The 72089-nt window shown below is 33.3% G+C and overlaps 2 protein-coding genes and 1 long non-coding RNA gene across 5 annotated transcripts; 2 read left to right on the top strand and 1 right to left on the bottom strand.

The window, feature by feature from the left end:
- The first annotated feature begins 2058 nt into the window (after positions 1-2058).
- Positions 2059-3183, top strand: LOC134259080 (uncharacterized). The gene has a single exon (XM_062741679.1). It carries the CDS (start codon positions 2059-2061, stop codon positions 3130-3132), a length of 1074 nt encoding a protein of 357 aa, XP_062597663.1. The 3' UTR covers positions 3133-3183.
- A 20627-nt stretch (positions 3184-23810) lies between these two features.
- On the top strand, positions 23811-27864 carry LOC134259079 (uncharacterized). 3 transcript variants are annotated; one of them, XR_009990277.1, is made up of 9 exons: positions 23811-24082; positions 24325-24465; positions 24936-25021; positions 25272-25375; positions 25595-25761; positions 26068-26353; positions 26447-26718; positions 26824-26957; positions 27601-27864. It is a non-coding gene; the product is annotated as an uncharacterized LOC134259079 (long non-coding RNA). The 3 variants fall into 3 exon arrangements; XR_009990275.1 differs by lacking the exon at positions 26447-26718; XR_009990276.1 differs by lacking the exon at positions 26447-26718 and having other exon boundaries at positions 23811-24086.
- A 28081-nt stretch (positions 27865-55945) lies between these two features.
- On the bottom strand, positions 55946-64596 carry LOC134259078 (GTPase IMAP family member 7-like). Its single transcript, XM_062741678.1, has 3 exons — positions 64527-64596; positions 60686-61418; positions 55946-56207 (listed from the first exon to the last, which is right to left on the bottom strand). Exons 1-3 carry the CDS (start codon positions 64594-64596, stop codon positions 55946-55948), a joined length of 1065 nt encoding a protein of 354 aa, XP_062597662.1.
- Positions 64597-72089: the final 7493 nt, after the last annotated feature.

Genomic DNA, 72089 nt, shown 5'->3' with positions numbered 1-72089 from the left:
AAGCGTTCACGAAAAATGGAGACTTGACCCATTCATGTTAAAATTCATTTTTATGGCTGTAGTAAACCCATTTTCCACTAAATATCCTTAACTGTCAACTCTGAAAAAAGAGTGTCAAATGATAAGTCGTTCAGTAAAATAGAACAATAAAATGTTTTGAAGATTACATTACCGAGAACATGATTTTAGAAAAATATAACTTTTTCGTGAATTTTGAAAATTGAGAGAAACATATTTTCTCAGAACGCCGTATACGCCCTCTTTCTTTAATTTCATATCCATTTGTGAAGGATAACTGCTGTGTCATTTTAAAAAATACAACAATTTTAAAAACTACAAATTGAATTTTGGTAAAAACCGTTATTCTTGTTATCTACGAACAGATACACTGTATGGACCATACCCATTGAGACTAAAGAGCAGAGAAATATGGATTTTAAGATAATGGTGCCTTTCTTATTGATCATGAGATCATGAGTTCATGTGTTCTCAACGTATTTTTATAATACATTTTATCATTAAAATCCCTTATATGCCAAACAAAATGTACATTGGAAAACAACATCGACATTTTTAATGCAATATCTTATTTTTAAAAATCATTGTAAAAAAACTGAGGAACATGAAATAAAACTTTTTGAAACCATGATTTTCTTTCTTCTTTTTTTAAAATAAAAAAAATGAATTAACATTACTTTTTAGTTTACATCTGAAGGTATCTTTAAAAGTCTTACATTATTACTTGCCTGTGTACCCCACCTTCCTGTGTCCCCTAATACTGAGCTTTCATATCTGTAAAACATCATGTGACAAAGAACCTGTTATAAAACTTATCGCTTCAATAATAAGATAATTCAACAAAATAAGATATGGGTCATCCCAGGTTAAGAATGATTGCACTTAGTGTACAAAACGTGGCCCCTGGCGCAAAAATAAAGTACAGAAAGTAGCCCCATGGGTTTAATAATGCAATTCCTCTATGTCTATGTAACGTTTATTCAGAAATATCAACATAAATCTATCGATGACACCAATTATATTAATAGCAAAAGTTAACACAATATCTTCACCATTTTTATTTTTTTTTAAATAACGATGAATGCACAGAGGTTTCTAAATATAAGAAATTATAAGTTGAGTTGACCTGATCAATGTCTCATATACAGGTAGTCTTTAGTGTCAAAAATTGAATGAATAAGTTTCAAAATAAATACTGGACTCCAATTATTCAAAAACAAATAAACAAATCTAAACTGTCATACAAATACTTAAAAATGAAAACTAAGAATAATAACTATGGTATTTTTGATAGGAATGTCTCTGAGAACTCGATCAGAAAGGTTCTTTCCTATCAGACTCTTTCCTCTTTATATCCTGGGCCATTCTAGATGATGAGTTCATCTTTGAGACTTTATACCTGGAATTTTATCCTTGCCATCCAGTGTAAAGAAGAATAAAAATCCCCAACGAATAATTACCTGGCGTCATTTTTCAACGATAAAAAATGACTCCTAATCGTAGGAAACATTCATTTTAACTGAAAAAGAGGCCCCAATATATAATGTTAGCATTATAAGGATTTTTCACAACGAATCCATAGGAAAATTTTGGAAACAAAAAAATACCATGCATGATACATATCTTTATTCAATGTTCAGTTTGAAGAAACGAAGTAAAAAAAATCGTGTATATAAGAGAGCATCCTCGCAAGTCAGAGGTCCTCAATACGTTGCCGTTGCCGTTTGTCCAACGGTAACGTGTTGACTCAGCACTCCTGACTTTCGAAGATAAAAATAGAGTAGTACTATCATAAAAATAATTAATGGGATTTAACCAATCAAGGTTAAAGCCATTTTGCATAGTGAAATACATGTACCTAATTTTTTATATTTTTATTTTGATCGGGTTCGGTTGACGGTGTATGTTAGCCAACCCGTATAAAATTATTTCTCTCTTTCCCGGGGTTATTAGTGTTACCCTAATAGTACATTTGACGTCACACCACGATGTGTCATCAGTCGAAGCTGAAACTTTCAAAGACGACTACAGATAGACAGAATGCCGAAGCGCAAAGCAAACAGCAATAGTCAGCCCACTCCAAGGAAAGGTCAAAGGAGAGGACGGGGTCCTCGATCGGCGAATGCTGATGCTGCAGCATCGGCTGTCCCCTCATTACTGTTGGATCCTTCAGAACATGACCATTCTCAGCTACAAGTTAGCAGTCTTCCAGCATCTCCGCAACCAGCGGTGTTGACAGCAGACCAACTGAGACAGGTCACTGAAAGCGTAGCAGCTTTGATAAAGGAATCACAGGGAGGTATAGTAGAACCAGCATCCTCCCCTATTTTCGATGAAACGTCAGGTGATACAATTATTTCTAGTGCATGTAGGGCAGCTGTGCCCAGCTACGACAATGAGTTAGGTCATAACGTCCCAAACAATGTAAAAATAAAGATTATCAATGGGGAGTACATAAATTTAGGTAAACTGCTTAATAATGTTCCAGAAACTGACCCCAATGATGACACCAAATATTTTTCTCTAAAAGACGGGAAACTTGCAGTCACGAATAAGCCTAAAGCAAAACCCATTACGGACATACAAGTATGGACTGACGCTTTCCTTATCTTTTCAACGATTTATGCATCCGCTCATCCCCATGCAGCAGTATCTTTGTTAAAATATATGCACACAATACGGTTAGGCGTCATTCGTATTATGGGGTTGGGCTGGCGGGACTATGACATCCAGTTCCGTCGTAAAAAAGAGCGTAATCCTGTATTATCATTTGCAGTAGTTGACCAAGAGTTGTGGTTGCTCTATATGTTTAACAGACCTATGACGCTGCAGACTGAGCAGGGATCAGAACCCAATCCCCCTTCTCTCAAGTGTTATGATTTTAATTATAAAAGCGCATGTCCAAGACAACACTGTCAGTACAGTCACACGTGTATCCTTTGCTCACAGCCAGACCCACACACTAAGCACAAAAATATAACTCGCTCTCCATCAAATCTTGTGTCGGCAAACACGCAGTCAGCATGGTGCTCCTTGCCCTCAGAAACTCAAGCAGCCCCAAATACCTATAACAGACCCGCATCGAGTTCAACCCAGTCTTTTAGACATCAATAGTATAGCCCCCCCCCCCCTTAAAATTGCGAGCCTTGCAAAATGCTCAACAAATTATCCCTCGACACATTTTGCACCTGAATTACTTGGAAGGTTTTCATTTTGGTTTTAAAGCTCTGTTACAACTTACAAGGGCTCTAGACAGTTGACAAGCATACGATTGTGAGAATCCTGAGTCTTTAAGGTACTGTAAAATCACATATTTTCGTGGGGTCAAATTTTCGTGGTTTGAAGAAAAAATGTTGGTTTGTGGGGTTTTGATTTCGTGGATGAAGAAATTTGCATATGAAAATTTACATTTCGAGGTGGACATGAATTCGTGGGTCTCTTCATACCACGAAAACAACGAAAATTAAACCCCCACGAAAATTAGTGATTTCACAGTATATTTTATTGACGAAGCCATTCAGCGAGTTACATGTAATAAAGAAATAACCCTGGGAAGAGTGCCTGTCCCTATTTGACACCCCCCCCCCTGCTTAACCTAAAAATTGTCCCCTCACATACCTGTTTCTGGAAGGGGTAAGTTGGTAAATTTAAGGTCCCTCTCTACATAGGTGCAAACATTTTTTTGACATTGAGAAACTCTCTACATAGGTGCAAACATTTTTAAGGAAATTCATATTGTGTAAAGGAGTTAATATTGAGCGTATTTATTTACTTTTTAATGTATGGTGCATTGCATTTGCCGCCGGGAAAAATGTTCAAAGACAAAACAGTATCAGTGTATAGAAATTACCTTTAATTACTTCAATAGAAAATAAACATGTAAATAACACGTTTAATTAATTTATCGCGGTCCTTTTAAATGTTAAGAATACATGATTTGATTAAAAATTGAGTAATATTTTGTAAAGATTTATTTTTTAGAATTTGGATATAAGGGTGGATTACTCAAATTTTGCGGAAACTGGTAAAGTGACTATTATAGTATGTTCTCAATTCTTACCTCGGCGACATGGGGGGGCATTAATCAGCAAGGTGCATAGGCGTCGAAACCGGGGGGCTAGGGGGGGGGGCTTAGCCCCCCCCCCACTTTTTTTCCAAATATATACTTAGTATAGACATTGAACGTATCTTCGTAGGTTTAGCCCCCCACTTTCCACAGATACGTCTTAGTATAGGTTAAAAATTGGGAAAGTGGTGGTGTTTGGAGAAAAAAATTTTGGTACTGAAGCTTGAACCTACCACTACCCCCCCCCCCCCCCCCCCCCCCCCCCCCCCCCCACGAAATAGGATTTTCATGATTGGGAAATTGACATTTTCCTTTTTTTTTCTTTTGCTTGTCAGGTTTTTTGTGAAGGTACAATTTTTTTTTTACACATAGCCCCCCCACTTTCAATTTGCTTCCGACGCCAATGATATAAATGAAGTTTTCATATAAATGAAGTGTTTGCCTGAAGTATAATCTTTGTTGTATTATGCCTTTTTCTTTTGTTCATTCTTGGGTCACGAAATTATTTAAATTGAATGTGACAAAATTAAAGGTACTTGGACACAAATTTGAAGTCAATATTTTTCTCTATAATATTACGACTTACATATTTTAATAGCATTTCACACAAAAATTAATTAAAAATCTTATTTCATTTAAAAGTTATTAAAACTTAATTTTTGGCGGGTTTGATTGACACATCCTTGCACTTTCACAAATTTTAACCTTATTCTTAATCCTTAGGAAAAGTTGCAATCTTGTTGTGTATTAATGAGAAATATAAAAACTTTTATCCAGATAAATAATTTTATTCAGAGTAGAAGTGTTAGAATGCAAAACTCCTTCACAGGTATCGTCATTCCGAACTAAGAGTTGCGGACAGAGTTTAACTCGTGTTATGTACACAGTTTATTGATGTTTACAATTCACCGGGTGCGTTCAATCGTCACAGTCTGCTTACCACAACTGCACGGACTGACAATATATTGTGTGTTTGTTTTGCTTTCGAACATATCTACTCTGAATTTTTTGGATTATAGTACTGTATTAATATTTTTCATTTATACACAACGAGATTGCAGCTTTTCCTAAGGATTAAGAATAGAATTAATTTGTGAAAGAGCAAGGATGTGTCAATCAAACCCGCCAAAAAAAATTCAAAAAAATTTAATATCTTTTATATGAAATTTAAGGTTTTTAATTAATTTTTGTGTAAAATGCTATTAAAATTAATATATAAGTCGTAATATTATACAGAGAACAATAACTTCAAATCTGTGTCAAAGTACCTTTAAGTATGAGCATTTTATTTTGTAAGAAATAAACTTTTAATGATTATTTGGTTTCGTTCTCTTTATTCTCTTTATTCGCTCAAAACCAGATCACTGGTACAAGAGGTACATATATACATATATACAAGCAAAATATTATTACAGTCAAGGGTCAAGAGATAGACAAGTACATTGAATATAAAGAAACTAGAAAAGAGGGAGAAAAAAATGACTGTAGTCATCTTTATATAAAACACAAGAAGGACAGACAGTTTTAAAAATTTTCTTTATAAATAGTGATAATGATTTTTGTATCTCTACATTATTACTACTCATTAGTTCATTGAATTTGAAAGTGTTATGATTATTACAATATCTGTTTTGGAAAAATATTTTTCTGTCTTTTGAAAATACTTACATTCCATAATATAATGATATTCATCAGCAACAGTTTTAAAATCACAAATGGTACATATTCTTAAATTTCTGTCAATATTATGCCATCTACCCTTTTCAATTGGCAAATTGTGATTACAAGTTCGGAGTTTTGTAAGTGTAACTCTTAAATCTTTTGGTAAATTCATCAGATAATTTTCTAAACCAAAATCTGTTTTAAAAATTCTATAATTGATACACTTGGATGAACTATAAACAATGCTTCTCCATTCTTGTTTGAATTGACATTTTAGGGTATCTTTAATGATTGACTTAAGCCAATTAAAACTAATAAATGATTGACTTGTCCATATATACATAGGACAATCCACAAGAATTAAGTACATCTTGTACACATTTTATCCATGGATGTACAAACGACCCATCACAATAACATCTATAAAAATATGAATCAAATAACATATGAAAGCTTACTTTCGTGAGCTGTTAAAATTTTTGCCCAGTACATAACTATTTTTAATTTTATAAATATAGACAGAGGGTATCTACCTGTTTCTCCATACACCATACAATTCGGAGTACTAGATTAAAGATTAAGAATAAATTTCAAAAATTTCAAGTGTGCTTTTTCTATTATGTCTAAGTTTTCGTATCCCCATACTTCACCTGAATATAGTAAAATTGGGTTGATGACTTTATCAAACAAATCTAACTGACAATTAATTGGTAAATTAAAATATCGAATTTTACGTAAGACTCCATACATTGCTTTTGATGCTTGTTGGGTTAAATGTTTTTTTTGCATTGTTAAACTTTCCACTTCTTGATAGGAATAAACCCAGATAACAGAATTCTTTAACACTTTCAATAGATACACCGTTATATAAAAATTTACGCTTTGTCATTGGACCTTTAGAAAAAATAAGGACTTTTGTTTTGCCTATGTTAACACGGAGTTTCCATACATCACAGTATTCAGTAAAAACATCAAGTGACTTTTGTAAATCAGAAGCAGATTCAGACATTAAGACCGTATCATCGGCATAAAAAAGTATACACAGTTTTAACATAACAAACATATCATCTTGCGTTTGTTGATTAGGACATGTAAAACCATTAATTTGATTTCTTGTTAAATAATCTTCTAGGTCATTAATGAACAATGAAAATAAAAAGGGTGATAAATTTTCCCCTTGTCTAACACCAACATTACACATAAAAAAGTCTGATAACTGATGACCTATTTGTACTTTTGACTTAATACCATTATACATATTTCTAATAAATCTAAAACATATTCCATCAATACCACTTTGTAAAATTTTAGTCCACAGACCATGTCTCCAGACCGTATCAAAGGCTTGCTTAAAATCTATAAAGGCACAAAATAATTTCTTTTTATTATTCAGGGCATATTTACTCAAAAAATCAATTACAAATATATTATCAGTAGTAGAATAACCCTTTCTAAATCCTGTTTGGGATTCATTGATTAGCTCTACTTCATCAGCAAAAGTATTTAAACGGTCACAAAGTATATTAGTAAAAAGTTTTCCTAGACAACTAAGTAAAGTAATTGGTCTGTAATTTTCAGGATGGCTTCTATCACCTTTACCTTTATAAAAAGGTTTCACTAATCCTACTAACCAGTCCTCTGGTATTATGCCACTATCAAAGATAACGTTGAATAATATACAATTATGGACTCTTTTGGTGTTGAATATGGTTTGTTATTCACCAGAAAAATATTCATATTGACCGAGGTGAAGCCGAGGTCAATATGGATATTTTTCTGGTGAATAACAAACCATATTCAACACCAAAAGAGTCCATAAATGTTTTATTATATAGTCCGAATTTGAATAAATAAGACATCGAAGGCTGAATTACGACACCATTTTTCTTAACAAACGTCCGTCGTTGAAAAAAAAAATGCAGATTACAGTTTGTCACCTCCGTGTTTTCGTTTTTGAGTTTCGCCGTGTAAGATGTCGAAATGATTAAAAATAAACCTGCAATAGGTTTTATACTATTCTTCCTGCTCAGATACGTTGCTCGCTGCGGCCGTTGCAGCCATTGTTTACAACGTTGTTTGAGGTGTTGATTGTAACGTCACAATGCCGCTGCACGCGCACTGACCTCCGGTGAATACAGCCTCAAATCCGGTGAATATGTTGTGTTACATGTATGAACTGTTTGCGCTTGTATAGATTATATAGGGAATATAAATAGACTATATAATAATTCTACATACAGCGGCAGAAAGCTTGAAATAGTCGTTTTCATATACTCATTCAAAACATAATCACCCCCTGGCGTTTTATTGGTTTTTAATATATTTACTGCATTCTCTATTTCTTCACCTGTGATAGACTGATTAAGGATACTGTCATTACTTAAGTCTAAGTTAAATTCTATGTCATCATCTGTGACAATACTTTCATTTGTTTTCTTTAAAAAATCAAACATAGAATCTATATCAACACTTGTTTTATTTTTTGGGTTTGAGCTATTTAAAATATGCCAATATTCTTTCGGTTTTCCATTTTGTAGTGATTTGAGTTTATCTGAAATTCCATTATTATACTCCTTAATATATTTATCCATGACTCTCTTATATTCTTTACTCATATTCTTTAGATTCTCCTTTGATTTAGTTGACTTCTCTTTATTATTTAAGCGTTTCGCCAAATGAACATTTCTTCATACTTCATACACTTCATCTACGTTATGCATGTTAACTAATGGATAAATAATGCGACAAGCAGTAAAATTGTAATAAGTAAGTTCAAATTAAGCTTATTTTAAACATATGAATTTAGTGCCTCAAAAATTACTAGAGTCTATCACGGTTTGCATTCAATTAATATTCTGAAAACGCATATAAATGAAGATTTCATAAAATGGGAACTGCATAAATCGATATCTAAGGTTGTCAAATAATTGAGATAAAAAAGATAAAATCAACATGAAATACTACACTTTGTTTGGCAAACTGACAAGGGGACAATAACCTTATACTTTAGATTAAATTTCCAAAGTTCAATTGTGATTTAGGTAGTCAGAGTTTATAAAACTAGCAGTTAAGTAAACAAAAATACTCATAAAAGTATCTTTGAATCCACAAAGTTATGTAAATTTATCCACAGTATTTCTAAAAAGTTAATACCCATTCTCTGTAACCACTTAAACTTTTGTGGCACGCATAGTCACAGATTTTTTTCAAAGTTGGCTGGAAAGTACCACCTCATAAACTACTTCAAAAAATATAGTTAGATCATATGAATGTGGAGTAGTTACCATGGAAACGGTGTCTAAAGTAGATTTTTTGTGAAAAATGCAATATTTGGGAAATTTTTTTAAAGAAATGCGGCTACTTCAATTCATGTTACTCACAGAAATAAGAAATATGACATCTTACTTTAAAAGGCATGTTAAAACCTTGTTGGTATTCTCTCTATAAATATGAGAATTCTTTGATTAAAATAGCAGACAATAACTTTGAAATTGAATTATCTCCCTTTGATAATTGTGAGCTCTTCAGTGAGAAAGATAAAAAAATCATTGTACAAAAATGACTGGAAGTTGTTTACATATTTTCAGCATACAGCTCTGTATATCCAGGAATTCAAGTAAAATCAACTGTTTTTCCTGTTAATTTAATTTGCATACAAATTTTAGCCTCTGTTTATATCCTACACGCAAAAGAATAATTTTGATATGTGAAAAATGGTGAAATGTACAAGCAAGACTACATAGTTCAGGAAATCAGTTCTGTACATAAGCATAAGTCTCAAGGTCTAAGGAGTTTGAAAACGGGATTCAAGATAAACTTGAAATATCAGAATAACTTGTATTATGAATTTGCTTTTTTTAAAAGAATTACTGTGTCTTATTGCAATGAATACGGCGTTAGAAAGCAAATGAATTTTTAAACTGAATGTTAAGAATAAAAGATTAATAATTTTTAAAAAACTGAATATGTCCTTGGCTGAAAGGAAGATGACCCTTTTTGAGGATTATACTGAATAATAGCTACAATACCCATTCAAAGGCCGTTATTTCAAATTCAGCAATATTTTTTGAAACCCATGGTATAATACATATTATATATGGGTTAGAAAATTGTTACCTATACAATTACCTATTCAAGCCCCCCCCCCCCTTCCTAAATGAAAAAGAGTTTGGGCATTTTATATATTGTTTTTTTTCTTTGCTCTTAAGACTTTTTTCTGTGAAGAAGAAAATTAATAATTTTCCCTAAAAAACATCTTGGAAATAAATGATATGTCCTGCCATGAAAATAGACCTAAATTAATCCCCCCTTCTGGATCAAAGGTCGTCCCCTAACTCATAGTAAACGCAGACATATTATGTAGTTTTTAAACAGGATAAACAAGTATAAAATGTTTTGTTAACCACTTAAAAATATTTTTTTGATGATTGAGGTAGTTGCATAGAAATACAAATTGTCTGTGAATCAAATTTAAAGTTAACGGTTTATCATTTCTCTGGACTAAGATACATTATGATTTAAACTTATAGCAGTACAATATTAAATCTGTCTAGCAGTATTTTATTAATAATGAAAATAATTTTCTGACACCCCCCAAAAAAAAACAATGAATTTAAGCACAATAGCAGATTATTCGAACAGGTCCAGCAGATGTTTTCAACAGATTATTATAAACTTTAGGAATATCAGATCTTTTGCGTAGATCAAGGCATATTTGTGTTGAAATATTTACCATCAACATCGCTAAAATCTCATTTTTTTAAGAATGATATTTCAAAGTAAATTAGTTTTTCCGTCAACTTCTCTGAAAAAAAGTCACTGGAAAACACATTTTGACTGTCACTTAAAAAGTTTGGCTTGTTAGATATGGTTTAAAAAATGTACATTTAGGAGCAAAGGATTAGTTTACTAAAACAGCAGAAGAGTGTCTTTACCCGCTTGTAGCGCAATTCTTTACATTCAAGAAGCCTTGCACTCAATATGGAAAGTGTATAGTCGTCCAATATTCTTAAATGCCTACCTTTATATCAATTAAACCTGAAAACTGTACTTATGTAAGCTTTTTCACATTATACATCAAGCTAAAGGGAGAATGTAAAACCAGTTTTCAATAAAATACATTCAATATGCGGGATCGAGGTCAGGATACAACATTAACAATACCAGTATTCCGAATAACCGAGTATAAATGCATTATTAACAAGCTAATTCAAAGAATATGTGTCCCCTGCTTAAGGAGATAAGAATTTCTGTAGATTAAGAGGGGGGAGGTGTCGGAGGGTGGTTGGGTAGGGGATGGGACACTTAAAGTGGGGCGGGCGGGACCAAAGAGCGTTATGAACAAAAATTAAGCTAACCTAAAGGCTTTTTGAGATATCACTCGGAAATGAGAGGTTTGCATACAAACAATGTCTATTTCTACCTTTACCTTTTGACCTAGAAATAAATAGGGGTCATTTTAAGCCAAAGCAAGTTGTGGTATAAACTCAAATTGAAAAAGATCATTGGCTTCTTAAGATATCCCATGATAATAAAATGTTAAAGCAGGGGGGGGGGGGGTATTTTTATAGACAAAAAAAACGAAAATAAATGCCTATTTTCTCCCAATTTCAAAGTGATTAACAGCTAAAACTGTGTATTTTATTAATATGTATACTAGTATGTTTTACTTATTTGTGTAAAACATGAGAAAAAATCTGCGTAACATTTAATCACATCCAAGATTTTTTCAAAATATGGTGATGCTTGAAAGTCCGATTTCAATGGAAAATATCATCGACTCACACCCCCCCCCCCCCCTTATTTCAAGAGTTGGAATAAGGGATAATTTAATATTTAGCACTGGTATTAAAATAATGAATCAAATACCATTTAACTGTTTTTTTTTATATTTAATAAAGATTTTATGGCTAAATTGCCACTAATATTGAATAAAATGGTAACAAAATGTAGGCGGGAATTGAGAGTTAGCGTGCATAGTTCTTTATATACCACTGTGACCTTGAACTTTGACCTTCTGTCCATATGGGCACACATTCATATGATGCTAGTTATTGTTGACTAGAACTGTAACTTTGTTTCTTCATTTGTTGTTTAAAACACAAATATTAGTTATGACACAGAAAAAATGTTGTTTAGTTTTCTTAAATATCTATCAAAATCGGCCATTTTGACCTTGGCCTTTGACCCTTAGTCATGAAAATTGATTTTTTCGCTTTGTTTTTGCTATTGTTTACCATATATCTAAATTTGATTTAATCCATTTTAAAATACTCAGGCAATTACATGGACCCTGATTGTATCTACGTATTGTACTTTTCTATGATTTTTGAAAAAAGCATAAGTTAGTAACCATGGTAACAAGAAAACTAAATATGAATACCAAGTAGTTCTTTGCAGTGTATATTAGAACTACATGTGGACTTTCAAACCAATGTATTCATTTTTTCCAAACTATCCGCAAAAATTTATACCAGGCTTTTCAAAAGAGCCTAAAATCTACAATTTTCACAAGAAAAATCCTACCTACAAATGAGGGATATTTTTTCTATGATGAAAAAGTTACTGAAATACTAAAAATTTTCTAAAGCACTGTAAAATGATGTATTTTGGCAAAAAGGTAAAGTCACGTTGAGATCTTGTTCCATTAAAGACTTTTAATAAGTCAAAAAGGGTCATTTTTCATCAAAATTTAGCGATTTTTAGGCCATGAAAAATGTATGTTGGTTGCCATGGTAACCATGGACCATAGCAACCATTTTATTATGAATTTTAGGTACATACATCAATATAGGAATGTATGCCAAGTTTCATAAAAATCCAAGACCATGCGTGCCACACTCCCTATATAAGAGTTTAAATGCTTACAGAGAATGGCTATTAAGGATTAAAGTTAATTATATTATTTAAAGGGAAAATTGTTAAATCTCCAATATTTTTGCAGAAAAAGCGAATTAGTATACATGTATCAGCAATGCATTTTCTAATTGCAAATTTTAAAATCAACAAATATATTTTAGGTTAAAAAACAATAGGTATCGAAGCATTCAGAGAAATTGTCATGATTTTTATACTTATTTGATATTTTTTGTCTTTTATTTCCTTCGTGTATTCTATAATACATGATATATAAGGCTTTTGCTATCACTGCAAGACACCACAAATCACTTATTTCATATCATGCTTATAAGTAATAAGCATTTGTATCTAAGGCTCATTCAAGAAAATTTTCTTTCTCTAAAACTGGATTAATTTTTTTTTCCCTTTTATAGGGTACATATAACTTTTACAAGAACTTTTCTTAGACTTCCAAAAATCTTGTATATTATAAAGGTGAATAAAACAAAACTTGTTACAAAAAAAAATTTCATTTTCAGGCTTCATTTTGATGCATTTCGGATTAAACATAAATTTTTGGAGTTATCCTTCCTGGCTGAGGATCGGATATCCTTAAGATATGTGATATCGCAGCAGAATCATTATGCTGTGTATATCAGTGACACACTTTACTTTTAGGAAAAACGTCATAGTGGTATGACACTATTCATTCCCTGTAAATAATTGCCCAGCGTAGTGCAATTTTGTCGTCTGAAGAATGATTATGAAAAGTGAAAAAAGAATCTATAGAATAAATGTAGTTTGCATTTGCTGAGATTAATCCACTGACCGTTGTTATCTATATTTAGCAAACTGCTCTATGTATGACTTTTAAACTACGATAAAAAATTCAGATTTTTGTTTTAGTCGAATGTTTTTACTAGGAAAATAATATAATACATTTACAATTATTGCTGTTTTTGAGGTCAATTCAATGTTTAACCATCTGAGGAGTACAATTTTCACCGAGCCCGACGGGCGAGGTGAAAATTGTACTTCGAAGATGGCTAAATCATTGTATTGACCGAAAAAACAACAATAATTGTTTTATTATATGATTAACTGATGCAGCTTATATAACTTGTTGGTATTTAATTAATTATCAGTCCTAGCCAAATATAAGAGAGAAGCAAACTTAAAATGTAAATAAACCCAACAGTCGTATCAATCTGAAATGATTTGTTTTTCAAAAAATTATTTTAGTTATAAAAAAAAATATAAAATGTTTGTCTTTTGTATAGGATAGATTTTGAAAGAAAGAAGTATTATCAGGGAAAACTAACTACCAAAAAGTAAAAATTATTGTTCAGTAAAAGTTTGGAGGGGTTCCCTGCATCCCGTCCTACCACCCTCATCCGAAAATATATATTCGGTTATGTTTTGTTCACATGAAAAAAGTCATAGTCGTTTAAATAACTTTCCTAAACAACTTGTATCAATTTGGAATTTTCCGATCTATTTTTAGATCAATGTAGAGGAAATAAATCCTTGTATTCACCTGGAACGTCACGTGCAGGTCAATACCACGTACGTAGTATTTTTCTAACGTCATAGTTGGATCTCAGCCAGTCAGAGAGGTGGAAATTATTCAATCATATAATAAGAAAAGAATGTCTGTTGTTGTAAAACCATACGGTCACTTCTAGCAGTACTATGAAAAATTAATTTTCAAATTCAGGATTTCTGATAAATGAATGCAATGCACTATTTTGATTTTATATTTAAAACCATGAAGTCTTGCACAATCCAGTGCAATATTGATTTATCATAACTAATGCAAATGAATAAACGATTTTTAATAGACTCATTACAATAACATAACAGAAGAATCTGTTTGTTTGTATGTTGTTTAACGCCCAACTCGAACATTTTACACTCAAGGAGAAGCCACCGATTTGCCGATGGAGAGATTTTTCGTCCTATATACGAGACGTACAGCCACTGAGCAGTTAGGGATCCTTTTTGTGCCAGCACCTACTGCGACAAGTGACTTAATTGGGTTTATACGGTCTCATTTGAAGGACCGGTCTCCGTGTCTCACATCTTGATTTGAAACATCAGAGGTGGGATCAGGTGCCATGGAGGACTGAGCACCCCCTACTGACCAGTCACACCCGCCATTTGCTCCTTGTCATGATCGGGAATAACGGAAAATCCGTCGTCAATGCAATGTGAAATTAATGGACTAACAATTATTAAAAAAAATTCAGTCGGCATTTGACTCAATGATAACTTGTGTTTGCTGTCAAGGTCATTTTGAATCTTAAAAATCTTTAGAGATACATGTAGAAAATGAACATTAACTTGAAAATGCTGCTGCTCTTGAAATCGGGAACATTAGTAATGGTACTAATAACATATGGAATTTACATGCGCGGATCTAGAGGGGGGGTCGGGGGGGGGGGGGGTCAGGACCCCCCTGGAATTTACACGGTTAAAAAATGTATATACTAAAGCAAAAAAAAGTCACCTTAGACCCCCCCCCCCTGGAAAACGCTGACCCCCCTGGTGAACATGTATATGTGTGGAATGGGTATGAAAACTGAGAGATTTGAGGCAATAAAAGTCATTGCCCCCCCCCCCCCTCTGGTTTGTCACGTTTAGGCGAGGGCGAGTTAACATCTTTTTTGTTTTTGTTTTTTTTTTTGCTTGTCAAGATATTACTGGGATTGGATTTTTTTTAACTGGGTGGACCCCCCCCCCCTGGAAAAAATTTCTGGATCCGCGCTTGATTTATATAGAATCAAAGACCTGGAAATTTAAACTGATGAGAGAAGAATTTTGCTTTAAGCAGGGGCAATTTTCAGAAAAAAAAGTTATGAAGAACAATTTTATTTTTTCATTGATTATTTTGTTTTATTTTAACTAGGATATGCCCTTTTAATATTGAAATCTATTACTGTGATCTAAAAACAGGACAGATTTTATGAATTTACCAGATAATTGTGTGAAGTAATGTGGCATAAAAAAATCCAAAAAAGAGTAGGTTATACAAGTGATTTCAACTTGTATATATTAATGTCGCGTTATTACTTTTTGTAAGCTTTAAAAATCAGTGTGAAAATGAATAAATGTAGTTTGCATTTGCTGAGATTAATCCACTGACCGTTGTTATCTATATTTAGCAAACTGCTCTATGTATGACTTTTAAACTACGATAAAGGATTCAGATTTTTGTTTTAGTCGAATGTTTTTACTAGGAAAATAATATAATACATTTACAATTATTGCTGTTTTTGAGGTCAATTCAATGTTTAACCATCTGAGGAGTACAATTTTCACCGAGCCCGAAGGGCGAGGTGAAAATTGTACTTCGAAGATGGCTAAATCATTGTATTGACCGAAAAAACAACAATAATTGTTTTATTATATGATTAACTGATGCAGCTTATATAACTTGTTGGTATTTAATTAATTATCAGTCCTAGCCAAATATAAGAGAGAAGCAAACTTAAAATGTAAATAAACCCAACAGTCGTATCAATCTGAAATGATTTGTTTTTCAAAAAATTATTTTAGTTATAAAAAAAAATATAAAATGTTTGTCTTTTGTATAGGATAGATTTTGAAAGAAAGAAGTATTATCAGGGAAAACTAACTACCAAAAAGTAAAAATTATTGTTCAGTAAAAGTTTGGAGGGGTTCCCTGCATCCCGTCCTACCACCCTCATCCGAAAATATATATTCGGTTATGTTTTGTTCACATGAAAAAAGTCATAGTCGTTTAAATAACTTTCCTAAACAACTTGTATCAATTTGGAATTTTCCGATCTATTTTTAGATCAATGTAGAGGAAATAAATCCTTGTATTCACCTGGAACGTCACGTGCAGGTCAATACCACGTACGTAGTATTTTTCTAACGTCATAGTTGGATCTCAGCCAGTCAGAGAGGTGGAAATTATTCAATCATATAATAAGAAAAGAATGTCTGTTGTTGTAAAACCATACGGTCACTTCTAGCAGTACTATGAAAAATTAATTTTCAAATTCAGGATTTCTGATAAATGAATGCAATGCACTATTTTGATTTTATATTTAAAACCATGAAGTCTTGCACAATCCAGTGCAATATTGATTTATCATAACTAATGCAAATGAATAAACGATTTTTAATAGACTCATTACAATAACATAACAGAAGAATCTGTTTGTTTGTATGTTGTTTAACGCCCAACTCGAACATTTTACACTCAAGGAGAAGCCACCGATTTGCCGATGGAGAGATTTTTCGTCCTATATACGAGACGTACAGCCACTGAGCAGTTAGGGATCCTTTTTGTGCCAGCACCTACTGCGACAAGTGACTTAATTGGGTTTATACGGTCTCATTTGAAGGACCGGTCTCCGTGTCTCACATCTTGATTTGAAACATCAGAGGTGGGATCAGGTGCCATGGAGGACTGAGCACCCCCTACTGACCAGTCACACCCGCCATTTGCTCCTTGTCATGATCTGGAATAACGGAAAATCCGTCGTCAATGCAATGTGAAATTAATGGACTAACAATTATTAAAAAAATTCAGTCGGCATTTGACTCAATGATAACTTGTGTTTGCTGTCAAGGTCATTTTGAATCTTAAAAATCTTTAGAGATACATGTAGAAAATGAACATTAACTTGAAAATGCTGCTGCTCTTGAAATCGGGAACATTAGTAATGGTACTAATAACATATGGAATTTACATGCGCGGATCTAGAGGGGGGGTCGGGGGGGGGGGGGGTCAGGACCCCCCTGGAATTTCCACGGTTAAAAAATGTATATACTAAAGCATGAGAAATGTCACCTTGGACCCCCCCCCCCTGGAAAACGCTGACCCCCCTGGTGAACATGTATATGTGTGAAATGGGTATGAAATCTGATAGATTTGTGGCAATAAAAGTCATTGCCCCCCCCCCCCCCCCCTCTGGTTTGTCACGTTTAGGCGAGGGCGAGTTAACATCTTTTTTGTTTTTTTTTTTTTTTTTTTTTTTTTTTGCTTGTCAAGAAATTTCTGGGATTGGATTTTTTTCTGACTTGGGTGGACCCCCCCCTGGAAAAAAATTTCTGGATCCGCGCTTGATTTATATAGAATCAAAGACCTGGAAATTTAAACTGATGAGAGAAGAATTTTGCTTTAAGCAGGGGCAATTTTCAGAAAAAAAAGTTATGAAGAACAATTTTATTTTTTCATTGATTATTTTTTTTTATTTTAACTAGGATATGCCCTTTTAATATTGAAATCTATTACTGTGATCTAAAAACAGGACAGATTTTATGAATTTACCAGATAATTGTGTGAAGTAATGTGGCATAAAAAAATCCAAAAAAGAGTAGGTTATACAAGTGATTTCAACTTGTATATATTAATGTCGCGTTATTACTTTTTGTAAGCTTTAAAAATCAGTGTGAAAATGTATCCATTTGTGCATTTTGATGTTCCCTTGATTTCTTCCTAGCATGCTTTATATGTAACAGTGCTGCATGGCAAGTACTGTGTGCTTCAACTTTAAAGTAACTGCATCTAATTTTCTTTGTTAAATATTTTTTTCAGATATATTAAAAGACTTTACAACAAAATGAGAAACATTTTTGGTTACATTCATTATCGAAATGCATTAAAATAACAGAGTCTTGCATTCAATGACTTCATTTTTTAAATATAGACATCAATCAAATAAAACAATAAACAATCCAAAATAGAGGAAGTATAGTTTACAAACAAGATTTGTTTGTAAAACACTGATGCCCCCGTATGGCAACATAGCAAAGATTAAGCTTTTCTTAAATGCAAATTTTACGAAATAGTACCAGAAGTAGGATATTCTCACTGGAAAACAATTGTGAAATTTAAAAGTAACCAAATGTAAAAGTTTTTTTTAAATAAGTACAAAAATCTCCAAGTTCAAGTTCAAAAGGTCAATGTATATAGTATCAAATGAAATGTCTTGCCACATAGAATACTTATGTTGAGCATGAAAGCCCTAGTCCTAACCATTCAGAAGTTATGGCCAACGTTCATTTTTTTTAAAAGTGGGTCAAACTCCAAGGTCAAGGTCAACGTTCTTGTTATCTAATGAAAGGTCTTGTCATAAGAATTAAATGTGTAAAGTATGAAAGCACTAGCCCTAACTCTTTAAAAGTTAAGGTCAAGGTTAAGCGATTTATAGGGTGTCTTCAGATTTTCACGATCTTTTATTCAACGCCCTCTACCGACTACATATATCATGGCTGCACTCAATACCCTAGTTCTAAGTAAACTTACACATAGTTTAATATGTGCTACATACCCAGTTGATTTGAAAAGACAGCTCGTTAAGATGTTAAAATAAATTCTATTATACAATCATTTCATCTATAACTGATGTATGCAAAAATTGAATGTGTGTCACGAGACTTTACGATTAGCTATAGGACATTCCTTCAGTTAGTATACCGGTAAATACAGCATGTCGCGAGATGCAAAGTACGTGTTATCCAAGTAGGATTACAGGATTTCAAACTTAGCATAAATATTTATAATGTATATTATTTACGTGGCTGCTATTCTTATTCAAATTTCGTATCTGTACCTAATATCCATCTAGCACTAAGATCTTGAACGCACCTCTGACCTGCCCTCTATAAATAATGATAATTATGTAAACACATGGGTTATATAATGCCTTTGCAAGGGCTACTATTGTTGACCTAATTTATCTCCTTGTTCTAATATGCTTCCTTTTAAAGGTGATTATATATAAATCATATATTTTAATGTTGTATATTATGTTCTCAAAATGACGAACTATATTACGCGGAGTGATACATAATATAGCGGCGCTGAGCAATTTATGTAACTCTACTGAGCCGTCTAACAATCCCCGACACTCTGTCCGCTACTTTAGTGTAGGAGTTATCATAATAGGTGTTTATAAATTGGTACAGTTGATATTAATATGTACGGAAATCCTGCGGTAGGAATAAGGGCGGTTCTTATCTCTGAACAATATGGAGCGTATTAATAAGTATACGGGCAAACACTCATTATGTCACAAATGTACATGTAATCTCTGTAGTGGTTATTCGAAAAACTAATGACCATGCATGTTTATATGTTAATACAAATACCGAAAAGATTTATGCGCACATGTATTTAAGTCTCATTAAGCTCAAAATAGCAATGAGTATTAAAAATTCAAATTGTAATTAAATCTTTTAGAAGCATAATTTCATTAAAAATTATTTATTAAACTAGCTTCTATATCTAATTTGTATCTACATTTTGTAGTTTCGTTACATAATTTTTCATTCCCTCTTCTGCATAAGCTTTTATTTCAAACAATGTAAATTTTATACAAACGAGGATTTTTATTATCACACTTATCACACTTAAAGGTGTGTTCCCATTTCGCCTTTACTGTGAAATCCAGGTAAGAAAAAGTTAAAAAGTACTAAAGGCGAAATGGGAATTTTAGCATTTGTAATTATTACTGGGTTGATATAAAAATTTAAATGATAATTTTTTTAACATTGAATTTAACAGTTAATGGGAATTTATGAATACAGTGAATGAAATGATAAATGTAATACCCCAAAATACTTGATGCTAATATATATTCAATCTTCATCACATTATTTCACCTTAGCTTACTAAGGCGAAATGTGAATGCTAAGTTTTAAACTAGGGCGAGATGGGAACAAACCGCATTACACAGAGGGCAATCAATTATAATGATTTCACAGCATCACATTATCTTTTAGCAGTACAAACTTGAACGCATTTATATAGAGTCTATACTTGTTTTGTTCTTTTTATTTGTAACAAAATATTTTGATGCAAAAAATCCATTTCACTGAACGATTGGATGTTAAAAAACTGACTGAAGCATTTTTTAAAAAGTATTTTCGCCAAAATGAGTTCAAGAAAAATACAAACAAACTTCAATGTGATTTTTTTTTCTAAATAGAAGAGTATGTGATTTAATATTTTTATTTAAAAAAAATGTATTGTCAATTCTGCTTCAAATATAACACAAGAAACAGAATGGCCAAGTTTTTTTTTTAATTTCGGTAAAAATAAATTATAATTCATGTGTGAGAGAGTCAGAGATGAAGGATTACGGGTAATTGTGGACAGGAATCCCCCTTCATATTGTACACATGATGAATATTTAAGTGTAATAAATATAATTTGTTAAGAAAAATGTTAAACAAGCCCTGGGGTTGAATATATCAAGGGGGAGGGGCGTGTTCACAATTATAAAGTCTTCGGGGATTTTTGTTACATGATGATAGCAACATGCTGCACGAGGCTGGATTGGTATCACAATAAATGTGAAATATTGAAAAAATATTATCATATTATTCAAGTGTACAGTACAGGCAACGCGGATCCCGTATTAGACCGCGTCCCCTCCGCGGTGTATTAATCCTTTCCGCGTTACACCGTCGCGGGTTTTGATCGCGGTGCTACCTGAGACCGTGTTTACACCGCGGCGGGGCCCGCTACCGTTATTCTTCAGCTTAGATGTTCTTACCTGTAAAGCATTGTCGATTTTTAATCGTGTCGAAATGAGGGGGGGGGGGGGGAGGATTACGACCACATTAATATTAATAGATTTATACCATTACATGGATTCTTTAAAAATTCATTATTAAGTTTTATCAAATTGTTTAATAAAAAAACATCTTTCTTTTTTTTTTTTTTTACCAATGGTCACTCAAAAGTAAATATTTCTCAAAAACGTCTGTTAACAGTTATACATGTACAGTATAGGATGAAATAAAGTCGAATAATTTATCGAATATATTAACTTAAAAGTTTATTTTCAAAATCAATAATGTCACTCCAAATGATCTTCAAATTGCTAAAAAGGTATAATTAAAATTTAAAGAATGCCATGATATCGCTTCTCTTTATATGCACTGTAATCCGGTGTTCACAATTAGCCCGTGCAGTTGCAGTTACATGTAGCTATGTGTTTATTTATCTGCGAGATTATATCAGTCATTTGGTTTCATTTAGAAAAGTACCGTTACTTCTGTATTCATGTCTGTTATAAATAATAGCATGAAAAACGATGATAGAAAGTGATACATAATTACAATTAAATTTTAACAAAACACGCCTAAGTGTAGGAATACCGTTGCTCATTATTATGCGCTACACTGTAAGACTATGAACTAAATATCGACGATTTTTTTTGGGGAGGAGGGGGGATTCTTGTTAATAAAATAATCACAGGTATTTCTATTCAGAATATCAATAATATCATAGCTAGTATTTGAATGTATTTCTATTTTCTGCTCTTTTCGAAAATTACTAAAATCATGTTTAAGAACATAAACAAATTTCAGATTTCTCCGGTTCAAATAAAACACAAACACAAATATGGGCCCTTAGAATATTTGAACACACAACACAGAAATTAACTTATTTTAATCAGCAATTGCAAGTTGCCATGCTTCAAGTTTTCAGATGTCTGTGTAACCGTTCGGTTTTCCTCAGGTAAGTTTGGTGTGGAGTGGAGCTTACTCGAAGCGGATGAGAAGCCCGGAGGGAACGACGCTGTCTAGTGGATCATAAACAAGTCTCTCGATAAATGACAATAAAACTTAGACAAATTCCACAAATGGTCAATAAACTGATAAATCAGCGGGAGTTTTATTCGCTGGACTTAAGAAACTGATATACTGATCAAAAAGGAGGAAAAACGATCATGCATGTGCCTTAATATTGTGATATTTTTCTTCTCTCTCTCTCTCTCTCTCTCTCAATCTTCTAACTGGTACAGATATAAACAGACACGAAATAACATAGTAATGGATCATTATTTGATTTAATTAATATCAAATACATCATTAATTTGTTTTAAAAGTTTTTTTTACTTTAATTCTTTTTATACACTCCGTTTAAAAAAAAGCAACAATAATATGACATAAATTCCAAGACTAATATCGCATCTGAAAATGATATCGATGAAATAATAATGAAACAATGAATCAAATGTGTTGTTGAATGGCTAGACAACGATGTGCACATCCAGCGAGCGTTACCCAAGGTATACTATAAGACAGGTGTGAAATCCCCAGGGCATGTCGTTTCCTGCTCAGGCACTGCTAATCCCTATACACAGGAAATGATCGCGGCAAATACTTAATACACAAGGAAACAGAATTTGTCAAAGAAAACAAAAATATATGAATTTTTGCATTGAATATTTATTAATATAAACTATAATTTCGTCTGTGAAGTTTATCATTACACCTGCACATCCTACCTTATCTATTGAACACGAAAATCGAGAAATATTAAAATTAAAAAGAAAGACATTGTATTAGAAAGTAAAACATGTTTATGTGAAGGTGAAAAACGATATTTTTTTTGATCTCTTGTATAAAGTTCACGTGCTCAAAGTTAACTCTCGTCATCGAATGCTTTCCGGTCATTTGACAATTTGAGAAAAATGCCTGCACATTTATATAAAAGAGGGAAATACATTAAAGAAAATTAATTAATTAAATTAACTTAATTTGGGAACAGAACATAAACGATGAGAAATAAAGAAGAATAGAACTTTTTCTTGATATCTTGGATAAAGAAAATCTAAGTCCACGTGCCCACTACATGTAACTGCAAATGCTCGTCATCGGATGTTTTCCGGTAATATGACACTTTAAGAAAAAGCCTGTACATTTTATATACAATAAATCGAAATCAATTAATAAACAATATGAAGATGTACATTTTTAAAAAGATGTACATCTTTTTTTTCAAATGAATGCTGAAAATCGTTCATCGAAACTTAAACAGTCCGAGTTCAACATTTATTACAGTTTGCATATAATATGAAGATTAAAAAAAAACTAATTAAAATTACTAGTATTTAATTTTGTTTCTTGATATATATTCTTAATAACACAAAATAATTAACCAATTGCAAAGACGTAACAATTTAATAAGATTTTCTAATCAATTTCAAAGATTGATATGTAATTTTAGAAACAAAAATAAACTCATTTTTTCTTAGTTAAATTCTATTCATAGCAAAATTTATTTATAAACACACATTTTTTTTTTTTTTTTTTTTTTTTTGTATGTTTGTTTTTTTTTTGTTTTGTTTGTTTTTGTTTTTTTTTTTGTTACAGGGAAAATTCGCAAATTACAATTCGGGGAGATAACTCCCGTTTGTTTACGATACTAATTGTCAGTAATTGATCGATGATTTAAGGTCTTACGCAAGGAAATAGCCAATCAAAATGAACTTAGTCAATTGAAGTTCCATATATATAGAGAAATTTTTTTTTTCTTTTTTCATTTTTGGCAATTTGTTTTAGGCCTACAGTATTAAAATTGGACTCATGTACTAGGAATATCATTTCTTTAGCAGAATTATCCCACTGAATTAAAAGGAACTCTTTTTTCAGGTGCGCATGATGCAACTTCCTGGATGGTGTGTAGGCTGTTTGTCAACATGTGAATCCCACGTGCATTTCGGGGTAGGTATGTTTACTGTCGATTTTCTTTCTTAAAAGCCGCATAAGGCATATTTTTTCTGATCTCAAATTTTTGTTTACGCATTAATCTTTATTTTCTCTTTCATGAATTTTCTGCTGAGAGTCTAATAAATTAAATAATTTAATTCAAGTTTTATAGTAATATATAGGGAAATTATTTCCTTGTGTGAGACCTAAAGAGAAACAGGTAACCCTCATTTTCACTAAAATTTCTCTGATTTCAGGAGTTGTCTCCCCTTGAAAAGATCAATAATGGCGGATAAACAATGCGGCATGCAGTCTTGTCACCAACGGACAGTTTTGACACCCGTATACCCATATTTCTACCAAATACCTCTGAAACCTTTGTTGTGTTCATCACACAGGTAAGAAAAACAAGATTTTTAATTCAAATAATTTTAATGAGCTAAATAATAAAGAATATAACATTTTTACATGTACAGACTCTCTCGTATAACAAAATGTCACATTTTACACATACAATAATACATTATTCAAATGTCCACATTTTCCCCATTTACACAGTTGAAAATAATCAATGCATAATGAACCATAAAAACAATTATTACATGTAAGATAGTTCACAAAATATATTTTAAATACAAATTTTATACATTTGAAATGCATGTACATATCATCAATGCCCCCCCCCCCCTTCACAGTCTTACAACTTCCTTTTTAATTTTGGATCTGTTAATGATTTACTGTAAGTGTCTTTAGATTTTTTATCGTACAGCTGATATCTTTTAGATCTGTAGTATTTTCTTTGAAATTTATATTTTAACAGTTTTTGTTTCATTTTAAAGTAATTTTGTCTATTTTGTTGTTGTTTTAGATGATGGACCACTCTACTTCCTTTTACAACAGGTGCCCCTACAGATTCACAAAGTTCTAGTGTTGAGTTTCCATGACCCCTATTCAGTGAGTGTACAACTTTATGTATTCTACTTTCAAAATTTCTACTACTTGTAATACATTTTGGATTTGATTTTAAATATGCCCTATTTACAGATTCAGATTTTTGTGTACAAGTATGATATTTGATTCTATCAAGATTACTTTGTCCTAAAGTCAAATTTATACAGTCTTTTAACAAACATTTGTCTTTTTCTGTCATGTTTAATTCAAAGTCACTAGGCAACACTGAAGATTTCCACTTATTGCTTTTCAGTCCACGACAGGAAAAGGAATAGAGTTGACAGGACTTCCCGCACTGTCCCTGGTAGCAGTTTATGAGGGAACCAACCGCAGTAGACATAGCACGCTTCATCAAAGGTAAGTCGCCGGAGTAGTGTTTGTAGCAATTCTCGTACTCTGTCCTGCATCGAAGCTTCAGGTCCAAGGCAAATCTTCGCTGCATGGATTCTCTTATGGCCTTGGTTCTTTCCGGAAACATGTGACTGCTGAATGGAGCCTTAGCAGTCTGTTTTCTTTGAGAGTCAAAGAAGTGACGCAAGTCCTTAAGGTTTTCAATCACATGTCCTTGTTTTTCAGATGCACCAGATGCAGCGGCACTGTCTCCATCACTGGTAAAATGGGATATGACTAGAGGCCGGTCATCACTCTGTAACTCACCAACACAATTAGCGGCCCATCTCTTCTCGTCTCCAATGGTGGTCTCCGGAGGAATGGTTGCAGTGCAGTCTTCATGTCCTGGGCAGGTAACCTCTTTTCCTTTGCTGCGTAGGTGTGCGCCTTTCTTACATAGTTTATTCCCACAGAAAACTGCTACCACATTCTTCCTCTGAGTTACATTTTCACTTACGGTATACGTCACTTGGGTGGCAGCTTGGAATGGGGTTTTCCCAATGGCACTGAAGGTGGCATTATTGTACCGAGCATCTCCTTCCGCTCTGATGGGGGTATCCGGAAGTCCACATTTTTCATTAAGTTCTTGAATATTCTGCCGAATTTTCTTCATACTTTGTTTATTTACATCGGTTATAATTTTCCCCACTTTGTTGCAGGTCTGTTGCATGTTGGCGGCTGACGCAGGTTCAATATTTGCACCAAGAAGCATACCACGCATACCCTCTGTTGTAAGACTGGTACCCAGGTGACCGACAGCCATGGCCACATTCAGCTGTGCAGCTCTTCGTCCCCTTCCAGATCTTCTCACCTCTTCGTAAAGCTTTTCGCGGTGACTGGTATAGTGGCACTTCTTACATCGAATGGAAAGAATCCATGCCAGGCCTCGTTTTTCCTCTCCATGCTGATTCCAGTCCAGTGGACCATCACAGTCAGGAAACTTTTGTAAGTGTTCTTTGAATGCCTTGTTCCACAATTTAGCAGTCTTTTCTTGGTGAAGTACCTTATATAATTTTGAATTTGGGTCATCTGACACAGATTCCATGTAGGTGTCCACTGGCTGGACCTCACTTGGCCCGGGTCGTAAAAACTTCATCTCGCTGCTTCGGCTCTTGGCATCGATAACTGTAAACACCCCATTTTTCTGTGGCCGTACCATGTCCTGAAACTCTTTTTTACTTAGTCTTCTTATGGGAACTAGAGATTGGACTGGGCTGGTGGTCCCTATTTTCTTCTGGCCTTTGTTGTGAGGAATACTTCCTTTTTTGTATTGATGTTGATGCAACCATTTTGGTCCTTTCTTTGGCATGGTAATTATTTAACTGTATACTTGTAGACTTTTTCTAAGAATATGCTATTGTATGTGGTGCACATTTTTAAGTATTGGAAACTTTTGTGTTGTTTATTTATTTTAGAGCTGCCTGGTCTTCTAAGAGAAACTCCATTCTTTGATGACTGATGGAAAAGCCTCATCACCCCCCACTGCTTAAGAACCCCTTATCTTAATCACCAGCCATTAATCAGTGATCACTGTTATCAAAGCTCCAAGGTACATTATTGAAGTCTCTTTTGAAACCATTTTTTCCAGTCTCTGACTTTGTTTTAGAATTAAGATTTTCACTTTTTTGCTAATTAATTCCTTAAAAATCAGTTAACTTCCTGTTTCTTAGCTAATTAGAGCTCATTAATTAGAGTTGAAATTATTTTTTAGCATATGGCCAAAAACTACAATATTTCAGCTTTCAATTCATTAAATTTTTTTTTCTCAATAATTCACTCATTAAATTTTTTCAAGTTTTGAAATTAATATGCTAAAGATGAATTTGTACAGAAATTTAGCCTAAAATTCAATAATCTGTTAGGAAGAGTTATCTCCTATTTTTCATCCCTTAAGGACAAAGATAAATTTTGACGCACTAGTATATGAAAGATAAATAACTCGGAGACATTTTGTGCAAATTTCATTTAATTTAATTAACTTTTAATTGTCTTAAAGGTCTTACGCAAGGAAATAGCCAATCAAAATGAACTTAGTCAATTGAAGTTCCATATATATAGAGAAATTTTTTTTTTCTTTTTTCATTTTTGGCAATTTGTTTTAGGCCTACAGTATTAAAATTGGACTCATGTACTAGGAATATCATTTCTTTAGCAGAATTATCCCACTGAATTAAAAGGAACTCTTTTTTCAGGTGCGCATGATGCAACTTCCTGGATGGTGTGTAGGCTGTTTGTCAACATGTGAATCCCACGTGCATTTCGGGGTAGGTATGTTTACTGTCGATTTTCTTTCTTAAAAGCCGCATAAGGCATATTTTTTCTGATCTCAAATTTTTGTTTACGCATTAATCTTTATTTTCTCTTTCATGAATTTTCTGCTGAGAGTCTAATAAATTAAATAATTTAATTCAAGTTTTATAGTAATATATAGGGAAATTATTTCCTTGTGTGAGACCTAAACCGCGGCGGGGACAGGTAAGTGATGAATTTCCCGCGGAGGGAACGCGGTTTACCTGTCTACCTGGCCAAATACCGCGTTGTGATTATACCGCGGCGGGGACGCGGGAAATACGGGATCCGCGTTGCCTGTACTGTAGCATATTCAAAACAAAATTTAAAAGTTTAATTCATTATTTATTTACCCAGAATTTAAGTCTTATAATGTTTGTGTGTATATATTACAAGGTCCTGTGCGAGGAATTTTTATTTTGTAAAATCTTATTTATATAAATTTTAACTTTATAAATATTTATGATGAGGATTAAATATTAAAATATGCTTAAAACAGTTCAAACAAAATATTACATGAATGTCATTTTTAAAATCGTTAATTCATAATCCTAATATATTTTGCCATTAAAGATGGAACAAATAAAAAATAATAACTCAATTCTCCCTTTACACTTTCAAACACATTATACAGATCACCCCTGCGACCGATGATAACAAATAAAGTCACCGACAGCCAATTTTGAATTTTAGTACGAAAAATATTCTCCATATTCTTGAGAGTAGAATTATACATATTGTTCAAAATTTCATTCAAAGGTTTTGTGTTCTCTACTTTACATTCAAGAGAAGGATATCAGCAACATTTTTTTGTATTCAAAATTTTTCACCCCTCCCCCCCCCCCCCCCCCCAAAGAAAACAACAACAAAGAAAACTTTCCAGCTAATGCAGAGTTTTATACCTAATCTGAAATAAGGCAAGTCAGAAGAAAAAAAATAGGACTGTAATATTGATATAAATTCAATTTTATCGCAGAAACATGGATCCAAAATGCAACACTTTGTTGTTGTTTTTTTTTTCATTTTATAGACTTTATTTAAGTAACAAAACTTACACTCGGTTTAATCTAACGTAGCAGTCAAGGCGATCAAGAGGCGGATTTAGTTGAACAATGCTTAGCGCTTTCCAGTACTTTCAGTACTTTGATTTAAAAAAGATTTACAAGTAAACTACCGAGCACTGTGGATTTTTTTTTCTGTTTCAATACACATCGTAGAATTGTAGCTTTCCGTATATTATCATTTTAACGATACAATTCGATAACAAGTTCAAATATCATGTGATGTTTTGCCGATATCAAAGATTGACATTTGAAAATACACAGAGGACACAAGAAGGTGACTTTCTTAGGAGAGAATCAGAGTACCGGTAAGAGTTGTTTTAAAATATAATACATTGTAATATGTTAATGCAATGTTTATTCAATTTTATATATTTCCACAATTAAAAAATTCCGCACTATTTCCCGCATAAATTTTAAAATTAAATCCTTTATATAGGTATTGGGCTTTTTCTTCGCTGACATGTAGTGTAGAAATTGCAAAGAAAACAGGCGTTTTTACTCCAACTTTAAAGGCAAATACCGGTACTAAGAAATTGAAGTTTAAAATCTTTATTACATCTAAAACAGGCTTTGTTAAAACAAATGAAAAAAAATTCACCAGCAAGTCTTCATATTGGTGTGATGCAGTTAAAGGTTACAGCAAGGGTTCCAAGTTTTTCCAGGTTTTACCAGCACAGGGAGAGTTTGGGCCATGGCTGCGCTATGACTAGTTATGGGGTCATAGTGCTAGTCATTTACTTACATGTAATTTGGCACCTTGCATTTGCTTGTGACTAGTCCTTTAGTTGGCGATATATTTTCGCTTACTCAGTATTTGGGCAGTGATTTTGCCGCACTGCATTGAATTGCTGACAACAATTTTGCTTATTTGGTCAATACTTTGCCCCCAAGTTATTTGCATATTAATGGTATTTTAGGATCAGTAATGAATTTATTTTAGACATATCGCAGTTCAAAATAAGTTTTTTCTTGGGGAGGGGGTGGTTTACTTAAGTTCTGTCACGCTTTCCTTACTGGTGGCGCAGACCATGTTTGACATGGTCTCGTGGCGGCTATTAGGCTCACCAGTAGGCTTTCGGAACTTATTGTCATTTAATTGAATATTTTGTGTGCATTTTGGACTAGTCACGAAAGGTGAACATCTGTTCCCAAGGTTCCCTTTGCATTTTAAGGGATGCCATTACAAGGCAGAATATTGATGCCTCAGCTCCCTCATTTCAGCGGCCGTGGCCCATTCAGCCAAATAAAATAGTTTTCGAATTTTCCTTTGCTTGTTTTGTCATTGAATGCCACAAAGTAAGTGCGCATTGGGCAATCCCTGTTATTTTCAAGTGTTTTTCATCTTTGATAATGGGATTTAACCAATCAACGTTAAAGCCATTTAGCAAAGTGAAATACATGTACCTTATTTTTTATATTTTTATTTTGATCGGGTTCGGTTGACAGTGTATGTTAGCCAACCCGTATAGAATTATTCCTCTCTTTCCCGGGGTTATTAGTGTTACCCCAATAGTAAATTTGACGTCACACCACGTTGTGTCATCAGTCGAAGCTGAAACTTTCACCCACCCTCCCTATCCATGTCAACCAATAATTGAATTATTTAAATAGGTAAAATGCAAGTGTGCGTTTCTATTTTTTTTTCTAAGTGTAAATAATCCATGGTTTCCTTTGCATTTTTTGAATTGTTTTCCTGCCGTATTTGTATTTTATTTTTTCAGAGTGTTTGTGTAGCTGACTTCAAGTCTATAGAAGAACACCTCGTCACGGTCGCCCTTTTTGTGTAAGCCTTTACCAACAATCAAGGGAACTGCGGCTATTAGGCTCACCAGTAGGCTTTCGGAACTTATTGTCATTTAATTGAATATTTTGTGTGCATTTTGGACTAGTCACGAAAGGTGAACATCTGTTCCCAAGGTTCCCTTTGCATTTTTAGGGATGCCATTACAAGGCAGAATATTGATGCCTCGGCTCCCTCATTTCAGCGGCCGTGGCCCATTCAGCCAAATAAAATAGTTTTCGAATTTTCCTTTGCTTGTTTTGTCATTGAATGTCACAAAGTAAGTGCGCATTTGGGCAATCCCTGTTATTTTCAAGTGTTTTTCATCTTTGATAAATGAAATACAAGTGCAACAAATGGACTTTTGTGAAGACGCTGACTTTTACATTTGACAGTTTACTTTGACATTTAAGGATAACGTTTAGTCAGGTTTTAGAAAACAGAAAGGAAATTTTATAAAGTATAATATGTTCAATCAAAAAATGTTCTATAGACTAAAATAATGAATTTGTAACTCAATATCAATTTAAAAAGTGAATATTTCCTTATATAAAGAAAATAGACAGGAGAAAATATCAATGTTTTGTGAAGCAGAGGAATTCGGTCTAAACTTTTGATTTTTTATTTTGGTCAAATTCATTTTTTTTTCTTGCGGTATTAATCACAATGTTAATGTTACATGTATTTTTAAACATTTTTTTGCAAATATTATGGGTAATAAAGCTAATAAATTATTTCAAATAATTGAATTCTAAATTGTGAACAAAAACCATTCCAGACATTTTATCTTAATAATTTGATCATCGGCTTCATATAATATCAATACCATGAGAATTGCGGCAACAGAAGTAACACGAGGCTATAAAAAAAATTAAAGTCCAAATCATTCAGATTTTTTAAAATTATTCAATTCAAATGGGGAAAAAATATAGATATGAAGGAGGAAATTCGGACGGTTATAATTATTAAGTCTATGGCCCAAACTCTAATCTTTTCATTATATGAAGCAAATCTGGTCTATTGCTATGACATTTCAATTTTGTTGCTTGTTATATTTTTGAGTAAAGAAAAAAATGGTCATAATGGAAAAATTGAATTATTTTCCGAGAAATTCTGAGGATCCGCTAGCATGAAAAATAGGTCATTGACCAAGTTCTTTGAAATTCAAATTTTACACAAGAATCATTCGTGTACAATGTGCAATAGGTGGTTTTTTGTTCTTAGGTGGCAGAAGATAGTTTCCTTTTTTGCAATCAAAACGTTTGACTGACGGTTTACTTTTTAATAATATTAAGCTGCTGTTTAAATGTGCATTGAAAAATTTTTAATTCCCTCTACATATTATAATAGTATGATGTAGTCCCTTGAGGAATTTGAAGCTTTTAGAAATAAAACATGTACAACTTCCACAATGAGCCCTAAAGATGGCGCAGGGACAATCTCAAAATTTCATGTGAATCAAGCCTATTTTCACTACCGGTATTTCGTCGAAAAATCTTTAAAAATTAAAGGGATTAATTTAAATAGCTTTCATTAATAATATAACTTTCACTTTGAATTAAAATAAATTTTATCAGAAATTAACAAGTTTAATTATAAACTTCAATAAAATAGTCCGAATCTAACGAAGTACAACTTGTGGATAATGGATGTTGACATAATGATGATGCAAACTCGCCAGCCTTTAAAACGTAAGTTGTGTATTAATTCTATGGTATTTTCTGCGCTGTTGTTGTTTAACTATTTACTAACTCATATACACACAAGAAAGAAGTATCTACACAAGCTAAGACTGTATTTATTTCAAAACGTTTGATATTGATTACGTTAGATACAACGATTTCAGCTCTTTAGTTAGTGTTTATGGTTTACCGTTTATGGTGCTCTGTAGAGGCTTGTATGTAAGCCCACGTAGGAATGTAAAGGGGTATTTCTATGATTATAATAGAACAAGAAGATGGTTAAACAAGTAGGTGAAATAATACCCAAAAAAAAAACAGCTTAGATTATCATAGTATCTAAATTTTTAAAATTTTATTTCTATTTTATTTTCAATTTATAACATTTCATACATATAAATTTGGCAGATAAATAACAAGCTAGAGATCTAAAGTGCAATTTTATTTTTACATTTTTGTGTCGTATCAACACCCTCAGGACATCAAAACAGAGTTTTCAATAGATAACCCATTTTGATATTATTTTACAAAACTTTATAATATTAAAATATGCGCATGTATTTTTTTATCAATTCAACTCAGAATTGAGTTCTTATGGTCATTTAAGTACATGCTTGCATATTGATGAATTCATTAGCAGAACCAGACTTAAGATAGATGAATATGCATGTACTAGCTGTAACTGTTTAGAGAAACAATTTTCTTGACCTTTCAGTTTAAATGAGAAAGTAATTAAGCAGTATTCATGAAAGGAAAACAGAAAGAACATCTTTGTATTATCTTATCAGCATAAAAAGTTAAGATAGGCTGAATTGTTTCATCTGACTCTGAGTAAAGACTTTAAAATGAATTTTATATACATATATTTACATTTGCAAATGTTTTCCTTTATATAACACTACTAAAGGCAAGCGTTTTTATAACTGTGTAAATACAGGTATGGGGTCAAGAGGTCATAGATGTGCGTTTGGATAAACATTCGACGTAATTTCTCTGTGACGTCATAAAGGGTCGACGCGCGTTTAGTGGATTACATGCATGCCGTTGGGTTTGAAAAATTAAGGCATTTCACACGTTAACAGTAATAATCAGGCAAATATAAAGTATGAATAAGTCACAAATGTAAATATAAGTAATAAAGTATTATTTTTTTTGGCACATGAAAAAAAAGCCCTTCGGGCTTTATGGGATTTGATCACGTGACCAACCTGTTTTACATCTCAATAAAACTAAAAAAATAATACCTTATTTCTTAAGTAACATGAGAGGTTAATTTCCATTAATACTGTCAAGCACACACTCAGAGTTCAAATTCTCTGTCAAGTCATCTTTAAAAAAAAATGTTTAATTGCCCTGTTTTCAATCTCCAGGCATTATTTTTTTTGTTTGGTATTCTGGAGAATTAATTATAAAAATTTATGATAAAATTTTCTGTGAATAATTTTCTCACCTACCTACCAGCCTAATTCTGAGTTGGGAGAGAGCAAGTGAACACTATTTTCAAGCTGCACATAGCCTCAACAGCATTGGTTTTTTTCTGCAAAATCCTATACTGCTTAAATGTGAATTTAATTTGAAAGTTTCTGTTCCCTTAATTCCCAGAAGATTCTCATCTAAGTACTTGTTTTTAAAAACCGTAGACCATAATTAAAATATTTTTGTTTGATGTACTCTGACACACATTTCTCAAGGAGGGTAGGTAGGTGGCATATTTGCTTAATAGCACTGCTCAAATTGATATTAAAGTGTCATTAAAAAATTGCTGACTCAAAAATGGTTCAATGTTTAACAGTTTTTAATACACACTGGATAACTAAACAGATGAAACATTGTATCGTTAAAGAAATTTTGATCTAAAAGCATCAAGGAGAAATCATATACTAGTTTTAAAAAGAAGCGGTCTCTATTTCTATTTAATGAAACAAAGTTTTAGAAAAGTCAAAAATTCAAGTTGCTGAAAAAACTGATAGGAATAGAGCATTTTGATGGGTTACTCAGACGACATCAAACATACAGTTTATGATGAAATTAATATCCTGTTATACACTTTTATGACACTTTCTCTTCTTTCAGCAATATTAAGCTTGATTTAGACACTGCAGTATAAGGAGAGAGGCAGACCAGAAACCTTTGGCTAAAGCAAAGATGAAATGCATAACAAAAGTACTAAGTCTATTATAATATTCAAGATCTTCCAATATTCTGTCTCTTTTAAATACAGTGGAGCCTCATTTATCGGGCTGCTTTGGTTTTTAGTCAATTTGTCTGCATATTTTAAGTGTTCACATATCTGAGTTATCTGCTAAACAAGACAATATAGCATTAAAAAATTTTTGTTCCGATGAAAAATCTTCCGGATACTGAAGCATCTAATTATCTGGCGTCAGAATATCTGAAGGTCCACTGTTCATGTGTTGAAAATGAATACTTGACGCTCTGAGCCGCTGATGTCTAAAAGTTACAATTTTCCCTCTAATATTTCAAGTGTAAATTTTTCTCTCAGCATCTTTTATCTTCTTCCCACTGGGACAGAAAAGCTGAAGCTTATGTGGAAGAATCCTGGAGTAGAGTAGATACTAAATTGTTAAAATTATGACTCCTGGGGGTAGGGTGGGGCCACAATAGGTAACCCAACTTTTACATTGAAATACTCAGTATACATTAATTAAGAAAAGTCTATAAATCTTCTAGGGAATTACTGGGCAAGCAAAGCTGAAACTTATGTGAAATCATTGTGGGGTAGTGTAGATTTTAAATTGTCCAAATTATGAGCCTGGGGATAGGTTGGGGTCACAAAAGGTATAACAATGGGAAAATCTTGTAAAGAACTGCATGGTCAAAACTATTCAGGTTAGCGATGTGGCCCATGTGCCCTTCGTAATATTTTTGTATGAAATGCTATTTCAATATCTAAGTAATGGTCATGATATTTTACAGGAAATTTGAGAAAATATTAACTTCAAATCTGTGTCGAAGCACCTTTTATACTCAATCTCACCATTTGAAAGAATAAACAAACATTGATCAAAAATGTAATAATAACTGAAGCATAGAATATTTCACAAGATGAAACACACCCTTTAAGTCCGGCTTAATGGTGGCTTATAGGTCCTTAATGGTGGTTTAATGGTTGTCTTTAAGTCACCATTAATTCACCATTAAGCACCTTTAAGTAACATTTACACCACCATTAAGTTACCATTAAGCCAACTCAAAGTCCTTAATGGGTGCTTAAATGTAGCTTAATGGTAGCTTAATGGTGGCTTACAGGTCCTTAATGGTAACTTTTAGACCACCATTAAGTCATCATTAAGCTACCATTAAGCTAGACGTACAGGTGCTTAATGTCCAAACTCCATTAAGCTACCATTAAGCCACCATTAAGCCACCATTAAGTCACATTACGCAGTCGATAATATTGTTTATATGGGTGAAAAATTATTTTTATAGTGATTTGTTATCAATATTATAAATGTAGAGTTCGCTTATATCTTGATTTGGTAAAAATTATGAAAAAGAACGAAACTCAAAATCCAAAAAAAAAAAAACGCCACACTTGGGGCGCGATCCGATGACCTTAGGGTTGCAAGGCGAACGCCTTATCCATTAGGCTATCGCCGCTCTTGTTTATATTCGGAAAATATTAAATATTTAACCTTTATTTTTTTCAAAATTTGTTTGGACTTGTAAAGGTACTAGTATTTTGTTGAACATTTCCAAAAGTCTTGAATTGATTTATTAATCAAAATATAAACAATTTTATTTGTGGATCTTAACACATTAATATATATTTCTACACTGAGTTCGGCTTTTAGATTGATGTAATGTGATTGAGTTCTTCGCTCTGTTATTCGAAAATTTTCGAAATGTAAGCATTAAATCATGATTGAAAATAAATTAATTATAGATAAAACACAAAAGTCTATCATCGAAAAAGAAAGAGGAAAAAACAGATTCTACTATTATTTTTAATATACTGCGGATATTAACGATTTCTGTGTCAACAATTTAGTGACAATCCTCGCGTAAGAGTTACCTGGTTAATTACGTTTACAAAAACTTTTTTTAGAATATCATATTCAGTTTCAATTCTTTTTGTATCATAATGGATATCAAAATAATTGACTTTTTACGATGAATCATAATTTTTAATTTGTTATATGCTTGCGTTAAATTTAATTTTTTTTAAAAAATAATTGATCATTAAAATCTGCCAGTGTACGTTGTGTATGTATAGTTTCCTGTTAGTTAACCGGGGACGGGGGACACCTAATTAAGGTCTATTGTCTGACCAGTCGGTTTACTGTACACTGATCATCTGTTAATCTTACCCCGTTTCTCAATGTGTATACATCTGGTCGGATGTCATGTTTAGTCTGATCGGCCGTTCCTCTGAAAATCGATTTTGAAATAACAATCATTGAAGACCGACTAGATTTTGACAGATACATGTACTTACCGCTGCATTATTAAAAAAAAAAAGAATTAATTAGAATTATTCATGATGTTAAAGCCATTAAAAAGTTTTTCATGGTAAAAGTCAATCTTTGAAAACTAAACATTTGTATACCAGTAGCCCCCTCCCCCCCCAAAAAAAAAAGGACAGAGATTTTTTTTCATGAGATTATATAGTTATATTCCTGTGAATTCTGTAGCGGAATGTTTCTTTTAACACATGAAATAAAAATACCATTTTGTTTTTAAAAAGTAATATATATTTTGTGTTCATGAATATAGATAATTTTAAGAACAAATTGATTTTTGGTATTGTAAATTTAAGATATTTCACAAGGACTTGCTCACGGTGTGTAATAATTATTTATTTTTAAAAATCATATACACTAAAAATAAAAACAACGCATGTAATAATGATTTATTTAAAAAAAAATAATATACGGTTCTGATACAGGATGTCTTGTTTTATTATCACTGTAAATGATTTTAAGAAAAAATTAGACACCTCGAGCAAGCCCCTGTGGCTATTAGCTAACTTTGTTCCAAGTGATCAAGTTTATGCATGTTGACAAAAAACTCGTAGAAATTATGATCGAGACAGAATTAAGAGTTGGAATAGATTTTGCGTAAATGATATTAAAATAACTAAAAGTTAGTTCAAAGATTCTATATAAGATGCGTAAAAGTTTAATGAGGGTTGACCATTAAGTCACCATTAAGCTCAGCTTAATGGTGGCTTAATGGTAGCTTAATGAAGTTTGGACATTAAGCACCTGTAAGTTGCAGCTTAATGGTGGCTTAATGGTGGCTTAAAGGAATTAACTTCTTTAAGCCACCATTAAGTCACCATTAAGCTACCATTAAGCGATTGCTTAAAGGTGGTCTTTCGTCTTGTGTTTGATTATACTTTTAGTACTTACAAAAATAATGATTTTATTATATAGGTTACATAATTCACAAGAAGTTATGATGACCATGCAGAGTCGAGATATTGTGACAAAGACATGCCTGCATGAAGAAGATCGTTCACTCAATTTTCCAGAATAATGTGTCAGATTGAAATTCATCTTATGCTGGTCAAAACAATCAGGATATTCATTCTTCTGGATCACAGCTAGTAAGTGTTTATGTGAATGAAAAAGATTTTACTCCCCATACATGTACATATAAACAATTCTTGTTAATATGATGAGCATGATCTGAATTTTTAATGTATCTTTAAATTTCACTTTGCACAAATTTAGAAATATTTTTAATCACTGAATCAAATTACAATGTTTTATCTCAAATTACAATGTTTTATCTCCATTTTTTCAGGCATAAAGTATTGACAAAACCAAAGATTACCTGGTAGTCTGCGAATGGAGTGATCATTGGATCAGCCAGACATCATTTTCCTCAGAAATTTAACGGTAGAGACTTGATCTCCATCTTAGTTTATAAACGACTGATGTTAACATTTATCTTCACTTCAGTTTCATGGACTTCAGCATCAGTTGGCGCTTGACTTTTATAAACGTTTATTCTTCCATATATATCATTCTTTGTGGCATGACTTTTCAGTCGATACCAATTACCTTTTGACCTTGACTTATGAAATTTCCATATTTATGCAAAAACTTTAACCTTAGCCTTTTTTCATATTTCACAATTGTATTTCCAATGATAATACCTTACCGATATATTAAATTTGCATTTTAAAAAGTTTAATCTTCGCTATGTTGCCATACGGTCACATCAATGTTTTACAAACACATCTTGTTCTTCTCTGAAAGTGATCGAATATACATGTTTTCTTATAAATTCAAGAACATTGAATGTCCATAGAACAGGTTTATCAAGGCCTATACTTTTATGAGGAAAATGTGAATAGGAAATGAAGGCAATGAGTCTCTACTTTATTTTTCTGTCACTACGATGATTCTCGACCATGGAAAACAATATTCACCGAGGCCTTTGACGCCCATAGGTGTAGTTCTCAAAACGTTATAGTTCAAAATCTACAGCCAGCAATTCTTTCTGCATAACTGTGTGCCCATCCTGCATCAAATATGCCCTAACCCATGATTCTGCAATGCTTCACATAGCACAAGTGTCTCCCTATGAAGATCAAAGAACTCAGAACTCATGATTATGACAAAATCTTTTTAATGGTGCTAAAGGGTTTACATTGACTTGCTCATCCATATAGAAACAAGTTTCACTGTTCAGCAAGTTCCGAAGTGTATAAGTAACTTCTGAAAGATCGCGTACAAATCTCTGCACAAAATTGATCATCCCTAACAATCGCTGTACTGCTTTTCTGTCTATCGGTGTAGACATCTCTCTCATAGCTTATACTTTACTTTGATCTGCAGTAAGTCCTTGCCTAGAAATGGCATGTCCTAGGTACATGTAAGACACAAATGTCAGTCCTAGTTTCAGTTGACCATGGTTCAATCTGATGCTCTTCTTTTTACATCGGTCTATTAACTTTATCAGATTTCGATTATGGTTTCGAATTGCCTCTTCATCTGTGTCTCGGCAACCATATACAATTATATCATCATAATTTGATTGCGTTCCATTAAAACCCTCAAGTGCCTTATCCATGCTCAATTGTATGTCTCCAGGTGCTGGTGCTATGCCAATAGTAATCCTCAACAAACGGTACCGTTCCAGGAGGTTCCAAATGTGGCAAAGAAATAACTTGTTTTGTCGAGCAGGACATGCCAAAATCCATCCTTAGCGTTGGAGTAGTCACTGGAGAGATAACTCCCAATTTCTGGAACTGTTCAAATTGTTTTTTAGATCCAACTTGAGCAATGATGCTGCTTTTCCGGTGGAAATTTTTGTTAGGGGCATAGTGATGTCAATCCGAAGATGTAACTCTTCTTCCTTCTTCCAGCTTTCCAAGTCAATTAAACAGTGTTGAAAACTCTTGTTTTAAATGCTCTTAAATGCCTCTATTGCGTCGTTATACACTTTCTTGCAATCTTTGCAACAAAGTGTGATTAGATTCATTTATTGTATTTTAATCGCTGATACTCCAAAAATTGCGTGTAGTTCTTCTTCTGAAGCAATCACGTGTACAAACTCAATGCTGTACTTTTTTCGGAGCTTGGATTACGAACAGTCTACCTTCTTTTCCCAATGGCTTCGTCTCACTCTTGCTCTACATCACTAATCTCGTAATAGTTTCTCTCAGTTTCAAATGGTCTTCATACAGTTTCTTATCCACCGACTCAGGTAAAATATTTACAATAAATCCACAATTCCAGTGCATGGATTCGTCATCGATAACCATTTAGTGGCTTTTTATCAAAATATTTTACGACTAAGACAATCATTTTCCAATTTTCTAGCACGTACAAGGTTCTCCATGAATTGACATTTTACAGTGTTGTAGAGTTTACGCGAATCACTAAAAACTAAAAATTTTGCGGTATTTTCGCGATCAAATTCGCGATTGAATTCATTATAATTAAACAAGAATACAGCACATTTTTTTTAAAAAATCACTTATTCGTTACACAAATCGTACGTTTGTACATATTAACAAATTAAAGTAAAAAACATGTTCTGAAAAGCAGAGGAAATTCTGGTCAATACAGTCGAACTACTTTCTATTTTTGAAAGTAAATTAGCAATGTTTTTTTTTTCAGTTTTCAGTTACAAAAAAGAGCCATGGCTCTACAGAAAGAAACATTTAGAAATTTAAAGAAAAGTAAATATGATGTATTGTAAATTCAAATACCAATTTACCGTTACTAGAAGTGTGAAAACAAAATATTTGTAGTTGTTCCTTCATGCAAGAAGTCCGGCTAGGGTCAGGGAGAAAATTGATTATGTGAGGTGAAGCCCTAATTAAGCGCTTAGTGTTCCAACTGTTAGATTTGTTTGATTAAAGTTTCAGTTATAGAGAATTGATATGTTTGAATTCTCTGATTATCACAGATCTTTCTGTGTCGACAACATTTTAACTGTGTCGCGCGCATTAAATTTGAACCGTTACTGTGTCGGAGAAAATTTTACTGTGTCGGGAGCAACACAGTAAAAAACATCTAATGGAGAACCCTTACGTACATGTACAAGGGTTGTCCAAAAAGTTCATGGACAATAACGTTTTTGAAAAATCAAATTGTTCAATATATGTCTTTTGCGAACTTTTTGGACAAACCTCGTATTTTCACTGTGGTAGATCACAAAACTCCTATGTTTCTATTACATTACAAAATTTTTTAAAAATATGTTAGAAAAAGAACTATATGAATCGAAAATTTACAGAGTAGAGAAATTTTTGTCTTAGTACATGTTATAAGATTTTTTGTGAAAATGGCCACTTGGCTATAGTTTTCTTCTTGTAGTTGATGTGGTGTACTGTTAAATCATAAATTTTCCTAGGGGTTTAATTGTCATTGTTTTCGAGGTACGACAAGACCCACGAATTTATGTCCACCACAAAATGTAAAGTGGTACATACATAAGTACTCATTAATTCCTGATCCACGAAATTAAATCCCAACGAACCAAGAGATTTTCCTCAAACCACGAAAATTTGAACCCATATATATGTGATTTTACAGTACTTTTTCCAATAGTAAAAACATATTCGCATTCACTAGATGATGAACATTCATTCAGATCATGTTTTGATTTCTTTGCATGTGGCTTTTTGCCAGGTCTAGACTTTATCTGTTGCTTAGTGCTCCCTTGTTTTTACACAAGAGACAAGTGATTATTTCGTCCGCGTGATAAACACTATTTGACATAAGCTGGACTATCTGCTTTAACCTAACGGTGTCGTAAACCACAGTACTCACAACTGATTTCTTGTTTGTCTCTAGGACTCTCCTTCTGCATATCTGACATCGGTTTATGTTTCTTTACAAACTGCAATTCTTATATCACTCGAATTTATGAATTTGATTTCTCACTAGCTCTACAAATGTCAACAAAAGGTTGTAAATCTAAGCTTTGTTCTTATAACAGTTTCCTTCTTGTAATTTGTTTGTTCCTTATCCCGAGCACAATTCTTATCTCGAATCATTTCTTCATTCAGACCTCCAAACCTAAGAGTCTTCACAAGCGTGCTTTATGAAGCAACAAAGCTGTGAAGTGATTCATTCATTTCTTGCTCTCTTTTGTCGAAAGTATAGTGCTCGTATATCAAATTCGTCTGACCTGTGCGAACGGCTTCTAGTACTTGTTCCATATGAGTGAAAAATTCTCGAGATTGACGTGAAACAACATACGATCTATCCAGTACTTGCAATTCTTAGATATCTTTCCAGTCTTCATTAAATTTATAACCATATTTATAACCATATTGTGATAAATGCCTTCAATACAAGTGTAAGAATGATAACTCGTGCGTTCTTGGTAGTGGTTAAACATTATCGAGAGTATGAATTTTAAATAGATGACAATAGATGACGCAATATACTAGTAATCAATTGCACCTAGTAACCCAAATTTTCATAATCAACCGAAAACGCTAGAAGGGCAGACAATTCGTCTTTGCTGTATCAGTCTTACTTGTTCTTCCCCATCTATCTTGGTTTGGGTGACGTTACAACGCTATGGCAACGGATATTTGTAATATTTCTATGATGACAATACGCAGTATCTAGAGTAACTCGCAGTTATCTACCTTACTACCGCTCTTTTGCGGGGGAGTCGAAAAGCTGTAAATCTCGCAAGATTGTTTACAGCAGTGACAATCGAATGATTCGAACAATCTTTATGCCAATAGTACAAAGTACTGCCAAGGATTGAACCCGAGACAGTAGCCCTACCGGTGAAACTGGAGGGGGATATAGGTTTCCTCTGCGTCTGTCCGTCTGTCTGTCTGTCCCCGTCGGTCACACATGGTCTTCCGCACTTTTTTCTAAAACGCTGCCAGATATTGAGCTGATTTTTGGTACGTTTTGGTAACTTGATGAGTTACAGAACAAGCATAAATATCGTTCCGATTCAATGATTTTTTACGGAATTACGGCCTTTTAAATTTTTCAGGGTTTTCCGCACTTCTCCTAAACGCTTCCAGATATTTCACGTTGGTCTTCAGTATGAGACTTTACCTTAATTAGTTATAGATCAAGTTTGCATTTCTTTCTGCTTAATTGATTTTTGAAAGAATTATGCATATGGTATTTTTATTTTTTTTAATTTTATAATCGGGTTAAATATAGGGTTCGTGATGCACTACATTTATGTCGTGATGCACTCAATTTATGTTCTAAACGAGATTGTCATGAATTGAAACTTGCTGGATATATTTTATAAATTGATTCGTTATAGATCAAGTTTGCATTTCGTTCTACTTCATTGATTTCTGAAGGAATTTAATTATTTTTTTATTAATTGGGTTCACAATAGGGTTCGTGATGCACTAAATTTATGTCATGATGCACTACTGGATAAATGTTCTTAACGAGAATATCATGATTTGAAACTTGCTGGATACCAATATAGTGACAAATATAGATCAAGTAAACTTTGATTTTTCCTGGTAAAAAATTGTTGTTCAACCATGTAAAATAAGCTGTTCTGATCAAGGCATGTGTGTGTGTCAAATGGCATTCAAAGACGTCACGACTCTTTCTTTGTAAGGCAGATCCAATACATTTCATTCATATTCAAGTAATAACTGAAATGTCCATATTTAAGTAACAATATTTCATACACAGGCTCTAATAAAATGACACCCCAAAGAGAAAAGGGGAACCCGGTAGGGGACATGTATTGCTTATGCAATACTCTCCGAATGTTTGTTGAATAAGGGAAGTTTAGAGAATTTTTTAACTTTAAACAGTGACAATTTTCAATGAAATTTAATTAGAAGAGTCCACTTAATTAAAAATTTCATTAAAAAACGTAATGTTTTAAGAATAACTGACCTCTCAAAAAATATGAGGCTGGTTCAGCGATGGTTTAGCAAAATATTCCACAAGATTCTTTTTTCTTATCTGACAATATAAACTCCACAATGATCCACATTGCATCAAATGCTGACTGACGTTTCCATACTAATTGTTATTCCACTATTTTTTTTTACCAGGCATCATGTGAGATGACAATTGCCATTTCGACAAACATTTGCCATTTTGTACAATTAAAAAAATTATGTAAAATGTTATAAATTACATTATTTTTTTTTACAGGAAAATTGGGATACACTTTTTTTTCACTAGGTTTGTGTCAATGGCAAGATAGCGAAACTCTCATTATGTTTGACTCTAGGGGATATAATGGAGACAGTTATATCTATGCTTATGGGTTTATCTCAGAATACATTGAGCCCCGTGGGGATCCGTGTAAGAAAAGGTCCTCAGTACCCCTTGTTTGTCGTAAAAGGTGACTAAATTGGGCGGTTCTTCGGATGAGACCGTATAAACCCTCACAGCAGGTGTGGCACAATAAAGATCCTTCCCTGCTCAAAGGCCGTAAGTGCCGAGCATAGGCCTAAATTTGCAGCCCTTCACCGGCAATGGTGACGTCTCCATATCAGTGAAATATTCTGGAGACGGACGTAAAACAGTAAAACTCGTTTAGTACGAACACGGATATTGGGAATTCACGGATATAGCGAATTCATCTTGGATCCCCAGCTATATAAACTTTAATGAATTTCTAATACGGTTATAACGAATTACGGTTATAGCGAAGTTATTTCATAGGTCCCAGCGACTTTGTTATAACCGAGTTTTACTGTATAATTAATCAATCAATCAATCAATCAGGATACATTGACTGAGATATATAACAATTCCAAGATAAGTGTCCAGAATGCTAAACACAAATTAAGTAAATATAAAAAACGACTAAAAATGAAATTAGATCAAGTTATATAGCTGATTTTCTTAAGAATATCTGCTCCCCAGCCAAGAAGGATAACTCTTTAAAAATAATCATTCAATCAACAATCAAAATTCAGCTTGAAATTCAAAGCTTTTCGTACTTTTATTCACATACCTCAAATCCTTCGTAGTCTATGGAGTTTAAACGGGGTGAAAAGTTTATATTTCCTCCCCGTAAAAGTATTTAAAACTCTAAAGATAAATCAAATTTCCTCCAACCTCGCTGTTATGTTGCCTAACTTGTTAAAAAAAACATGATATGCAATTTGAAGTGATATTTGATGTCTCCAAATGATAACACATGCGTTTTACACTACAGGTGTGTGTTATATAATGATTGAAGAAAATATAAGAGCTAAAAAAAAAAAACAAAGTATAAATAACAAACATTTATTTGTCAAATGCCGGGATACCTATAAATGTTTATTCTAAAATAATTTTATGCCCCTAAAAACAAAGTTTCAGGGGTATATAGTTTTTGTGGCAACTCTCTGTCTGTCTGTCTGTCTTTCTGTCTAGTTGTTTGTCCGCAAAATATTAACCTTGTCCATAACTTTTGATTAAGTAGAGCTATGACTTTCATATTCAACATGTGTATTCCTTGTGACAATAGTCCAGGGTTCTCCACAAGGGGTTTTATCATGGCGGCCCGCCATGGTTAAAGTTATATGCGCCATGGTTAAACGAGCTGCGCCATGGTTAAAATCGGCAGCCGCCATGATTAAATTTTTCCTCATTTCAGTCCTGACACCTGCTTTTTTAATGACTTGAGTAGTTGATTATTGTGTTTATACTACGACTGCCATGCACCTGGCATGCCTCAAAGGAAAGCGGACTGTGCTAAACAAACACGTCCTTAATTAGCGACTATGCTGTGAAGCGTGACAATCAATGGAGAGTCAATCAGCTGATCAGATGATAAATATCTTGAGAGTTTAATATCTTGAACACATGTAAATAATTTTGGGAAATTTCAACAGGTTCACTAAATTATTAGATATATAACATGTATAACGGGTTTATAAAAGATGACAATTACGAGCATGATAATCGTCATGCATGCGAGTTAGGAACCTAGGCCTACTCTGTAAAAGAATTCATATTTCTCTGTATTTAATAAATTTCCCATGCTGTTTTTTTAGCTTTAACTTTATTATCTATCTGATGAAATGGGCATAGGGTCCACTCAATCGCCGTCTTCGTTTTAATTGCCGTCTTAGTCTTGGTTTTAAAGTTACTTCCCGTTTACACACAACGAGATTGCCACTTTTCCTAAGGATTAAGAATAGAATTAATTTGTGAAAGAGCAAGGATGTGTCAATCAAACCCGCAAAAAAATTTAAATTTTAATATCTTTTATATGAAATAAGATTTTTAATTAATTTTTGTGTGAAATGCTATCTAAATATGTAAATAGTAATATTATAGAGAAAATATTGACTTCAAATCTGTGTCCAATTACCTTTAATTTCTAAAAATATAATTATTACCATGGTTACTGACTTACTGTATTAACAATTTTTCTTTAGAAGTTAACTACAGTTTTAAACAAATTTTGGTACATTTGTGAAGTAAGATACAGGATAAATCCTTTTCAATTTAATTATTATTTTTTTAACTTTAAAAAGTGTTAGTTATTCCATTGTTTTGTGTTGCAGTGGTTAAGTTAAAAAATTGTAAAACCAATCATTGATTGATGAAGATTAGGAAGTCTAACAAGCATTCGTTTTCTCAGCCACATTTCTCCTTCGTGCAGCTTCCTCCGTGTTTAAATTTTCAAGTGTGGAGAACCCTGGATACCTTTCTTAAACTTGACCTTTAGAACTTGACCTTGCATTGGTGTTCGACCCACATTTACACAAAAACTTTTATTAGGCCATATCTTTTGAACAGTAGATACGAGAACATTTATACTTCACATAATTATGTATTTTTTGTTGAAGACCTTTCATGTGATACCAAGAACCTTGACATTTTGACCTTGACCCTGGTTACATGTATTTCCCTCCTTATGAAAAAGCTTTCACCTTGACCAAACTTTTCAACGGTAAGGGATATGGCTTTCATACTTCAAATATAATCCTTATAAGGGATACCAAGAACTTTGACCCTTTGTCCTTGGGGTTTGACCTACTTTTAAAAAGCAAATCTTGGCCATAACATTTGAAGGATAAGGACTAGTGTTTTTATACTTTACATCTTTTTATCCTTGTGACAAGACCTTTCATTTGAACCTTTAATCTTGACATTGGAGTATAACCTACCTTTAAAACTGATTAACCTTGGCCATAACTTTTGAAGGGTTACTGCTAAAGCTTCCATACTTCATATATATTTTTTGTATCCTACTTTCATATTTCAATATTTTATTTCCAGTGAGAATACCTACTTTTGGTAGCAATATATTAAATTTGCATTTAAGACAAGTTAAATCTTCGCTATGTTGGCATACGCGTGCCTCAGTGTTTCACAAATACATCTTGTTTTTTCATCAATTAACTATGAAAACTTGCAAAGCTGAATCAGATGCCTTTCATTTGCATTTCTTGAAAATATATTTTGAGATTGGATAAGTTTTCTTCTATAATATGGTAACCGGTAATTATATTGATACTTGCAAGTTCTAAGAAATATCAATCTTAAACATTTCTTTTCGAAAGCAGAAAAACTTTTGAACATGTTTCAATCAATTGCCGAATTTCATAACCAAATGATCGGACTGCCTAAGATAATTTGATAGTTTAATTCTCTTCCAAGGAATACAATACAGTTACAATACATTATATATATATATATATATATATATATATATATATATATATATATATATATATATATATATATATATATATATATATATATATATATATATATATATATATATATATATATATATATATATATATATATATATATATATATATATATATATATATATATATATATATATATACAGCTCAACAAACTGTTTAAGCTCACATGGTTTTTCGCACAAATTAAGGTCACATTTTTGTAATAAAAATTACAATTTTCGAAGCTCAGAACGATGACATAGCCCTACGTAATATTACATATATAATGTCAAAGTATAAATTTCTTTTAAAAGTATTATCTTAAGTTTTCAAAGTGGATGTTTTAGAGGGGAATTTATCAATAAATGGTACTATGTTTCTACTATAGGCCTCTACCATAGGTTTTTTACAAATAATATAAAACGTGCTTTCTTTGATACAATGTAGTTGAAAATGTTAAATTTTCTTCATAAAGGTGAGTATTTTTTAAATTTTTTTGCTCATTTACCATACTCATCTGGGTTTTCTCGAAATGTAGCACCGAAAAGGGATAACATTGCAGAGAGAAACCATGCTACAGGGTAGGCTAATGAAGTATTGTTTATTTTTTTTTAATAGTAAATTTTTTGTATGAAAAGAAAAATTCTTCTGCCTTTTCGGTTTGAAACATTAGAATTTTGCTGTGGGATGAATCTTTCATGATTCTAGATTTTTAGAAGGTGACTCTGAAAAATGCCACCTTATTAACACACAAAGCAGTCAAACAGATGAAAAATACTATTATCACCCTGCGCTAAAGAGTCAGAATGTAAAGAAAATACAAGTTCCAGTAGCTGAACTGTGCCCGTGTCTATGTTTCTGCAAAGAGCTACTGCTTTCAAAAGAACGGATAAAAAGACAGCTGCAATTGGCAAGAAACTACAAAAAATCAAATGAAAATAATTGTTATTTTTCAGTCAAGAATATATTAAAGTTCTAGCAATTGATTTGCATGAATTATGTTTTAGTAAATGAAATAAAACTCAAATAACGTAAACAAGTACTTTTAAAATGTATTTTGATGTCTCAACACACAATACTACATTATAACAATGTGACCTTAATTTTTGCGAAAAATCATGTGAGCTTAAAAAGTTTGTTGAGCTGTATATATATATATATATATATATATATATAGTGAAAACTGTCTAATCCGACACCTGAATAATCCGACACACTGTTAATTCCGACGTTAAATTTCTTTCCAGTTTTTTTCATTTTCCTTGTTTTAAACACTGTGGAATCTGACACCCTGTCTATTCCGAAATAAAATTTCTCCCCCAGTGCATGTCGGATTAGACATATATATATATATATATATATATATATATATATATATATATATATATATATATATATATATATATATATATATATATATATATATATATATATATATATTCCATCGGCATCGAAAGCAAGTTTTTAACTTGCCTAGATAGCCGAGCGGTCTAACGCGCTGTTCCTGCACTGCTAGGAGACAGATTCCGTAGGTCGAGAGTTCAACCCCGGGTTGGGGCGGAAGTGAGTATCCTTATAAAAGTGAATTTCCCTGTGCTTTCTATATTAATATTTCTTCACTTAGGGCAGTTATATTAGTTTAAGAGTTGTTGTAAATTGTGCTTTATAAATAAAATTAATTTCATCACAACATGTATTGGTAACAATCCTCTAAAAACTAATGTCTAAATAACTGTATCTCACTTCTATTCTCAATGACCGTGTAGTGTAGGGCAGCGTTGTGAGAATTCCATCGGCATCGAAAGCAAGTTTTTAAACTTGCCTAGATAGCCGAGCGGTCTAACGCGCTGTTCCTGCACTGCTAGGAGACAGATTCCGTAGGTCGAGAGTTCAACCCCGGGTTGGGGCGGAAGTGAGTATCCTTATAAAAGTGAATTTCCCTGTGCTTTCTATATTAATATTTCTTCACTTAGGGCAGTTATATTAGTTTAAGAGTTGTTGTAAATTGTGCTTTATAAATAAAATTAATTTCATCACAACATGTATTGGTAACAATCCTCTAAAAACTAATGTCTAAATAACTGTATCTCACTTCTATTCTCAATGACCGTGTAGTGTAGGGCAGCGTTGTGAGAATTCCATCGGCATCGAAAGCAAGTTTTTAAACTTGCCTAGATAGCCGAGCGGTCTAACGCGCTGTTCCTGCACTGCTAGGAGACAGATTCCGTAGGTCGAGAGTTCAACCCCGGGTTGGGGCGGAAGTGAGTATCCTTATAAAAGTGAATTTCCCTGTGCTTTCTATATATATAGATATAGATATAGATATATATATATATATATATATATATATATAATAATTATTATAACAGTAACTTGATCCGAAGGTTCGTATCACGTCGAGTTGACAGGCGCGGATCATCAGATCTAACGAGACGCGCAGCGATGATGATCCGCGCCTGTCAACGAGACGTGATACGGCTCTTCGGATCAAGTTACTGTTATAATGATAAATTTATTATATATCCCCTTATAACTAGCTAAATATAGCAGAATAAAACTTTAGAGCTCAATTGTATAATATTTATCCATAAAACAAAGCATAATAACAAGGGACTTTTTAATGCGCAAGAAAAATAACGTCATGCGTACTACGTCATCAGTTTCAGAGAGTGATGATATGGATTCAGAAAACCCAAACTCCATACAGTGTCGATTCTCCGGGACTACTTTCCCTACGAATAACGATATGGAGTTGTAGCGTAACGTAATACTGAGCTGTCTGGAGCTTGCAGAAAACCACAGTGTGGTGATCCGGAAAATCGGATCAAACTCTGTAAAATTAACAGTAACAAAAACAAGGGAATTGATGGGTATATAATATATATATATATATATATATATATAATATATATATATATATATATATATATATATATATATATATATAAGACAGTTATCATGTATTTTGTTTATCCTGCAACTTTAAAAAAAGATTTGAAATCAAATTAACTTATGCATAACGTTTTCTTTTGCATAGTAATATTATTGCGCTGGTCTCTCATCACCGCTAGGTTGAAGCGTGAAATAGTTATCCTTCCGCATAATAACGTAGATCCACACAGTTTGTAAAAAAAATGAACTAAAACATAGCACAAATAAAAAATGATGATTTGGGATGTTATTTATTGCATAAAATATCATCCAAAATTCTAACAAATCAGCAATTTTTCACAGCTGTAATTGAGAAGTATTTTGTAAACAAATGACGTAAATTTGTAACAATCTAAACAGTGTCAAAACCGCAACAATACAAAGTGAGGAAAGTTAAATTCGAAATTCTTGTCAATTTATGAGTGATGTCCAGTGTAAATGTTTAAATTCTGGATGTGAAGTGTTGCCCCAAAGAACATGGAACTCATCTGGCTGGATGAAGTTTCCGACACTTGAAAACTGACATTTTCAGTTGAATTGTTTTGTGGATTTTGTGCACTCATAGGGGTAGGCCTTGGATCAACCGAAGTGCTGCTCAAAATGTGTGAGTATTTCTTTTGTTGATTTTCGGTTATAGAGCTATAGTTCAAGACAGATTGAACATTTTTATGCCCACTTATTTGCATTATATCGGTCGGTGGGACATTTTCATTGCGGAGCTTTTGAATGAGATGTTTTCTTGCGCTGTGGTTGGTCAATTTTTTCCCTGTGAAATTGGCTTTTATAGCCATCTCTTTCATAAAGGACGCAAGCTTTTTCTCCCCAACTTTTTGTTTTAAGAACCATTTGTCACTTCTGGGGTCGTCTAGAGAAATGGTACGTTTTGATAGATAGAAGGGGTCGTCATCTGTAGAAAATCCTGGGGGTCTTTTATCCGAATAAAGTTTGTAAGATAGAACGGGATCTCTTGTGTCCCCGGAGGAAAACATTTTGGGTTTCACCTGGCGTATGTCGACAATATTGTCGCCTGTTCGAGTTTTTGTTTGTCGTTCATTATACTCTAAGTATTCTGTCCCATCTGATGATACTTTTAGTTGAATATCCCCCCAGCGTAAATTATAGTGCTCGGTCACTCCTCGTAGTCCAAAATGAACAGAGTTGTTGAACCAGAGGGTATTCAAGAGGGACTCGGGGGTTTCATTTCCTAGGATTTTCTTTTCATACAATATGTTAATTTCTTCGTCTGAAATCGCCTCAGCTTTGCTTGGTTTATTGCCTTTGCCTTCTTTTTTCAGATTTTTTTGTTTTGCTTTTAAGGCGTCGCGAGTCAAACGAAAAGAATCGTCTTGAATGTCCATAATTTTATGTCCATATTTTTGTCGTCCTAGTTTTCTGTCCAAACTACTTATGATAGATCTGAGGGAACTTGGTTCGTACTCTTGACCGTCAATTTTTCTTACTGATAACACAAACATTGCTAAAAGCTGGTCCAATTCGTCACAAGGAATTTCATGCAAATCGCGGTTTTCATTTTTCATTTTCAGGAATTTTCTAACAAGATTCACATCTTTTAGAGTTTTCTTAATTGTGTTTGAGTTTTCTTGATTTGTAATGAAAGTTTCAACATCGTTAAATTTCAAATCAATAAATTGTGGGTCATTGTTGACCTGGACTTCAGTTTCGACGATAGGCCTAGGTCTTTCAGATTGAGATTCTGAAATTTCTGCAGACGGGGTTTGTTCCAATTCACTTATAATATCTAATAAATTTTCATCAAAAGCAACATCAAGAATGGGAATTAATTCAGGAGGTACAGGAGGGGGCAAACCTTCGTCATGCGTGTCGCTTGAAGTGATTTGATCCACCTCTTCAGTATTGTTTACATCAAAATGGAGGTCAAAGGCGTCAGCGTCCATTTTGTTGCTAAGTAAACAAAGTAGTCCGGCGTCAAAAGACAGCACGAGGCTTTATTAGGGCAGTGACCGAATAAAGCTTTGGTTTATTAGGTTACCTTTATTAGGTCAATGCAAGGGGTAGTTGCAGGATAAATATAATTATATATATATCTATATATATATATATATATATATATATATATATATATATATATATATATATATATAGGGATGTCAAATCGGTCAATTTTTAATACTCGGTTACTCGGACGTTTTTCCGATCGAGTACCCGGGTACTCGGTAAAAGTCTAAACAAATATGAACAAGTTAATTGATAACTGTAAAACATAATGATTGTAAACTCTTGTAGAAATAAAACGACATGGTCTGATGTAAAATGGGTTGTAATAATTATGATCACTTTGTGCCCGATGAAATTTAATCTAATATTTTTTTAAAGTTCAATTTATTAATAAGATAAATACGAGAAATAAAATCAATATTTATGGTTCGCCGTGGTTTTGTTAAAAAAAGTAATATAACTCATTGATGCGTTTGACGTCCAAGTGATAAGTCGTCAGAGCTACATGTACAGTTCCAGCCACAGGCACCTGAAGTATGGATAATACCCCCCCTTTTTTTAAATGAAAAAAAAATGTAAGCATGTATAATACCTCGAAAATATAAATTTTCCCCGTCAAACACATCTATATGTCGTTATATGCAAGCAGATTGTACTTTTCCTCACGTTTAAAGAAAGGCCCTATTCGGTATAATAAAAATACACGTGTATTTTTATTATACTGAATAAGGCCTTTCTTTAAACGTGAGGAAAAGTACAATCTGCTTGCATATAACGACATATAGATGTGTTTAACGGGGAAATTTTATATTTTCGAGGTATTATACATTCTCACATTTTTTAATTAAAAAAGGGGGGTATTATCCATACTTCAGGTGCCTGTGCTTCAACCATTTACATTAATTGGCATGTAATCAAACGCATCCATATCAGCAATCGCACGTGCAATATCGTCTGTCTCTTTCCCCGAGAATTTACGGCTTCTTGGGGAATTGACAAAATTATCTAATTTATTTAAACATAATAGACCTTAAACAATGTTCAATTAAAACAAATAATTAAAGCAAACTAAACATAAGGGTAGAAGACAGCCGAAGGTGAGAAAAGCCAGGTAGGTAGCAGGTGCTTGGTAATTACTGTATAAACACTGCCACAGCCGATATAGGTCATTTAGAGGCGAAGGAAACCCTAATTAATGTATGTACAAATGCAATGAAAATTTTACGTTTTAAAACGGATGCTTTAATGCATTGATAAATAAGCTTAGAAATATTTAAAAATATACATCCGAGTAACCGAGTACCGATTTTAGTATTCGATACTCGGACGTTCGATCGAGTACCCGGTTAACCGGGTACTCGTTGACATCCCTAATATATATATATATATATATATATATATATATATATATATATATATATATATATATATATATATATATATATATACTTAAATAAAAAAGAAAAACACGAAAAAACTCCAATAAAGCTTTAGGCCTTTCATTCTATCTTCAGAAATTTACAAAATAAACAACTGTAGCAACATAGTAACGTTACAAAATAATTGGCGGAGTATATGACGTAGTTATTATGAAGTCAAATGAATTATGACGTCATAGTTAACAGCTCATTGCGTACAGGTAAATATACGGGAAATTTTCAAGTTTTTAAAAAAAATGCAGATAAACATATGCATACATAATTAAATCTAATAGACATACATTATATTATATTATTATATTAGATTGTTAAGCGTTGGTTTCAACGCACAAATAAAATGTTTCTCTTAATTTTTGACGTCTACAAATATCATTTCCTCCTGCTACTTTATAAAACGGAAATATTGTAAAGGATGACTGCACTTAACGCCGGTTTTGGGGTCTTTTTCAATCTCTGTTGTCAAATTTATTTTTGTTTTTATTTTTGCCTCAAGTCATTTGTTATAGAGTTTGGTCTATTTCCAAATGAAATGCAATGTCATAAAGCTTAAAAACTGCGTTGTAATAAAATAATTTGATGTTTTCTTACCTCACCTCTCTGCAAATATCGGGAAATTAGACTTATCTGCCTTTGATTGGAGATAAGATTTATAAATATGCATAAGAGGCGGAGCTAATATTGTGAATAGTGGTCTATAATTAGAATAGTTACTGCATTTATATTTGGTGCATTCCTCTCTCTTCTCTCTCTCTCTCTCTCTCTCTCTCTCTCTCTCTCTCTCTCTCTCTCTCGGCATATGTTTTTCACTATTATTTTTTTTAAATTTTCAAATAAAGTATATAACTTATAACAAATAATATCGACCGGTAGAAGTAGCCATTGATAATCAACAGCAATGGCTGATGTCAACAATTCACGTGTTCGAGTATAAGTGCCGACTAGCTCAGTCGGTAATGCACAGAATTTATAATATTGAGGTCTGGGATCTGGGATCGAAACCCGCTAACAACATTAAGACTTGCTTTATTTTTCCCTTTTTATGAAAAAAAGAAAGAAAAACGTCACAATTACTTATGTTTTTCTTAATTTCTTCTCCCCATAAATTAGTGTGCTTAGGATGGTATGGTTTCATTTTTATTTACTGGATCTTACATTGGATGTTCATGATAAACGATGGTTCAAAACATAATAAATAAATCTCTTTTTTCTTGTAAACTACGAACATGTAGAGACATATAATACACTAGAAAATATATAAATATAGTAAAATGAAACGCTTTTGAGAAAGATATAAGAATAATCTTATAGATATCTAAGAGAAAAAAGAATAACCCGTGGCTCGATGGAAATAGATTGAAACAGATATGGACAATCACTAACGCTCAGCAGAATGCGTTTTTCCTTACACGTCACGTGAGGGAATTTTAGTATTCACAGAGTTACCTGGGTATAGAAATCACGTGGTTATTTATAATATTCAACAGGTAACAACGTGGTCAAAATGGCCTGTTTACTATAGAGAAAGTGAACACACGAAGAAACATTTTTTTCTCTTTTTAACCATGAGCGCATGTTTGTCTATTGATCTCCTTTTAATATGAGGTAATATGTATAAACAACTACCATAAAAAGGAGAACAATAGACAAACATGCGCTTACTATGTATTAAGCCTATAAAAAGGTGGGCGTACTCATTATCCTATGGAGATTCCAGAATATGCGATGACCCTTCCCAATAAAAACGACTTCGAACTTCGTTTATACAAACTTTTAATTAACGTAATTACACAAAGTTGCAGTTAGGACATTGGCCATTTCTACCATTAAAAGAAAAATGCCCATTTTTAAAATAATTATGTCGCAATATCTAAGTTTCCTTAAGTGCAGGCATCCTTTCTTTTGTCCGCACACGTCTAAATGTTCACTTAATGGTATTTGTCTATACTCTGGAGTGTTAATCTGTTGCTTGTGGGTACGAACCCTGGTACAGAGGTGTTACTGTTCTCACCTATGTAAAATTCACTACACCCTGGACAGGTTATCACATATAAAACATTTTGTGTATCACACGACATATTGGCGTTCACTGTGAATTTTCTGCCGTTAAAGTTATAACAAGATCCTTCAGTTAAAAAATCAAAGGTTCCGCATCGGGGATCTCCACATTTAGTCACTGAATAAGTTTCTTCAAAATTAGAATTACAAAGGAGTCTTTTCAGGTTCTTGGGTTGACGTCTACTTGAAATAAATTTTACGTCTTTATAAATTGTCTTAAGTTTGTAGTTTCGTCCTATCTGAGAATTGTGTTCAGTTGGTGAACAATGGGGTTGATGTTCTGGTTCCAGGGATTATGCGTGTGCACAAAGGGAATAATATTCTCGCTAACTTCACGTCCTTTGGCTAAAAGTAATTCCGATCTTTCATGTTCCTTGGCTTTAAGTATTCCATCATTCATAAGCTGAACTGGATATTTCTGTTTAACAAGATACGTTCTTAGTTCATTTAAACGAATGTCCCTTGTATCTTTTTCACTGACAATGGCGCATATACGTCTGGCAAGGTTATAAGGAATTTTGGTATGATGCAGATGGCAGGAACCAAAATGTAAGTATTGGTGTGTATCCGCCACTTTGTAAAATATATCAGTAACAATCCTTGTGTCCTTCTTAACCACTAAGACTTTTTTTATTGGATCATATATATATATATATATATATATATATATATATATATATATATATATATATATATATATATATATATATATATATATATATATATATATATACATATGAGGATTGTAACCAATATATTTCTATAAAAAAACAGTGTTATGTTAGTTTAAGAATTGTTAAGAACTCTGGTAAAATAAGCTTAATAAATAATAATAGATTTCATTACAACACATATTGGTTACAATCCTCTGATAAAACTAATGTCCAATTAACTGTATTTCACTTCTATTCTCGATGACCGTGCAGGGCAGCGCCGCTAGAATGCGATTGGCATCGAAAGCAAGTTTTTTGACTTGCCTAGATAGACGAGCGGTCCAGCGCGCTGTTCCTGCACTGCTAGGAGACAGATTCCGAAGGTCGAGAGTTCAATCCCGGACTGGGGCAGAAGTGGGTATCCATGTAAAAGTTAGTTTCTTGGTGCTCTCTCTCTCTCTCTCTCTCTCTCTCTCTATATATATATATATATATATATATATATATATATATATATATATATATATATATATATATATATATATATATATATATATAATAGCACATTTTACAACAACTCTTAAACTAACATAACTGCCCTAAGTGAAGAAATATTAATATATAAAGCACAAAGAAATTCACTTTTACATGGATACCCACTTCCGCCCCAGCCCGGGGTTGAACTCTCGACCTTCGGAATCTGTCTCCTAGCAGTGCAGGAACAGCGCGCTAGACCGCTCGGCCATCTAGGCAAGTCAAAAAACTTGCTTTCGATGCCGATGGAATTCTCGCGGCGCTGCCCTACACTACACGGTCATTGAGAATAGAAGTGAGATACAGTTATTTGGACATTAGTTTTTAACAGAGGATTGTTACCAATACATGTTGTAATGAAATTAATTATTATTTATAAAGCACATTTTACAACAACTCTTAAACTAACATAACTGCCCTAAGTGAAGAAATATTAATATATAAAGCACAAAGAAATTCACTTTTACATGGATACCCACTTCCGCCCCAGCCCGGGGTTGAACTCTCGACCTTCGGAATCTGTCTCCTAGCAGTGCAGGAACAGCGCGCTAGACCGCTCGGCCATCTAGGCAAGTCAAAAAACTTGCTTTCGATGCCGATGGAATTCTCGCGGCGCTGCCCTACACTACACGGTCATTGAGAATAGAAGTGAGATACAGTTATTTGGACATTAGTTTTTAACAGAGGATTGTTACCAATACATGTTGTAATGAAATTAATTATTATTTATAAAGCACATTTTACAACAACTCTTAAACTAACATAACTGCCCTAAGTGAAGAAATATTAATATATAAAGCACAAAGAAATTATGTTAGTTTAAGAGTTGTTGTAAAATGTGCTTTATAAATAATAATTAATTTCATTACAACATGTATTGGTAACAATCCTCTGTTAAAAACTAATGTCCAAATAACTGTATCTCACTTCTATTCTCAATGACCGTGTAGTGTAGGGCAGCGCCGCGAGAATTCCATCGGCATCGAAAGCAAGTTTTTTGACTTGCCTAGATGGCCGAGCGGTCTAGCGCGCTGTTCCTGCACTGCTAGGAGACAGATTCCGAAGGTCGAGAGTTCAACCCCGGGCTGGGGCGGAAGTGGGTATCCATGTAAAAGTGAATTTCTTTGTGCTTTATATACAGTATAATTTGTCCAAACCGGCTACCGCCGGTTCCATAAAATTTGGCCGGTTTAGACAGAATCCGGAGTGCAGGAAAAATGCATGAAAATATCAATTTCGAAAATTTCGTTGTTTATTTACAAATACATCATATACATATTATAAATAAAATTAAATGATGAAATAAATTAATATTTTGGAGTCTGAAATTATAGAATAGTCTCACATGACTTAAATGTATTTAATTATTTGTTCAATCACGAAGTATGAAAGTCGGGTGAAATGTTACCTCAATCAAAATATACAGGACAGGCATGCATAATATAGGCCTACTATGTATCAAGCGGACCGGGTTTCGCTTGTCAAAGATCTCATTCAATGTATTAACAGCAATGCGCAATTATTTACGATGTGCTAATTATTAGATTGAACTTTTAATTTTTATGTAAAAAAAAACTACGTCTTCCCCCACAGTGTTACATGTATGGTGCCATTTTGAAATGCGTTCGATTTTCGATCCCGATTTATATATTGATTTGTAAATCGCGTACATATATTTTTGTGTTTATGTTTTAATGTGGTAAAAGGAGTTAAAACAAAGTTAATTTTTAAAAATTGTAATTTAATCATATAATATATTTTCAAGTGGGCTGCGTCACCGCCGCATTTCACAGAGTACGTCTCATGGCACTAATCATACTAATGTAAACACGGATTATCACATCCATCACGAAAGGTGTTAATTGCTCTGAAGTAACTCAGGTGTGGCCGGATTAGAGGGAATAATAAACCGTTAATTATGAGCAGTTGGGACCAGTATGGCCGTTCGGAATACAGAGTAGACAGTATCCGGACTACACAGAATTTTTTTCATTGAATTTGTTAAAGAAGTGCATGGGACTAAAATTTGTAGACGGAATGGACAAAAGTCCGGAGTATTCAGAGTCCGGATTAGACAAATTTTACTGTATTAATATTTCTTCACTTAGGGCAGTTATGTTAGTTTAAGAGTTGTTGTAAAATGTGCTTTATAAATAATAATTAATTTCATTACAACATGTATTGGTAACAATCCTCTGTTAAAAACTAATGTCCAAATAACTGTATCTCACTTCTATTCTCAATGACCGTGTAGTGTAGGGCAGCGCCGCGAGAATTCCATCGGCATCGAAAGCAAGTTTTTTGACTTGCCTAGATGGCCGAGCGGTCTAGCGCGCTGTTCCTGCACTGCTAGGAGACAGATTCCGAAGGTCGAGAGTTCAACCCCGGGCTGGGGCGGAAGTGGGTATCCATGTAAAAGTGAATTTCTTTGTGCTTTATATATTAATATTTCTTCACTTAGGGCAGTTATGTTAGTTTAAGAGTTGTTGTAAAATGTGCTTTATAAATAATAATTAATTTCATTACAACATGTATTGGTAACAATCCTCTGTTAAAAACTAATGTCCAAATAACTGTATCTCACTTCTATTCTCAATGACCGTGTAGTGTAGGGCAGCGCCGCGAGAATTCCATCGGCATCGAAAGCAAGTTTTTTGACTTGCCTAGATGGCCGAGCGGTCTAGCGCGCTGTTCCTGCACTGCTAGGAGACAGATTCCGAAGGTCGAGAGTTCAACCCCGGGCTGGGGCGGAAGTGGGTATCCATGTAAAAGTGAATTTCTTTGTGCTTTATATATATATATATATATATATATATATATATATATATATATATATATATATATATATATATAATTATTTCTTTCTTTTAACGAAGTATTAATTAACATAAATGGCACAAATAATAAATTATATCAAATCAATTTAAAAAAACAGACATTCAAAAATCAAACCAAAATACAAATAAAATTAATGGAAGCAAGACGGAAAAAAATCGAATTATTTCTTTTTTGAAATTAATGATTTATGATTCTCAGTTGAGGGAAATTGATACAAGATTAATTTAAGAAAATATTACTTCCCGAATCAAGGAATTCTATTCGGGGGGATCCGAGCTTCACGTAACAGGGATCCTCGTTTTCTAGAAGAAGAAGTCCGAGGTCACTTTTTGTTGCTTTAGTATATGCATTTTATAATTGCTTATTATTCTGGATCGCTCACTGCAAATGTCTGAAATCTAAAGTTAAACAAAGCTGAGAAATGTTATTCATCACTCTCTTTGTCTTTTTGTTCTTTTTCTTCCTCTTCACATTTTTTTCTATGTCCGTATCCTGTTTGATTGTTCCAGTCCGTCGTCTAAATTTATGAAACCATTTAGTTTTCTCGGTTTCTTTTCTTACTTTTTCTTTTTCCTATTTTAAGTTTTCATTTCTTTCCTTCTCTTGTAAGAGCTTTTGATACTCTCTCAGTCTCTAGTTTTATTATATCGTCGTTCATTTTGTTCTCTTTAGCATCAAAGTGTTCGTCTCTATTTTTTATTGAAATCTCCATTACATTTATAGATTGTTGTAAATTTTGAACTTGTTTCTCGACGACAAATTTGTTTTGGTTTTTAAGTTTAAGATCATTTATCATTTCACAATTTTTACCTTTTCCCTCCCTAATCGTTTTTTCCATAGAACTAATTTTATTCTTCAGTTCTAGATATTCCCTTTCTTTTCTTTTAAATATTTTAAGTAGCTCTTGGTACTGTTTGTTGGTTTCTTCATTTTTTTGCATTAGTTCTGACATTCTTTTTTTAAAGTGTTCCTCTAGTTCTGATCTTTTTGCATTGATTGCTTCCTCTCTTTTTCTTTCCATTTCCTTTCTAATTTCATATTCTCTTTGTTTCATAATTCTTGAAGCTTCAGCATACATTTCATCAGTGTAATACTTCTTTCCATTTCTGTTGGAGTTTTCTTCAATCATTTTCAAGAGATCTTTCACTTGTTTTTCTTTTTCAGCTTCGTTTGACCTATTGTTGAAGCATATGCAGCGGTTGCCACATCTTTCTATAATTTTTGTTAAGTTGTCTGGTAGGGTATGTAAATGAATATCTAGCGTTTTTTTCTCATAATCTAAGTAATCTTTTCCTGTAAAGAGTATTATAAAATAATTATAAATATCTTTTCCAAAACGATCGATAAACTGACGTACAGCGTCGTAATCCTCCTGGGTGAATCTGGTAAGCCCGAGAACTAAAATAAATGCGTGTGGACCTGGTGCACTAATAGCTATGCATTTTGATATTTCTATATGCACAAAGGAATTAGGGATATCTGTATCAAACAATCCGGGAGTATCGATAACTTGAATATCCTTTCCAAATCTTGAAATGTGTTCTCTTTGACATTCCTTGGTGACTGACTTTGCAGAAGATGATTCTACAAACATTCTTTTTCCAAGGATAGTATTGCCTGTTGCACTTTTTCCACTTCCTCTTTTCCCCAATAAAACTATGCGAAGTTCCTTCTCATAAGACTCTGAAACGAGGTTAAACATTGAGCTGTATTAATTTTGAATATGATTCAATTCGAAAAGATTTCATTTTTTGTTTAAAAGGAATTGTATAATAGTCTTGTGTTATTTAGGAAGAAATGTTCGAACAAGACGAATTATAATGTGTATCGCACAACTGTTAACTCTACTTGCAATGATACAAATTTATTTTGCTTAAATTCAGAAAACCTTGTTCGAATCTTTAATTGTGCACTTCTTTTATATTATCTTAGCTTGAGAACTCTTAAGCCTAGTTAATAATAACATTAAATATATGAATTGGGAGGAATAAAGAATTTCAATCCCTAATGGGACCAAATTCTCTACCCTTAAATGTCCGTCAAGTACACAGTACTCTGATATTATATTAAAGCATTTTATAGTGGAAAAGGATTGCCCACGAGAAATTTTCAAAAAATTCATTAATTAAACAGTAGTTAATTAACAAAGATTGCATTGAAGTCTATGGGGAAAAGCGTTTTTTTTTTCAAAAAATTTGAATAAATTTTGAATATCAATAAATCCTGTAGTGGAAAGATGCATTGAAATATTAAAAATAGAATGATAATTGAAAACAATTTTTTTACAAGGTAATTTTTTTTAATTGATTTTTTTTATTAATTAAAATAGGGGAGATAACTCTTACCAAAATTCAAGGTCATGAATTAGGACACATCCCACTAAACATACTTATAGTAATAAACTGAAATAAACTGAGTATTCAATGCCTTCATATCTGTTATGTTTTCAATTTCATTGAATTTCTTCCTATTAGGGATTGAAGATCTTAATCTTTTTATTCTTCAACTACAATTTAGCTGAGAATTCAATGTATTATGTTTTAAATAATCTGTAGTTTAGTCCCTAAAAAACTAGGTGGAAGATTTTTTATACTGATATATTATAGGGACATTAAGCACATAAAACATGTAGTAGTTACCCCACAGATTACAGTTGATTTCTACCATAATTTTCGAACATGTTTCAGATGTAAGTCAGCGAAACTGTTTCGTATGATTGAAGCAATAGTTGTTTGGTTTCAATGATACATTGGGATCTTATATGATTTTGCGCTTTCTCGAATCCATATGACCATGTCCATCGACTATAGTGTAAGCGATTTGCATAATATAATTATTCAAAAATTGATTATGTGTTATTTAATATTCTTCTCGAGAATTTTTCATTCATGAAGAGACGCCACATCTTGCCGATGGAGAGCTAAAAATCCTGTCCCATACTCGGCACTCAGAGCCATTAAGCAGTGAGGGATCTTTTCGTGACAGCGCCTGCTGCGACACGAAGCATCGGTTTATACGGTTTTATCTCAAGGACCGGTCTCAACGTCCCATGGAGGGATTCGACTCCTTGCTTCGCGACTCTAGAGCAGGCGCTCTGGCCACTGACACGCGAGCGACAACAAAATTAAACATATCTTAGTCAGTTTAGAATGTTTGCCTGAAAAACTAACGAGTTTATTTTTAATTTGATATGTTGATTTGATATGAATTTCTTTTTTGTCTCTTAAATCTAAAAGGGTTGAACATGCTGAAGGTGGAATATCTTTTTCCAATACATTTACAAGGCAGATAACGATAGAAGAAGAAAGATAAATTCGATTGTCTCATCATTGTGATGAAACTTATAAATGTTGTAAGTAGGACCTTCAAAATGAAGGAAATTTAACATATTGTGTGGTGTTATACCTTAGTTTGAATTCACTTTGATAAAAAAAATTCGAAAAATATTAATTGATAAAACATTGCCAAATTATCTCAGAATTGCAGCTTATACAGCTCAACGTACTTTCTAAGCTCACATGGTTTTTCGCACAAATTAAGGTCACATTCTTTTTCCAATAAAATAAAAATTGTTAGCCTTGAATACGAGTCGATGCCCTAATCATGCTAATGTATGTTTAATATTTCGTGTTAAAGGTACACAATTTTAAAATCAGTATTAGTATACACTATTGATTTATTTTCATGTACTAAATATCAAGGCATTTAATCAAAAAGTATTCGAAAATACACTAAATCGAGTGCATTTTTAAGTATACGAATTGCACGTGCACGCACATGCATGCATGTACTTGATGACCATACCTTCTTGTAGGAGTCCATTAAGAATATGTATGTTCTAAATCCCAACATGTTTGGCTGAAAACCAAGGGAATTATAGCCATTTAAAATTTTAGCCAATCAGATTGCAGCGCGCGTGCATGCGCGTGATTTTTTATGAAAAATTTTTATCGTCATATCGTAGGATATCTTAATGCATGACTATGTTTTAAATTTCAAAGTATTTAGTCATAAAACGAATAAGATATTGAGATTTTCGTTTCAGCCAATCAGAGCAAAGCGCACGTGCATGCGCGTGAGTACATGATAATTTGACCAAGTCTTCTTGTCTATAATACTAATATATTCTTATATTCTGAGTTTCAACACATTTCATCAAAAAATAGAAAAGTTACGGCTATATCAATTATAATGGTAATTTTACATGTTGCACGTGCGCGCTCTTGCAAGCAAGTGCGCTTGAAATGACCTTGATTCCGCAAATCTACATGTCAACTTACCCTTAAAAGGTTTTACCTACATCAGATGAACAGTTTACAAGATCATTCGCGGACAAATAAGTACCCAGGAAGAAGAAAAATAATAAGAAGAAACAGAGTAAAAACAATATATTTCCATTTCCAATTGTTTTCTCTATGATAAACACTACAAAAGTGTAGCTTGTTAATTTCATGATAATACCCTGTGGTATGTATATTTCTCTATTACTGAAAGGTCAGGTGTCAACCTGCATGTATATCACTGGCGTATAAATATACTCAAGAAAAAATAGATGTTTTGTTTAAGTGTTTACTAAGTAATTTGATTGATATATCTTTTTAACAAACAAAATAAATAATGAATTATCTTCGGCTCGAAAGCAAGTCACTAGCGCAACGCTGTCCACTATCATCGAGGCCTCGCGAGTCCGAGAACTCCACTTCCGTAACAGCCACGTGGAGAAATTGACAGTGCCACATGGATCTGCACGTACTCCATCATCTGATACAGACATCGTCCCTTAGTCATTACCATCCGACTTCTTAAGCAACTCAACTTCTTCTGTTATTATAACATCCATACAAATCGGTTTCCTGACCATGCTGACCAGCTCCCGTTTCATCAACTGCAACATTGCATTCAATATGGCGGCGGAGAAGTGACATAGTGCCTATATATGTTCGTGCTTCCGACAACCTAAATCTAGGTCACATATATAATTAAAGTCAACAAGATTACTTTGATCGTCATTTAAAATTCTTTTGTTGTTTATTTTATAAATGTTGATATTTGACTACGGTTAATATAAATAGTCAATAAATTTGTTTCGTTTTTGGAGACTATTTTTTATAGTAAAATTTGACGTCATTGGGCCTTGTGCATTTCAAATCTACTCAATTAGACGGAATTTCGATTTATTTTAAGATGGTTATTTCAAGTAAAAATGGAAATATAAGGAATCACTGTCTAGTTTTGAGGGTATGCCAGGGACATCAACAATAGTGGGAAACATGGGATAATTTTAGCATAACGGGCTTCGCCCGTTATGCAAATTATCCCATGTTTCCCACTATTGTTGATGCCCTGGCATACCCTCAAAACTAGACAGTGATTCCTTAAATGTTCCCCAACTTTGTTTGGGGAACATAATAAATGTACAAATTTGCAGAATTTTCTGTAAACTATCCTTCCACAACAAAAAATAGTCCCTCATAAATATTGCTTTTTCCGGGATGTTTGAGCATTTTTTTATTAAATGCTGAGCAATATACGTTGTTGAATTTAAATATGTTATAAATATTGAATTTTGATAAACAGTTTTGAAGTAAGAGGTTCTGCGTGAACGTTTCTAGAAGCTGAAGATTGACATACCTTATCAACATTTTAGTATAGTTTTTCTTTATATTAATATAAACAATCTATGTATAGCTTTTAACGACTTTCTTTTTTATTCAATACCACATGTACCTTGCGCTGTAAAAAATATATTTAATCAAAATAGATATGCCTCAGGAGTAAAAAGAATATTAGTACTTCATCAAGAGTGTTCACCATTAAAACATCGGTATATGTATGTGATGTTAGTTACGAAATTTAACAAATTCTTCAATTAGGGCTTTCAAGCTCTACATAAGTATTTTATGTGGTAAGACCTTTCATTTGATACTAATAACATTGACCTTTTGACCTTGACCTTGGAGATTTTTGCACTTATTAAAAAAATTTAACATAATCTTACTTTCAAATTTCACAATCATTTTCCAGTGAGAATACCTTACTTTTGGTACCAATTAATTATGTTCCCCAAACGAAGTTGGGGAACATATTGTCTTTACTCTGTTTTTTATTAAGGTCTTCCGTTTCCAACGGAAGACCTTATTGTTTTCGTTCGGTTTCTTTTTCCCTATTATTAAGGTCTTCCGTCTTCAGCGGAAGACCTTCTTGTTATTCTTAGGTTTCTTTTCCACTATTTTTATTAAGGTCTTCCGTCTTCAGCGGAAGACCTTACTGTTATTCTTAGGTTTCTTTTCCACTATTTTTATTATTATTATTATTGTTTTTTTTCTTACCGATTTTGTGCACGCGAGTTCTCGAAAACGGCTCGCTCGATTTTCATGAAACTTTTAGGACTGATAGAACATGGAAAAAACTAGATATATATTTTTTTGTTTTGATGACGTCACTTCCGGTTTTGAGATTTCCGCGTTTTAGTGATTTTCAGAGGGTCACTTTGTCCGGCAGTTTTCTGAAAAACCACTCAACACAGAAGCATGAAATTTTCAGTGATGTTAGAGGAAGCTTTGGAGAAGTGAATTTCGTATATCACAACCACCGGAAGTACGAAGTGCCGACGCTCGCTATGGCCCGAAAATAGTCCTACCAAGAATTTCAAAATTTTTAACACCTTTTCTACGATAACTTTTTACCTAGAAACATTTTGTTAAAACATGTAGAACAAAAAAAGTATAGAATTCCAAGATCTTTCAAATGATACCTCGAAAAAAGGGCTGGCCCCTTAAATCAAGGGCCAAGAGGGGCCAAAAGTTTTTCTTTTATATCTCAAAAAGTATTTGGAATTAGTAATACGTCAAAGAAGCAAAGTTGTTCAAAATGTCAAGCTTAATCTATTGGAGTCGTCAAAATACGTCCGGCGTCGTCACTTCCGGTCAAACCGGAAGTAGTCCGAAAACGCGGTTTTTTGCCGTTCTTGACAAGTTTTTGGGTTACATATGTCTCTAGGAGCATAAAAAGTAACTTTTCCGTCCGTCGTCGTCACTTCCGGTCAAACCGGAAGTAGCAAAACATGGCTTATTTTGAAGGTTTTGATGCAATATTGAAATTATAAAGTCACTGGAGACTACTTAGCTCATTACTCTCTTTTGTTCCGTCACTTCCGGGACTTCCGGTCAAAACCGGACGGAAGACCTACTCGTTGCTTTGCAACGAGCTTTGCTCTAGTTATTATTGTTTTTTTCTTACTGATTTTGTGCACGCGATTTCTCGGAAACGGCTCGATCGATTTTCATGAAACTTTCAGGACTGATGGAACATCAATCAAACCTGATATATATTTTTTTTATTTTTATGACGTCACTTCCGCTTTCGAGATTTCCGCGATTTAGTGATTTTCAGAGGGTCACATTGTCCAGCATTTTTCTCAAAAGTGCTTTTAGATAGAAATGTAAGATTTTCAGCGATGATAGAGCAATATATGCTGATGTGACATACACCTTTCTTATTCTCCGGAAGTGCAGCACGTCGGCGCTCGCTATGGCTCGAAAAAGACCTATCGGGAATTTAGAATTTTTTCACAGATTTTTGGCAATATCTTTTTACACGTTAATATTTTGTAAAGACGTATAGAACAAAAGTTGTGAAGAGTGTCACGGTCTTTCAAAAGATTTCAACAATAAGGGACTGGCCCATACAATAAAGGGCCAAAAGGGGCCAAAAGTTTTTACTTTATATCTCAAAAAGTATTGAGAATTTGTAATACGTCAAAGAAGCAAAGTTTTTCAAAATATCAAGCTTTATCTAATGGCGTCGTCAATATACGTCCGGCGACGTCACTTCCGGTCAAACCGGAAGTAGTCAAATTTTGCATATTTTTGCTGTTCTTGACAGGTTTTTGGATATCATATGTCACTGGAAGCTTAAATCTTAATTTTCCGTCCGTCGTCGTCACTTCCGGTCAAACCGGAAGTAGCCAAAAATAGTGCTTATTTTGAAGGTTTTGGTGCAACTTGGAATTATAAAGTCACTGGAGACAACTAAGCTCATTGCTTTCTTGTGTTGATGTCACTTCCGGAACTTCCGGTCAAAACCGGACGGAAGACCTACTAGTTGCTTTGCAACGAGCTTTGCTCTAGTTATTATTATTGTTTTTTTTTCTTACCGATTTTGTGCACGCGAGTTCTCGGAAACGGCTGGTTCGATTTTCATGAAACTTTCAGGACTGATAGAACATCAAACAAAGCTGATATATAATTTTTTGTTTTGATGATGTCACTTCCGGTTTGGAGATTTCCGCGATTTAGTGATTTTCAGAGGGTCAGTTTGTCCGCGAGTTTTCTCAGAAACGGCTTAGGATAGAAACTTGAGTTTTTCAGCAATGATAGAGCAATATATGTAGATGTGACATACGTATTTCATTTTCACCGGAAGTGCTGCACGTCGGCGCGCGCTATGGCCAGAAAATAGACCTATCGCGAATTTCAAAATTTTTAACACTTTTTCTACGATATCTTTTTACCAGGAAATATTTTGTTAAAATATATAGAACAAAAGAAGTGTAGAATTTCAAGATCTTTCAAATGGTATGTCTAGAAAAGGGCTGGCCCCTAAAATAAGGGGCCTAGAGGGGCCAGAAGTTTTTCCTTTATATCTCAAAAAGTATTGAGAATTTGTAATACGTCAAAGAAGCAAAGTTGTTCAAAATGTCAAGCTAAATCTATTAAAATCGTCAAAATACGTCCGTCGACGTCACTTCCGGCCAAACTGGAAGTAGTCGGAAAACGCGTATTTTTGCCGTTCTTGACAAGTATTTGGGTAACATATGTCTCTGGGAGCATAAAAATTAATTTTCTGTCCATCGTCATCACTTCCGGTCAAACCTGAAGTAGCAAACACTGGCTTATTTTTGCATTAATTAACATATGTTAAGAGTATTTAAACCATTTTTGGGCGTTATTACTCATTTCTTTAAAAAATGACAGTTACTTCCGATCAAACAGGACGGAAGACCTACTCGTTGCTTTGCAACGAGCTCTGCTCTAGTTATTATTATTATTATTCTTACCGATTTTGTGCACGCGAGTTCTCGGTAGTGGCTCATCTGATTTTGATCAAACTTTCAGATCTGATAGGTATTGGTCTGAACCTTATTGGAAATTTTTTTCGGCGATGACGTCACTTTCTATCTCGAGATATTATGAATTTTCTGATTTTTAGAGGGTAGGCTTGTCCGGGAAACTCCTCCGAAACGACTTAAGATATTGACTTAAGATTTTTAGTGAAAGTAAAGGAAGAATTGTAGAGTTGCGGGCTGGTGTCCAAATCTTTCTAGCGCAAAAGGCGCCGGAGCTCGGTAGGGCCCGAAAAAATATCTCAGAAACATCTCACAAAATTTGACACCTTTTGTTTCATATCTTCTTATCTCTTTATAATTTGTTAAGACATATTGAACAAAAGTTGTGCAGAATTACAAGAACTATTACATGATATGAAGAAAATGGGGCTGACTCATCAAATTAGGGGCTCAGAGGGGCCAAAAGTCTTTCATTTTTAACTCTTTAATGATCAATATTTTGTGATACATTACAGAAGCAAAGTTGTTCATATTAACAATTTGCAACAACATATTATAATATTTTGGTCATATGTTACGTAATAAGGGGTCACGAGGGGCCAGAATGCTAAATCTTTGACGCTTCATATCTCGAAAAGGGGGACAATTTTGATAAGCAATATTGAACAAAAGATGGTCAGAATAATGATCTAAACAATATGCATACTCTGAATTTTTGTAAAATGACCCCATTAAGGACTTGTAGGGGTGGCCCCTAAATATTTATATTAAGCATATCTTCTAAACGAAAAGAAATCTCTGAATAGTTGTAGAACAAAAAGTCTTTGAAATCACAAGACCTTTCGTTTGATATCAAGAAAAAGGGGCTGGCCCCTCAAATTAGGGGCTCAGAGGGGCCAGAAGTCTTTCATCCTTAACTCTTTAATGATCAATATTTTGTGATACATTACAGAAGCAAAGTTGTTCATTTTAACGATTTGCAACAATATATTATACTATTTTGGTCATATATTACGTAATAAGGGGTCACGAGGGGCCAGAATGCTAAATCTTTGACGCTTCATATCTCGAAAAGGGGGACAATTTTGATAAGCAATATTGAACAAAAGATGGTCAGAATAATGATCTAAACAATATGCATACTTTGAATTTTTGTAAAATGGCCCCATTAAGGACTTGTAGGGGTGGCCCCTAAATATTTATATTAAGCATATCTTCTAAACGAAAAGAAATCTCTGAGTAGTTGTAGAACAAAAAGTCTTTGAAATCACAAGACCTTTCGTTTGATATCAAGAAAAAGGGGCTGGCCCCTCAAATTAGGGGCTCAGAGGGGCCAGAAGTCTTTCATCTTTAACTCTTTAATGATCAATATTTTGTGATACATTACAGAAGCAAAGTTGTTCATTTTAACGATTTGAAACAATATATTATACTATTTTGGTCATATATTACGTAATTAGGGGTCACGAAGGGCCAAAATGCTAAATCTTTGACGCTTTATATCTCGAAAAGGGGGAAAATTTTGATAAGCAATATTGAACAAAAGATGGTCAGAATAATAATCTAAACAATATGCATACTTTGAACTTTTGTAAAATGGCCCCATTAAGGACTTGTAGGGGTGGCCCCTAAATATTTATATTAAGCATATCTTCTAAACGAAAAGACATCTCTGAATAGCTGTAGAACAAAAAGTCTTTGAAATCACAAGACCTTTCGTTTGATATCAAGAAAAAGGGGCTGGCCCCTCAAATTAGGGGCTCAGAGGGGCCAGAAGTCTTTCATCTTTAACTCTTTAATGATCAATATTTTGTGATACATTACAGAAGCAAAGTTGTTCATTTTAACGATTTGAAACAATATATTATACTATTTTGGTCATATATTACGTAATAAGGGGTCACGAGGGGCCAGAATGCTAAATCTTTGACGCTTCATATCTCGAAAAGGGAGAAAATTTTGATAAGCAATATTGAACAAAAGATGGTCAGAATAATGATCTAAACAATATGCATACTTTGATTTTTTGTAAAATGGCCCCATTAAGGACTTGTAGGGGTGGTCCCATAACATTTATATAAAGCACATCTCCAAAACGAAAAGAAATTCTGAATAGTTGTACAACAAAAAGTCTTTGAAATCACAAGACCTTTCGTTTGATATCAAGAAAAAGGGGCTGACCCCTCAAATTAGGGGCTCAAACGGGCCAAAAGTCTTTTATCTATAACTCTCTAATGATCAATATTCTGTTATACATTACTGAAGCAAAAGTATTTATCTTAAAGATTTGCAACAATATATGATACAATTTTGATCATATGTTACGTAATAAGGGGTCAGAAGGGACCAGAATGTCAAATCTTTGATGCTTTATATCTCGAAAAGGGGGAATATTTTGATAAGCAATATTGAACAAAAGATGGTCAGAATAATGATCTACACAATATGCATACTTTGAATTTTTGTAAAACGGCCCCATTGAGGACTTGTAGGAGTGACCCTGAAATATTTTTATTTAGCATATCTCCACAACGAATAGAAATCTCTGAATAAGTGTTGAACAAACAATCTTCAAAATCACAAGACCTTTCATTTGATATCAAGAAAAAAGGGCTGACTCCTTAAATTAGGGACTTAGAGGGGTCAAAAGTATTTCATCTTCAACTCTTTCATGATCAATGTTTTTTTTTATAAGTATCTATTATGAAAAGCAAAGATATTCATCTTAATGATTTGCAACAATACATTATAAAGTTTTGATCATATGTTACGTAATTAGTGGTTGCAAGGGGCCAAAATGCTATATCTTTGATGCTTTGTATCTCGAAAAGAGGGAGTATTTTTATAAGCCATATTGAACAAAACATGTTCAGATTATCATGATAAAAATCAGAAACTTAAAAAGAAATGAAGGAAAACTTAATGTCATTCTCTTTTAACGAATATCTCAGTCAATATCACATCTCATCTTATCGAGAAATTCAACGGAAGACCTACTCGTTGCTCGCAACGAGATCTCATCTAGTTATTATTATGTCGCCCCGAACGAAGTCGGGGACGACATATTGATATTGTACGCATGTTTTTTTTATCCAGGCTGTTTCTCGGAGATGGCTGGGACAATCTTCCTGAAACTTTCCTCAAAGGACGATCACTGGTTGTAGTTGTGCAGTGAGGTCGTTCAGTTCCAATATGTCTACCGTTGCTATGGAAACCTGTAAAAAGCGACGAATTTTGTCCGAGAGTGTTCTCTCTGGTCCCTTAAATGTTCGTCATGAAACTTTTCT

Source organism: Saccostrea cucullata, unplaced genomic scaffold, assembly GCF_032062105.1.
Source record: "Saccostrea cucullata isolate Sc308-1 unplaced genomic scaffold, CSIRO_AGI_Scuc_v1 ctg1611, whole genome shotgun sequence".
NCBI lineage: Eukaryota > Metazoa > Mollusca > Bivalvia > Ostreida > Ostreidae > Saccostrea > Saccostrea cuccullata.
Note: the sequence above shows the minus strand (reverse complement) of the source record. Positions and strands in the feature narration are given on the sequence as shown.

Bases quoted from the DNA above. Each gene is read 5' to 3' on its own strand.
- LOC134259078 (XM_062741678.1), bottom strand. From the start codon at position 64,596: ATGGTCAGGAAACCGATTTGTATGGATGTTATAATAACAGAAGAAGTT. The intron at 61,419-64,526 runs GTAATGACTAAG...ACCTCGTTTCAG, and splicing joins GTTGCTTAAGAAGTCGGATG to AGTCTTATGAGAAGGAACTT. The intron at 56,208-60,685 runs GTCAGAACTAAT...TAACCTTGCCAG, and splicing joins GAACACTTTAAAAAAAGAAT to ACGTATATGCGCCATTGTCA.
- LOC134259080 (XM_062741679.1), top strand. From the start codon at position 2,059: ATGCCGAAGCGCAAAGCAAACAGCAATAGTCAGCCCACTCCAAGGAAA.